The sequence below is a fragment of the Sorex fumeus genome, unplaced genomic scaffold (assembly GCF_029834395.1).
Source record: "Sorex fumeus unplaced genomic scaffold, SorFum_2.1 ptg000058l, whole genome shotgun sequence".
Lineage (NCBI taxonomy): Eukaryota > Metazoa > Chordata > Mammalia > Eulipotyphla > Soricidae > Sorex > Sorex fumeus.
This window is the reverse complement of record NW_026606115.1, coordinates 25,922,782-25,994,870: the sequence shown is the minus strand read 5'-3', so window position 1 is coordinate 25,994,870 and position 72,089 is coordinate 25,922,782. Positions and strand designations below refer to the sequence as shown.

Sequence of the window (72,089 nt, the reverse complement as noted above, 5' to 3'; positions counted from 1 at the left end):
TATTGCTGGGGCTGAAAGTAGGCTATAGACCAAACATGATTTCCACTCAATGCCTCTTTTGCAAAACACAGCACCCAAAAGGAGAGAGAACAAAAGGGAATGCTCTGCCACAGACATAGGGTGGGATGGGGTGGATGGGGCGGTGGGAGGGATACTTGGATCAATGGTGGTGAAAAATGGGCACTGGTGGAGGGATGGGCACGCAAACATTGTATAATTGAAATTCAAGCACAAAAATTTGCAAGTCTACAACTGTACCTCATGGTGTTTCACTAATAAAAATTAAAAACAAAACAAAACTAGTGATATTTGGAGAGGGTGCATTTAGGCTATACCTTCTGGTTCCCAGGGAATATTCCTGGGTCTCTGCTCAAGAATGACCCAAAGCTGGACTTGGGGGAACCATAGATGATGCTGGAGATTTTGATTTTATTAGGCATCAGTCACATATGAGGCTTAGCCCTTGTCCTATCTCCCCAGTCCCAACAATTTTAAGTGCAGGATACAGAGCAACTACAATCCTATACATTTCTGATGGGAATACAAAAATGTTACTTTCTTTGAAAACAGCTTGGGTCTTTCATAATGAAATTAAACATTCACCTACTATATAACCCAACAATCTTATTCCTTAGTCAATACGCAAAAAAAATGAAGATACATCCACTCAAAAGCTATAGATTGTTATAGCAACTCTATTCGTTTTATCTCCAAAGTGGAAACAAACAAATGTCCTTCAAGCAATGAATAAAATACTGATAGCTAGAACAGTAGTAGACAACTAATATGTACAGAAGCATGTATAAATCTTAAATTCATTACACTCTGTGAAAGAAACCTGGATCAAAAAAATCATGTACTATATAATTCCATTTATGTGACTTTCTATAAAAGTACTAGTAGCATTGTAAACAACAGAACATCATTTTTTTTAAGTTTAGAAGTATAGAGACAGAATAGATCAATGAAACAGAGTAGTGGGAGAGACTGATTACTGTAAGGCATAAGGAAACTTTCAGGGGTGATAGATCTCTTCTGTATTTTGATTATGGTGGTTACAAAAGTGTTCATAAAGACATGACTATATGCTAAAGAAGGCAAATACTAACATAAATTATAGTTACATAAGGCAATAGAGGCAGGCTAGTGTCCACATCGTTTAGCAGCTATTGTAGAATCAAATATGTGGAAAATAAAAATATACTAATTTTATATCAATCCCTCTCATTTACTCTTACGGTTATTCTGAATTTGTTACAAGAATGGTAAGAGAAGAATTTCTGTAGAAGGCAGGATGTGGGCCAATGATGTTCATTAAACATTTTATAGTAGTGATTATTTTGGCAAAAGCAAAATCATAGAAGTAAAAATATTATAACCATTATATTGTGCATGTAGAACATACAAGAAAATAGAACAAGGTTAAAAATTCTTTTTTGCTTTTTTGGGTCACACCTGACAATGCTCATGGGTTCTGAACTCAAGAATCACTCCTGGTAGTGCTGGGGGACCATATCTAATGCTGTGGATCAAACTTAGGTCGACCATGTACAAGGCAAATACCCTATCTACTATACTATTGCTCCGGCCCCTAGCGTAAAGTTTTAAAATCAGTGAAATCTTCCACTGGCTCCACTAGCTGCAATACCATCATACATTTCTCACTTCTACCATTAAAACCTGTTCTCAGAAAGATCCGAGTATAAAGCACGAGAATAGCTTGAAATGCTATCTTAGGGTCCATAACAATAGTAAACAGGTAGGATGCTTGCTTTGCATGCAGTAGACCCAGATTTTATACCTGTGACCCCATATGGTCCCCTGAGCCTATCAGGAGTGATTCCTGAGTGCAGAGCCAGAAGTAAGTCCTGAGTATATCCAGGTGTGGATTAAAAACCAAAAATTTAAAAAATGCTATCTCACTCAAGACAAAAGAAATGAAGAAGGGTTGTAACATAATCTGGGTCAGGTATTATACATATATATAATCATATTTAATGTTCACAAAAGCTATATTAGTCAGGAATCATTATACCATTTCACAAAGAGCCCACAAAACTGAAGTAATCTATTCAAAATTACATTTACACAGCTAAAAACTGGCGGAGCTAGAAATCATACTCAAACTTGCCAAGTTCCAAAGCCTAAGTTCTTTCTCTAATATCACGTTGACTCTTAAAGGTGATGCAGGTTGTAGTACAATAAAGATGAAACATCACCTTTGAAAAAATAATTGTAGAGAAAAACTTATATAGAAACACACCTATATATAAATAAGGGCATGTAAAAACTAGTGAAATTTGAATAAGACTAGGAAAATATGTTATGCCAATGCCAAGTTTCTTGATTTGGTATCATTTTAACATAAAATATCAACATTAAAAGAAGAAGAGTGAAGAGTATCTGGGACAATATTATTTTTAAAACTTCTCCTGGTCTATAATTATTTCAAAATAAAATATACCTTGCTAGAAATATATCTTGTTAGAAATAAAATGAAGAATAAAAATTCTATGGTGCTATCTGGAAGCCAGGCTCCCACGTCAATTTAAATCAAACTACAAGAAAGGTCATAACTCTGTTTCTATGTAAGGTCAGCCTTGGCTACTAGAAACCAGTGGTTATACATAATGGAACAAAAGATGTGAAGCAGAGGTCTAATATCTCCCCCTATATTTGATGTGTAGTTGACAGGAAGCTCTAACTCTGATAAAATTCTTCCCTAGTGAACATGACATGAATTATCTGGGCACCTCTTCCACGAACCCTCCTCATTCCTGTCTGTAAGTGGACACCTATGAAGCCTACAACATATTCAGGAACAAAAACATCAGAGTTTTACTGAATTTCTTCCATAGACAACATGAAGTTTTAAAAGAATTGACCATGGACTCTGAAAGCCCAATTCTACCAATTCATGGCATGACGACCTTAAGCAATTCATATGAGATAACTTAATCTCAAATTTCTCATCTATAAAATAGGAACACAGTTTATATAATCACATGAGAAAAAGGTTATCAATTACAATTAAATTTTATAGGACTAGTTCTCTGCAAAATTAAACACTGAAGATTGATGTGAACAGGATTATTGTCCTGGATATTTCATATTATGTGTGTGTCTAAAAATGACAACTGTAAGGGCCCTTATGAAGCTTTTTAACCAGCACACCTTCACAGATATCCACACACAAATATATTCAGGTATTCTCTATGGTCTAGATTTGCATGTGAATATATTTTAGCTCCAAGCTCAAACTCTGTGATAAAATTAATCCTTTGAACTACTGCTAGAGATTTCCATCGGAGGGCCTGGTGTTAGTCATAGCTCCAGATTTATGAATTTATAAACCATTAACTGCATTTCTCTGTGATTTGTGCCTGAGTATGTTTCATATACATGATACACAAGTACATTAGTCTCAGATGATACTAGAGCCCTAATAAACATATAAAATTGCTACTGTATTTAACTTCACACCCTAGAGATACATAAACTGAAAAAATAAGATGAATAAGAAATCTATAGATTTCATAAAGCTAGTGAAAAGGCCTATGGTAGAGAAATGTGTTTGAGCCTGACATTAGCTTACTAGACTCTAGCAACAGAAGCTTGGATAGGTTGCTTAGGTTTTCCTAGTGATCTCCAAGGAACGGAACATGTATTTTCTATTTTCATTTGTTTTTACATTTTAAATAATGGTGATAACAGACATTATTAGGGTTTGTATTTTTGTTGTTGTCATTTTCTTTTGTTTTGGAGTTGGGAAATGTTATCATCATTGCTTTATTGGAAGTTAACCATTTCTCAGACCATGAACATGGTAGAAAATGGGGAAGTTAACTGTTACAAAGCCTTTGCTCTAGAGATATTATGTAACTTATGTGTAAGAGTCACTCCCCACTGGAACAGACCAGTGGTTCACCTTGCTGTGCATTTGACCATCAAATTCAAGTTTAGGAAATGTGAGCCAGAAGGCTAGTGCAGTGAGTAAGGATATGTAAAAGATAGCCAACTAGTATGAGCCCCAGCACCACATAAGGTTCCCCTGAGCCCCACCAGGAATGATTCCTGAGCACAGAACCTTGAGTAAGCTTTGAGAACCACCAGGTGTGGCTCCCCAAACACTAAGAAAACTTAAGTAGTAAATGGAAAAAAATAGTCAAATACCACTGTAATTTTCATAAAGTCAGACTCTGGCTATATAATTCCCCTAGTTTAAAAAAAGAGAGCCATAATGACTAGGGAGATAGTTAAAGGAATAAAGTACTTGTCTTGTATATATGAAGCCCCAAGTTTTATTCCTAGTGCCAAACAGCCCAACAAATACCACCAGTATAGTCCTGGTAGACTTCATACTAATGGATCTGAGCAACATTGAATCTTCGAACCTGAATACTTTATCATCAAGCCAAAACAACTGGGCTGAGTATCACTGGAATTGACTGCTGGATCCTCAAGTCAGTCCCCCAATGGCATAAACATTTAACCAGTTTTTAAAAAAGAAATGAATTGGGGAGCAATAAAAAGGAACCTGAGCTGGAGAGATAGTACAGCAGATGGGGCACTTGCCTTATAATTGACCAACACAGGTTCGATCCTGGGCATCCCATATGGTCTGCCCAGAACCACCAGAAGTGATTCCTGAGACTAGAGCCAGGAGTAATCCCTAAACCCTGCTGGGAGTGTCCCGAATAAACAAAGAGCAATTTTTTTAAAAAACTGAAAAGGAACCTAACACAAGGGGAGAATTGCAATAGCAGTAAGAATATTCATTGGAAGGCTTGAGGGAAATAAAACAGTAACCAATTAAGGGGTCAGTCAGCAAAGAATCACAGGAATTCAAAAGAACAAAACAAACTCACCCAATCTTCTCGCCACACAATTTAACATACAAAACTATGAGAATTGGCTGAGTGAAAGAGGTGATTTTTATAGTTATGCCCGAACTACAGAAGCTTATTGGATCACTGGCAGACTATCACTTAAAGGCAACCTTTAAGATTCTGCTAAATGGAGTGTTCCTTTCCTTATTTTATCACCCCCACCCCTACCAGTGCCAAGATTTTTATTGAAGACCAGTTCTCCTGCTCTTCCTTTATATTGTCATTGGGTATTTGATATTCCCCTAAAAGGTAAAGGTAAAGGCCCTCCCATTGTTCATCGATTTGCTTGAGCGGGCCCAGTAACATCTCCATTGGAGACTTTGTTGTTACTGTGTTTGGCATATCGAATACGTCACGAGGGGCTTGCCAGGCTCTGCCATGCGGGCGAGATACTCTTGGTAGCTTGCCAGGCTCTCCGAGAGGGGTGGAGGAATCGAACTCGGGTCGGCCATGTTGGCTGCGTGCAAGGCAAACGCCCTACCACTGTGCTATCGCTTCTTTACAACCCACATGTAACAGACATTGTTCTGCATCTGTTCCTCTTTCTCTCACTTATTTTACTCAACATGATACTCTCCAGATCCATTAATATTGCTGCAACTTTCATGAATTTATCGTTTTTTAAGGCTGAGTATTAGTCCATTGTGTATATGTACCATAGCTTTTTATCCAGTCATCTGTTCGTGAAGGGATTGGTGATGGAACAATATATGTCTGAAACTCAATCATAAATATCTTTATAATTTTTTAATTCACAGTGATTCAATAATTTTAAAAAGATGCTGTTTGATCAGGACCTAACCAATTTGTCTACTCACATTCATCTGACTCCTAGTCGAAGTCTGTTCTTTGGCACTTTGACTATCTTCAGAAAAACAATCAATTTATTACCCAGAAGAAGTTCAAAACTATGTTGCACATGTGACACTCCTGAACCATAGCTAATAAGCTCAAATTCCCAGACCCATCACACTAATAATAGAAGAATCACTGCACTGCACTTCCTTCTGTTGTTCATCAATTTGTTTGAGAGGGCCCAGTAACGTCTCCATCGTGAGACTTGTTGTTACTGTGTTTGGCATATGGAATCCACCACGGGGAGTTTGCCAGGCTTTGCTGTGTGGGTAAGATACTCTCGGTAGCTTGCCGGGCTTTCCAAGAGGAGCAGAGGAATCAAACGCAGGTCGGCCAGAAAACCACTACAGTTCATAAACACATTTTTTACAGGTAATTTTAATTCGTCCGGGAGCTGCATTTTGTAGTCTCTGCATTTTGTAGTCTCCTGCCCCTGCGCCTGGCTGTTCCTCTCTGGGGTCCTTTGGAGGGGAGCGGGTTGAGCTTTCCTCCCCACCCCGACCAGGGCTCCGGCAGCCGAAGACCTCCAGGACCAGCCACCACCATGCTGAGACCACTCTCCGCACACATGAAGGTACTGGCAGAGGGACAAAGCCACGCGGGTTCCGGGGCCGAGATCTCCAAGCCTACTCGAATTGGAGTCGAGCATCCTCCACCCAGATCCTCCAAATTCCAGTAGGCGGGGGTCACACCCACCACCTGGCCCCCTGGCGCCGTGTAATCCCATCAGCGGCCAAGACTCAGAGACTACAAAATGCAGCTCCCGGACGAGACCAGTGCAGTCAGTCTCCTGCCCCTGCGCCTGGCTGTTCCTCTCTGGGGTCCTTTGGAGGGGAGCGGGTTGAGCTTTCCTCCCCACCCCGACCAGGGCTCCGGCAGCCGAAGACCTCCAGGACCAGCCACCACCATGCTGAGACCACTCTCCGCACACATGAAGGTACTGGCAGAGGGACAAAGCCACGCGGGTTCCGGGGCCGAGATCTCCAAGCCTACTCGAATTGGAGTCGAGCATCTTATCTGAACATCTTTTTATGATATCTCATTATCTCATTCCTACTCTGGACAAACTTGCAGGCTATCAAATATAGCCTGCCCACAGGGCAGAGTCTAGCAAACTCCCCGTGGCGCACCAAATATGCCAAATACCAGTAACAATGATGGGTCTCATTCTCCTAAAAAGCCTTGAATATAATCTCAGGGCTAGGATGAAAGAGACGTTACTGGGGCCTGCTCGAGGCAATCGACGATTAACAGGATGATGAATGAATGAATGAATGAATTTTAATTCAAAGACAAAGCTGCTAAACCTATCTCATTCATACCCTAATATTTTAGTCTGGAGATTAAGTCTCTGAACTCCTTAATCACACAAACATGTGTAAAAGGAATACTACATAGAGGTAAATAAAGGCTAGGTATAAGATGAATTGGCTCTACTTTCCTCTACTTTCTTAACCAAAGTCTTTTTCTTCTCATATCCTGAATATAATCTCAGGGAACCAATGGAGACCATAAAAATTAAGGAGAGACATCCCTAGATGTTTAGATAGAGCTTCTCAAGATGATCCAAATAAGATAGTACAAATGATAAGGCACATGCCAAGAGTGTTCCCTGAGTACCAGCCAGGTAAGGATTCCCACCTCTCAACCCCCCAAAATAAGACCTTCCACAAATATGTAACTTTGGCATGTGAGTTATTTAAAACTTAGGTCAATTAAGGTCCTACAGGGGAATGTGAAAATTTCACCACTCCCCTAATTGACAGAAGAATAACAATTGGGGCTATTGAGATTTGGGTTTGTTGTTTGGACTTTTTATGTACCATAAATAACCTATCAAAGGTACCTACCTTTAGGACAGAGCAAATATTTAGTTACAGAGTATCTGAACTTTGTCATATGAGTCACAGTTCCCTTGTCTTACGAGTTTTTCTTCAAGCTCAAGGCCCATATCCTGTTCCTTATCTCAAGATATATAACCTTATTTTGGCCCATTGATTTTAGAATCTACATAAATGCACATTTTCACCCATGTATTTACATTGGATTTTCTTACTAAAGTATCTGATGTTAATTTGATTGTTCATCCAGTATGAGAAGAACTCAGAAACGTAATCCCATCCTCCCTAATAAGAACTTTACACATTGATCATTTTCTCTAAACCCAATCTTATTTATATCAAGGTTGGCTAAGGCACTTCCTCTGCATATAGCTTACCCGAGTCTGATTCCTGGAACCACATAGGGTCCCCTGAGCACTACCAGGAGTGACTCCTGAACACAGAGCTAGGAGTAAGTTCTGAACACAGCTGAGTTAAGCCCCCCCAAAAAAAGCAAAATAATAAAAATAGAAACAATTCTACCAACACAGAGCCATGTGGGCCCCTACACAGACATATTACCTAACCTAATTGTAGTTCCATCCTCTCTCCAGAGTGAAATTCTAAAGCTATAGATCTGGAGTTTCCAGGCTTGCACTAGTGAGATATATTCATAATAAGTATTTCTCACCTGCCTGAGGGAAGGTGGCTTTGTCCAAAACATTCTATCTTTTATTTTAGTTATTTTATTTGACCCATCTTCTCTGGACCTAAAAAATTCTTCCATTTTGTGTTAATTCTTACAGTCTTTCTACTTGCAAGACTGGATACAGCCTAATTCAAGAATTGTTTAATAAAACAAATTAGTTCTCTACATTTATTCAGATGAATTTTCAAGATAACCTACACATCAAAGAAGAAACAGAAAAGTAATGTGCCACCTCCTAGTTTACTAGAGATAAACCTCCTAGTGAAGGAATAGATAATGGTCATTATATTTGTGCTGAAAGTGAGAAAGGCCCTGGAATCCATGTCTCCAGTACAGGCCATTTTTCTTTCTTGCAATAGCTCTGAACTTATCACCCTCCAAAATTATTTTCATCTCATACCAAGATAGGCTGCTCTAGTATACTGCTTATAGTGTTACGAATGCCATTTCTTTTAGCAAAATTCTAATGGCAAATTTATGTACTTGAATTCTCTTACTTGGTTGTTTCCTAGGAGACTCTGATCCTTTGTAACAGAGGTTCCTAAACTTATTTGTCCTAATAACACTTTTTTAAAATTACTCATTGTCCCCTCAAAATCTATTTTCTTTAAGTGATCAAACAGAAAGTACTCCCCTGCTGCAGTTGCACCTGAGGCTACTATTGCCAATATGAATCATGCCAGTGGTCTCAGGGGTTGGTATCACTCACTTTGGGACAACTGCTTTGTGACACTGACCACAGGTAAGAGAAAGAAGAGAAAAATTTCCTCTCCGCCCTTCTAAATTATTGTCTGAGTCACCCTCTGCAATGAAAGAGAGATTAGCAGAAAGGAAAAATAATCTAATAACATATAGGCCATCTTTATCTCCGGCACATAGGGAAGAGATACAGGAAACCTGAGTAAATTCCCAAAAATTATCTAAAGAAGCCACCTTAAATAATATCTTCAGTTAAAGTCAAAGGATATTAGGGTAAATAAAAGACCAGAAGTGAGAAGTTATTAGGAAGCAAACAAGGTCATCATTGTTATTTACTGTTAAACCTCATCCTTCTGTGTTGTTAGTAAGGGAACTTGTTCAATTTCCTCAACAAGGGAAACATCCTTAAAAATGATGATGTCCCTTATAAAGGTCTGTTACCAAAAAAAAGGTAATTTCTTAGTTCTCAGAGATCCCTGTTTGTTATTTCTTAATATAACCAGCCTAAAACAATCCTTATAATAAACCTATTTGGGGGTGCCAAACTGTGCTTCCCTTCAGTCTCATATTTCTTCCAGATATAGCAGACATGTCCGGTTAGTGCAGTAATACCAGTTGAGACTCAAACTGGAACCATCACTTACATTAATCCTGAGAAAAGAAGATCAAGTGTTATCTCTATTTTACAGTTCAGTGAACCCAGCAAGACAGACCCAAAGGCACTCTTTTAAGAAAGTATAAAGTATAAAACTTCAGTCTAAATAATGCAGGAGACAGAATGTGTAAAATTGCTGTAAGAAACAAAAATATTATCTCATATGTCTAAAGAAAAATAAAGGGGACTTGAGGCCCCAAGCTAAACAGCCTTGAGGTTACCGACTTTCTAATAAAGAGAATTTTATAAAACCAGCTCTAGCCAGTCACTGGAGCATTCTCAGAGATCAGACTACTGACCCTGCTTCACTTTCCCCTCATTAAGTCCCCAAGTATTTGTCAACTTACACATACTCAGTTTCATAATAAGATGCTGATGATACATGCAACATATGAACATGTGGTTTTTATACGCGTCAAACTTTAGTTCTAACAATCATGGTACTTATACTCAATGTCTATATGTATATTACTCCCCAGTAGCTCACTGCTTAAAACCATTGCTCCCAAACATACCACAAATGTCTGGCTTGAGTATGCCTGCATCCACATCTCTGGTTTGTACTACCTCTAAAATAAATCTGCATTTATCCACTCTGTTTTTCACTGAAATCCTTTCTCTGATTCAGGCAAGAAACCTGGTTTTGCAGTTGGAGGCTAGTCCCACATCATTTTTTATGGATCCAGTTAAATCTCATCCCAGGCTCCCTGAGATTCCCTGAGACTAGCGATGGCAGGGGTTAATTGTCTAGGAATCAAGTAGGTGTTGCCTGAGAACCATTTAATGGAACTGGCAGAGTAATTATCCACAACAAGCAAGAACTCACCCATGTCCTTCTTTATTTCCCGTGAGGTTCAGGAACACACAGGAATTCACCCAGGTCCTTCCTTATCTCTGTGGCCTCCCAAACTTTGTTCTCTGATAACATAGAGTACTTCATACTAAGCAGTAAAGAATCTGCAACCATAGAATGCCAATTTCCATAAAATAAATACAGTAACAGTCAGAAATCTGTTGTATGCTGATAATCTAACATATTTATATCTTGACATTTACCCCATTCTGACTGATCCCTAATATATGTGTAATACATATACATATCAGTTATTTCTGGAGTCTTATGGTTGCATTAGGGCCTTATCTATTCTGAAATACTTCAATAAAGAAAACTTGGTTTTGTTAGACTACTTATTTTCCTTTTTGCTTCAAAAAACTCATAATGAAGGCCAGAGATATATTTCATAATTGAAAATGAACTCAGAAAAAGAGCAAATAAAAGAACCCTAAAATATACCTGAGCTAAAAACATCCAGAGAGAAAGCAATGCACACATTCACTCCCTAACCAGCCCCAACCTCCTGACCCAGAGTCACCAAAACTTGATTGCTGACCCTACGTTAATGTACAGCTTACTAAATGCTACGAATGGACTAAATTTTCCATGAAAGTATTGGAAATAGAAATTGCAAATCTCTAAACATGGAAACCATATTGCCTGCAAAATTGTCCTACCACAGAACAAGCGAGCATAATTCCAAATTGTTCTCCTAAGCAAAGTTTAAGTATGAGGACGAAATGACTTCTCTAGCCCCCAACCTACTGTTATCTTATCTGAACATTTACTTTCCCACAATTGCTATCTTATCCCTCAAGAAAAAATAGATTTTATACCTCAAAGCAAAGCCAAATTATGGGTCATTTGATCTGAACAAACAAGAGGTGATTCATTGTATGATTTGTCCTTCCAAAGTAGCAAGTAGAGAGGAAGAATTTATTTATTGCTTGTCTCAGGCATCCTTCAATCTGACCTGCAAAGCAAAGCAGATTTAAAGTAACATTAGACTAATGCTGAGAATTTTTTGGTCCAACTCCAAAACCACATCCATTTATTTGCTTTTTACACAAACATACACACACAGTCACATGTCTTTGCCATACCAAGGTCATTCAATATCAAGACCATTGAACTAAATTCTCTCTAAAATGAAGCTCTATTATCAAGACTAATTAAATAATGACTAAATCCAGTGAGCAGTGCCTCTACTTTGTAAATGCTTATTCATTGTTCTGGCACTCCTTAGCAAAATGAGGGTTGTCAATAAGGAAAAGTTATTTGCTTATTTAGATATACAGCCTTCTTCTACTCCCTCATTCCTACCATCTTACACCCACCCATGTCACCATAAACTTAGGCCTAGTCATGTACAGAAAAACAGTTAAGACTTTAATGTCTAGTGTTTGGTGTGCCACTTTTGCAGCCATTAGCATTTTAGTTTTAAAATACTTGTCTTTCATTTTCCAGCAGTCTCTCTGAGCCAAAGTCAGCTCTCATTCCATAATTCCACAGGCTACATCATTATGCATTACTTATAGTGCTTTAGGGAAAAGGGCGGAATGTAAACAGTTCCATCCAAACACACATTATTAAACAGAGCAGGCAGTGTGGGCGGGTGATGTACAACCTTGGGTATGACATCAGTATTTAAAGTGGAAACTTCTATACAGTGTGGACAGGAAGGAAAAGGAAGACAAGGAATTGTACCCAGTATCTCAGAAAGCCAGGGAAAGTTCTCACTGCTGGTATTTCCCTGATTGTGTCAGACTTTGACAAGAAAATGAAACTACATTTAAACAAATTTTAATATCCAAGAAGGAAGCTTCTCTATCTTACAATAGAACAAGTAGGACTAGCTTATTTATTACAACAGCTTAATGGTTAGAAAAGTTGACATCTGTGTGGCACTTTTATTGTTTTATCTTATTTTTTAAAACTATTGATATTCTGTGGTGTACAATACTATTAATAATGGCTTCTCATGCACATAATTCCAAGACCACATCCTTTCCCAGTGCAGCCCCTCCCTCTGGCAAAGCTCACAAGACCCCTGTCTCTCATATCCCCACCACTCAATTGGGTGTATCAGTTCTCTCAATATGTTACCTTTGAACCTTTGCTTCTACCTTGTTGTGTATATTTAAGTACCACATATGAGAAAGATCATTCTGTATCTATTCCTTTCCTTCTGACAGAATTCACTCAGCATGATATCCTCTAACTCCATCCATGTTGCTGCACATTGCATAATTTTGATCTTTCTAGAGCTGCATGGTATTCCATTGTCTATATATAGTACTATTTCTTGATCCATTCATTCACAGTTGGGCATTTGGGTTATCTGGCTATTGTACTAAGTGTAGCAATGAAAAAAGGTTTACAAGTATCCTTTTGAATAAATGTTTTTGTGTTTAGTGAATACCAAAATGTTGTATTACTGGATTAAATATTAGTTCTATTCTTACTTTTTGATAGAGCTCCATAATATCTTCATAAAGACATAAGCAGAGAACACTCCCACTAACAGTGGGTGAGGGTTCATTCCTTACCACAATCCCCTGTGAGGCCATTTATAAAATGGAATCTGGGCACAATTACAGAGAAAATGACTTATTTGTCTTAGTTGGACTAGGTAAAAGTCATTTGAACTGAGCCCAAAACACCTGAATTAGGCTAAAAACTAATTGTTTTGAAAAAATAAAGGAATGTAAAATATCTAAGAGGAAAAACTCTTGGCTTTGAAAGCAAAATGGAGATTATCAAGCAAGGGCAGGGGGTGGGGAGGACACTAACGGGAAGTGGGGAGAGAAGGGTGAAGTAAGAGTGACACAAAGACTTTAGTAGAGGATTTCGAGCATTTAAGTTGTAATGATGGTTCAGTACCTTTATTTATCAAAATCATAAAAATTATCATTATTGTAACCATTTAACCAGAACAAAAAAAGACAAATGATTTTACATTATTTTTTATTTTTAAAAACTAAACTTTCAATCATATAATTATTTGACTAGTTATCCAGAGCATAAGAACCAGTGATTATGAACTGTTACTTGAGGGCAGAATCAACTGATTATGATTTCATCCTGTCCAGAGAATGAATAAGCAATTATGTATATATTCAAGTTGGCTTGAGCTTATTAACACTAACAACTCTCTTCTTTAACCACTTACTTTATCTTGCTCTTATCCACCAAAACCACCTGATTATAATCTATTTTAGTTTTTTTTTTACCTGAATCTGGAAAATCCTATTTTCAGATCTTCAATTTCAAATAAATGTTCTTTGATTTTGGGGGGGGGGCGCAATGGGAGGAGAGGTTAGCCACACCCATCAGTGTTCAGGGACGATTCCTGACTCTGTGATCAGGCTCATTTCCAGAGATGCTCAGGGGACCATATGCAATATCAAGGTTAGTCATGTGTATGGCAAGAACCTTAAACCCTGTACTGAGCTTTACAAGGCTTTTCATGCAATATGACTATAGTCTGAAAAGGTTAATCTCAATATATAATGCCTACTATAAGGAAAAACAACACTGTATTCTTTTATTTAGGTGAAATGAGTATACCAGGACAAAACTCTCTCTCATCTAACTATACATAAAATATTAATTGTTAACTATTTTCCGAAAGTCACAATTCACCTAACAATGCCTCAGAAATAACATTCATTACTACTTCTTTGATTTCTCATGGTTTGTAAATCTCCATTTCAAAATCTCATTTTGCTCTTCTATTTAGGTTATCGCACCTAAACTTTAGCAAGTATGACAATTCCCTGAAGGACTTGCTAAAACAAAAACTACTGATCCCACACAGAGATTCTAATTCATAGTCTGGGCTTGATAATGATAATGCACTATTCTAACAAGTTTCTAGTTGATGTTGTTGCTATTTTCAATATATCATCTAGCATTTGATTGCATATTGTCACTTATTGTTCTTTAGTTGACTTGTGAACATAATAGACAAGACTTTATGCTGGAATGAAAAGAAAATCCAATGTAAACTGATTTTACTTTTTAAGAGGATTCATTTTTATGTAACTGAATGTCCAGTATTGGTTTCTCCATTTAACTCAATGGTATCTTTTGCTTATTTGTTTGTTTGTTTGTTTGGGGGGGTTGGGGTCAAACCCAGAAGTGTCTAGAGCTTACTTATTACTCTGTGCTCAGGATTCATTCCTGGAAGAACTCTGGGAACCATGAAGGGGGCTGGGGATTGAATCCAGGTTGGCCATGTGCAAGGCAAGCACTGATGTACTCTCCCTCCATCCCCAATTCCATAGCGTTTTTAGGATTTAATTTTCTTAGATCTTTCTTCTCTGACATTCTGATCTCCTTTGTTCTAAAATCAGTTCTTCTCCCAATATCATTATAGTTGACAGCCACAAACAAGCATACAAATTTTCTTATTAATGTGTAGAGGGTCACAGAGATCTTCTTACTAAATAGTTGTATTCAAATTCACCCTGATTAGGATGCCCAAAGAAAGTGGTTTGTGAAGGAAAGGGATGAATGACAAAAGGAAACCCTGAAAAATAGTAGGAAGTGAAAGGATGCTGGAAAAGCTCCCAGAAAATGTCTATTCCACAACTCAGCAACAGTATAAAATAAATGAAGCAGAGATGGCAATATCAACATCTCTTATACAGGAACTGCTAAACAAATGCTAGGTTCCTAGTTGCTATGAAGGTTCTAACAATTGATTCAGAGACAGCATAAAAATATTAGACTATTTAGTAACTCAAGTTTTGATTGCGAACTGTTTTGATTATGAACTGTTCTATGCAAAAAATGCTGGTATAGATTCCCTATATTTTCACATCTATGTGTACAAGTACCAGTTCACTTATTTGTTTTGTTATTATATAAAAGTTGCATTTACTGCTTTACCAAGTGAATATTTATATTTAAAATTAACTGTATTCAAAATATTCATGAAATAATACTTCTGCAAGTGAAAGAAGATTTACCAAAATTTTAGTTGTACATGGAATATAAAGGAAATAAACTAGAAAAACACAAATAAAAGTAGCAGAACTAGAAAAACTAACAATACTAACCCCTATGCTTGGTACAAACTACAGTGGTTAACAGAGGGAAAGGTAGAGGTAGGAAGAAATGAATAAAGAAGTATTTCAGTGGTAGTATGGCACTGTAGTAGGCATGGGAAACATATATATCCATAAAGTTCTGTAGTGTAATAAACCAATCACTTAAACAAAAACTATTTCCAGGGTCAGAGGCATAGTATAGTAATTAAAACATTTGCCTTATATGCACTCAACAGCAGTTCAATCCCTAGCACCACATGATAATCCTGTAAGGACTGATGGATGTGGCCCTTAATGTCCCCCAAACCACCACATGTGTTCCTAGTGATCCCAGAGCATCATCAGAGTAGCCTTGATTGTCCCTAACACCATAGGGCCCTAGTAACACTGCATCTTTGGGCTATAGCACTGACCTGTCCAGTCCAGCTGGCCAACATTTCCTGGAGTCACCCCAGACTTCCTGAACACGGCTTGAGTGCCCCCCACCAAAAAACTATTTCTACTTCTCCAACCAAAGATCTGGAATCTATCAGAAGAGCTTTTAAAACCATGTTCCACTGTGAAAGTTTCAAAAGTTCTACATAATATAATACCACTGTAGCACTGTAGCACTGTCCTCCCATTGTTCATCAATTTGTTTGAGCAGGCCCAGTAATGTCTCCATTGTGAGACTTGTTATTACTGTGTTTGGCATATCGAATACGTCACAGGTAATTTGCCAGGCTTTGCCATGTGGGCGTGGTACTCTCGGTAGCTTGCCGGGCTCTCTGAGAGGGGCGGAGGAATTGAACTCGGGTTGGCCTGGTCGGCTGCGTGCGAGGCAAATGCCCGAATGCTGTGCTATTGCTCCAGCCCATAATATAATAACATGATTATAAATGAGTTCACATCAAAATTTTACACGTCAATCTTAATTAAGGGTGCACCACACAAGTCTTTCATATATTATTTGTATCTTGAAACATGTCTTTTGTGTACAAAAATACACAGTAATCCTACTTATTGAAGTAAGGAGGCCATAAGAATTTTCACAAATAGGAAATCAGCAAAGTGCGGGACCCAATATGCTTCAAATTCCAGATCGGAGGTGAAACTACTGGCATGCCCCATGATTGGCTTATAGTTGGGCCAATTATATCTTTTAAGGAGAAATTAATTGAAGTTTTGGATTATCCCGCCCCACCTATCTCATTTTCTCTTTATCTGGCCCCTCCATTGTTTCCTCCTGATCTGGCATTTCCTCTGCAACAGATATGTCAAAGGAAGCACAAGCAGTCTTCAATGATATATTTGTTAATGGTCTAAATCAGTGATTCTCAGTGTTGTTTCTGACAGTGTCCCCTTTCCATTCTTTCTGTGGCCCCCAGTCCTATGGTTCACTCCCTTGGTTTCCTATTCTTGTGCCATGCTATCCAATTCATTCTATTTTCACCTGTACCCCCTTGGCATATCTTGAATGGCTTTATAAGGGTCATAACTCCCCAGCTGAGAAGTACTGCTCCAAATAACACCTTTTTCTATTCATCAAAAGGATCATAACAAGAATGGAATGGGAAACTGTGCCTAGTCCAGATAATCTTTAACTGGCAAATTAGTTAGATGAGCCTTAGATGAGCCACCTCAAAGTCCACAAAAATCCTTAATCTTCAACCAAATGAAGAACACTACACTGAAGCAAAACTTTCCTATTTCCTGCTATTATTATAAAAGTAAGAAGGCATCAGAAAAGATTATCACAAATGTAAGCACTTTAGACACTTAGAAACTTCTAATCAGTCTTTCCAATATCCTCCTAATTCCTAATGATAGGACTCAAAGGAACTACAGTGTTTTTTTTTCTGATCCTCTCTCTTAATCAGCTTAGAGAAACAGCCCTGTAGATTAGAAAAGAAACCGGTCTTACTGATACTGGAGTCACACTTTTGTTGTTCAACCCCACTGTGATGAAGCAGCTTCTTCCTCAGAGTACTGAAAGAATGGGGATTTCTAATAAACCTCAATTGGTTCTGTCTCTGAGTCTATTCCCTTTTATTTATACACTGAGAGAGATCCAGCCTTTTTTCCTTAGATCCTCTGCCTATATATATATATATATATATATATATATAGAGAGAGAGAGAGAGAGAGAGAGAGACTTCTTACAACAAAAGTATCATGCTTGTATCTCTTTCTCCAAAAAAGGATAAATAAATCTAGAAGCTGACAGTAGTCATCAAAATAGTGAATCAAATAAAGTAAATGAATCTTCGATATCTTTTATTTTCCCTGTCTCTGAGAGCAGAAGAGTTTATTCTGGATATCTTGTTCATTTGTTCTTATTGTATCAGCTACTATGCTCCAATGAGTAAAATCTTATACTGCTCCCTTAGGGATTTACTGGAACAGTTCCTAATATTCTCAAATCCTATAAGATAATATGCACAATATAAAGTTTCCTATGGACTCTTTCTACCATTTTGTAATATGTGGTTGAGATACAGCATCATCCAGCAGTTCTACCAGCTATTCTACAATTAGGTATCTATCTGAGGGGCATAAAATATAAATTTGAAAAATATGTGCACATATATTCATTAAATTGTTATTTAAACTAGCCAAAATATTCAGCTATATACTCATCATCCAATGACAAATCAGTTTAAGTGTAGTGCAGAGTATACTACAGTGGAATACTTATAATTCATCAATTATAAAGATGAATATTTGATATTTGCTACAACATGGAAGGAACTTGAGGGTGTCACACTAAAGGAAGTAAGTCAGAAGGAAAAAGATGAATACCTGATGATCTAACTGTTGTGTGGCATAAAAAACAACAGAGCAAGGAAACTAAGTTCACCAAAAATAAAACAGTAGACTCTGAATACAAAACTGAGGTTAACCAATGGGTGAATATTGTGGGTTAAAAGGATGAAGGAGGTTCAATGGATTGATGGTAGATATACATTGACACTTAAGTGGTGGGCACAGTAGAACAATGACCTAAAATATGTAAAAAATTTATAATTTTGTAAATCAACATTCTATCAACAAAAACTTCCTAAAAAATTGACTGTGAGAATTTCTTGGACAAAATTAGATTTTAAACTTCTCTCATTCTGAGTTTATTAAAAATCAATAACCCTGACATAATTTGATAGGAATAACAGGATATATTGGTCCTTTTGGCATTCAGAAAGAGGACAAAAAATCCCACCAGCTCTTTGGTGTCCTTTTGACCAGATTCTCTTTTTTTTATTATTAATTTTTATTAGTGAAACACCATGAGGTACAGTTGTAAACTTACAAATTTTTGTGCTTTGGTTTTGATTATACAATGATCAAATACCCATCCCTCCACCAGTACCCATTTTCCACCACCATGGATCCCAGTATCCCTCCCACACCATACCCCCCCCATCCCACCCTGCCTCTGTGGCAGGGCATTCCCTTTTGTTCTCTCTCTCCTTTTGGATGTTGTGGTCTGCAAAAGAGGCATTGAATAGCAATCATGTTTGGTTCATAGTCTACTTTCAACATACATCTCCCATCCTGGGAGGATCCTCCAAACACTCTTTATTTGATGCTCCCTTCTCTAATTGAGCTGCCCTTTCCCCTAGCATGCCCGGCTGGCCTCTAAGCCATGGAGTAATTTTCCTGGTACTGATCTCGGCTATTCTTGGGTAATAATCACCTATTTTGTTACTTTATGTCCCCCAGATGAATGCAATCATTCTATGTCTATCCCGCTCTTTCTGACTCATTTCGCTTAGCATGATACTTTCCATGTAGTACCATTTGTATGTAAATTTCATGACTACATCTTTTCTAACAGCTACATAGTACTCCATTCTGTAAATGTACCAAAGTTTCTTTAACCAGTCATCTGTTCTTGGGCACTCAGGTTTTTTCCAGATTCTGGCTATTGTAAAGAGTGCTGCAATGAACAAACAAGTGCAGATGTCACTTCGGCTATACATTTTTGCCTCTCTGGGATATATTCCCAGGAGTGGTATTGCTGGGTCAAATGGGAGCTCAATTTCTAATTTTTTGAGAATTGTCCATAATGTTTTCCAAAAGGGCTGAACCAGTCGGCATTCCCACCAGCAGTGAAAGAGGGTCCCTTTCTCGCCACATCCATGTCAGCACCAGTTGTTTTTGTTCTTTTGGATGTGGGCCAGTCTCTGAGGTGTGAGATGGTATCTCATTGTGGTTTTGATCTGCATCTCCCTGATGATTAATGATGTAGAGCATTTTCTCATGTGCCTTTTTGTCATTTGGATTTCTTCTCTGAGAAAGTTTCTGTTCATTTCATTGCCCCATTTTTTATGGGGTTGGATGTTTTCTTCTTGTGGAGTTTAACAAGTACTTTATGTATCCTTGATATCAACCCCTTTTCAGATGTGTATTCGGCGAATAGCCTTTCCCAGTCTGTTGACTGTCTTTGTGTTCTGGTCACTGCTTCTTTTGAGGTGCAGAAGCTTCTTAGTTTAAGAAAGTCCCATTTATCTATCTCTGTTTTCACTTGCTCAGCCAGTGGCGTGACATCTTTGTCCATTAGCTTCAATGTCATGGAGGGTTTTGCCAACTTTGTCTTCAATGTACCTTATGGATTCCTGTCTGATGTTGAAATCTTTAATCCATTTTGATCTTACTTTTGTAGATGGTGTTAGGCAGAGATCTGAGCCCATGTTTTTCATGTAGCCATTCAGTTTTGCCAGCACAATTTGTTAAAGAGGCTTTCCTTACTTTACATGACATTTCTTGTTCCTTTATTAAAGATTACATTATCATATGATTGAGGGGAGATTTCAGTGTATTCAACCCTGTTCAATTGGTCTGCAGCTCTGCCTTTGTTCCAACACCATGCTGTTTTAATTATTACTGCTTTGTAGTAGAGTTTGAAGACTAGATTATCTTCATCCTTTTGTATATAAAAAGCAAAAATTCCCTTGGGGCACTCACAAAAATTTGTAGACACCCACTGACACATAGTGTATTATAATCAACAGCTGGACACTATGGCTTACAAATATCCCCCTTAGCTTAGATATATTTCTGCTTCTGGCCTTTAGATTTATGAAATTACTGTGGAATTCTCTTTAACCATTTATGTTCCTCATGCAGTAGAAGACTTCCTGAATTCTTTTCAAACTCATCATTTTTAGTCATTTCTCTCATCTCTTAAGAAATTTTTGCTAACATATCCATTTGTAACTGTTACATATTGTCATAAGCTTAACTATACTACCTTCATTCTCATCAATAAAATATTTCATTTCTGCTTGACACCACCAAATTACCTCTGATCTCTCATGATGATCTTTAAGAAATTCTTTTGGGTAATGGTTTCTCCTGTATCTCAGATGTCCTAAACTTGAATATCAAAGAAAAAAAATTATTTGCTGATATCACTGTATCACTGTCATCCCATTGTTCATCGATATACTCGAGCGTGCACCAATATCGTCTCTATTCCTCCCAGCCCTGAGATTTTAGCAGCCTCTCCTTACTTGTCTTTCCCAATGATTGGAAGCTCTTTCAGGGTCAGGGGAATGAGACTTGTTAATGTTACTATTTTTGGCATATCAAATTCACCACGGGGAGCTTGCTAGGCTCTGCCCGAGTGGGCAGGATAATCTGGGTAGCTCCCTGGGCATATTATATATTACATTATATATTTTATATATTATATATATATTTCTATTATTGTTTGCCTACTGTCTGAACCCCATCAAATATGGTGTGGTAATTGTGGAAAATGGGTAGGAAGTATCTTATGATGTGTCTGGGGCTCCCCAAGTAAAAACAGCCTGGTGCAGAGCTCAGTGGCATGGTTATGGGAGCCTCATTTTTGTTCCCTTCCAGGAGAAGTAGCTGCTTAAAGGAGAGGCTGCTAAAATCTCAGGGCTGGAGGAATAGAGACGATATTGGTGCACGCTCGAGTATATCGATGAACAATGGGATGACAGTGATACAGTGATATCAGCAAATACTTTTTTTTCTTTGATATTCAAGTTTAGGACATCTGAGATACAGGAGAAACCATTACCCAAAAGAATTTCTTAAAGATCATCATGAGAGATCAGAGGTAATTTGGTGGTGTCAAGCAGAAATGAAATATTTTATTGATGAGAATGAAGGTAGTATAGTTAAGCTTATGACAATATGTAACAGTTACAAATGGATATGTTAGCAAAAATTTCTTAAGAGATGAGAGAAATGACCAAGTAAAAACAGCCTGGTGCAGAGCTCAGTGGCATGGTTATGGGAGCCTCATTTTTGTTCCCTTCCAGGAGAAGTAGCTGTGAGTTCTGGAGGGTGGCCAATGAGGAGATTATCTGGCGCTGGCAGGGAGTATCTTATGGGTGTGACCCCTGGGTTGCCAGAGACTGGGGGAAGTAGGCAGAGGATCTCTGCTACTTGGTTCCATTGAGCCCAGAGTCTAAAAGATCACAAAGTTCTGTATTACTTCAGTTCTGTGGGACTTCATTCATGCCTGAGGTTCAGCCTGAGCACCCAGAAAGCGGCCTGGAGCATGGTGATGGTTGGGTAATGGAGGTCAGCTGCCAGAGTAGGTCCCTTGGGGCAGGGAGGGCACTCACCCACCCCACTCTTTCACCCTGAGTGAAAACAGTCTGGCGCTTAGTCTGGTGGCATGGTTATGGGAGACTCATTTTATGCTCCCTTCTGGGAGAAGCAAACATGAGTATATTAAAGTGAATATAAAAATATTATGCTGGATATACAATATCAAAATTCTTTGATGCAACAGAAATGACTCCTTTGCCTTTGGCTACTATAGCCCAACAAACTATTCTATAAGATAATGTGGGCATACCTACTGATTAAAGGAAAAATTTTGACCCAAACAAAAATGTTCTGGCCATTTAAATTTTTTTAAATGATCCTCTGGAGAAAGGGAATGCACACACTGACTTTCTATTATGCACTCCTATAATGCACTACCACAAATTCATCTATTGATCACTTGATCACTTGACTTCCCTTTAATCGTCGATTTGCTTGAGCGGGTGCCAGTAAAATCTCCATTTGTCCCTGTTGCGTGCTAGTGTAGCCCAATGGCGTCTGTTCATTCTAGGAACATGAAGAGCCTCAAACCGATCATTCATGATCTTGATGAAGAATTCCGACCATCTGGTAGGTGGATGTCCACACAGTCTTTTTATTTTTTTCCTACATTTTTTTTAGTGAAACACCATGAGGTACAGTTGTAGATTTACAAATTTTTGTGCTTGGGTTTTGATTATACAATGATCAAATACCCATCCCTCCACCAGTGCCCATTTTCCACCACCATGGATCCCAGTATCCCTCCCTGCATCCCCCGCTGCCACTGTGGCAGAGCATTTCCTTTTGTTCTCTCTATTCTTTTGGGTGTTACCACACAGTCTTTGGACGTCCCATGGAAACCAGTCAGTAACGGCTCTAGTCCAGCAGTCATCTCTAAATCTCACTACATTGCCTGCCAATCTGATTTTTGACTCCTTGGAAAATGAGGCAGCGTCCCTGATTCTTGATCATCCACAGAGGTCGGAAATCTGGATTCTTTCTCTCATTTGAGTGAAACATGATACACCAAGCATAGCTCTTTCAATTCCGCTTTGGGAGACCTGAATAGCATTCTCATCCTGACTGCATAGGGCCCAGGTCTCTGATGCATGTGTTAATGCAGGAAGAACAGTGGAATCAAAGAGATGTGCCAGGAGCCAGAGATTCTTCGTCCTCTTAGCTATTTCTTCAACACTCTTGAAGGCATTCCAAGCCACTCCCTTCCTCATGTACAACTCAGTTGCCAGGTCATTTGTCATGTTGACTTCTCGACCTACGTACACATAACTGTTGCATTCATAGATGGTTGTTCCGTTGAGAGTGAATGGAGCGTTAGGAACAAGGCTGTTTCTCATAAACTTTGTCTTTGTAAGATTCAGGTGTAGTCTGACCTTTCCACAGTCACGGTCGAAGTCGGCCAGCATTTGTGCTGCTTGCCTACTGTTTGGCGTTATTAGAACAATGTCATCAGCAAAGCAGAGGTGGTGTAGTTGCGGACTGTCTATCTTCACTCCCATTCCTTCCCATTCCAGTCATCGCATGATGTTCTCGAGGGTGGCACTGAAGAGTTTTGGTGAAATGGTATCACCTTGCTGAACCACTCACTTGACATGAATGATCACTTCTTTGTAGAATGGTGAGATCCTGGTAGTGAATCTGTAATACACCTCTCAAAGGATCCTGATGTATTGAGTTTGAATGCCCTGTTTGGCTAGGCCTTCAATGACCACTTAGGTCTTAACAGAATCAAAGGCCTTCTTTAAATCAATGAACGTTAGACAGAGCGGCATCTTGAACTTCCGAGAAACCTCAATGAGCTTGGTTATCCTGTGGATATAGTCGATGGTGCTGAATCCTTTACAGAACCCAGCTTGCTCGTATGGTTGTCCTTCATGTAGTGTTCTGCCAATCCTATTCAGGATGACTTGAGTGAACAGATTGTAGATGACAGACAATAGGCAGATCGGGCGATAGTTGCCAATGTCGTGGATGTCTCCCATCTTGTACAGTAGTACAGTCCCGCTGGTTTTCCATTGGGACAAAAACTTGCATTCAGACAGGTAGCGTGTGAAGAGCTGAGACAGTGAATTGATGAGTACTGATGGCAGGTCCTTCAGGTGTTCAGGTCTGACCTAGTTTGGGCCAGGTGCTGTTCGTTTCTTTACCGACGAAATGGCGTGTTGTATTTCGGAACAGAGAACATTGGGAAAGACATATCTATCCTGCGAAATTTGGTATGTCGGCAGGTGGACATGGTTATCGAAGAGATCTGAGTAGAAGTCATGGATAATCTTCTCCATTGATCTTGTGGAAGATGTGATAGATTCATCAGGATGTCGGAGGGCAGTCATCTTGGTCTTGTAGTTGGCAAAGGACAAGCAGGCATTACGAATACTTTTCCTGGCTTCTGCTGCATCTACCAGCACTTCTGCTCTTCTCCCTTTGAGGTCTTCCTTGATCGCATCTCTGCACTGCTTTGCGAGCTCAGATGTTCGCTTGCGGTTGCCTGAAGCATGCGCCAAATCAAGTTGGCGAATATGCTCAAGAGTTTTCGAAGACAGGCATTTTTTTGTGGCTATCTCTCTCTTGGCATTCCTCGCACAATCATGGAGGTGCTGAACCAGTCAATCGTATTCCTCATCAATGTCGTCAACAATGGTATCTTCCCATGTTGCTGCAATAGTGCCAAAGGGCTCCCAGTTGGTGGTTGTTCTGGGAATTCTCTTCTTAAACTTTGCAGCCCTTTGTCCCCACTCTGTGAAGAAGAATTTTGCACAAAGGAGAAAGTGCTCCGATCCCATTTGGAATTTTGGGACAACCGTGACATTAGTCAGGCAAAACCGTCAATTGAATATGATGTGGTCTATTTCATTGTAGAACCGTCCACCAGGAGACTCCCATGTCCAACGTTTGGATTCAGCCTTCTGGAACTGTGAGTGACCATGGATGGTCTTGGTCGACATGAAGAACTCAGACAGTCTCTCACCCTGTTTGTTCCATTCTAGGCCATGGGACCCGATTTGGAGTTCTTTGGCTGATCTTCTCAGTCCTATCTTGGCATTAAAATCACCCACAATGATCTTGTAGATGGTGTGGTCTTCTTTATAGAACTTCTCCAGCTCCATGTAGAACTTTTCAATTTCTCCTTCAACATAATTGGATGTTGGTGCATAGACAACGAAGATAGAAACTGTCGGCAATGAGCCACATCTATTCAGGTGTAATCGTCAAATTCAGGTTGTTAGGCATTGAATGAATCAATGCTCATGGCCAAGTTCATGTTGACAAAGACACCGAACGTCTCTGATACCTCTTTTATCACATGTTCCAAGGAACAATTCTTCTCCAGTGTCAAAAACAGCGTGATGAGATTGGTGCCTTCTTTACTTGGTCAGACCAATATCGTACTTGATCTTTTGCACTTGTATCATCATGTCCTTGATGGATGCATCTGATGCTAGTGTACGTGTATTGAAATTAAAGATGATCATTTTTGTCTTCCTTTGTTTTGGCAGCCTAGTTCGGCATTGAGATTTTATCAGCCTCTCATTCCTCATCCTTCTCAGCGCTGCCTTATTGGTGATGCCTTCAGGGTCAGGGAAATGAGACCCATTGTAATTATTACCTCCAGTACCCAGCCGCCACACTCAGGATGCTTTCTGGACACTCCGGCCAAGACCCACGCATAACTGAAGCCCCACAGAACAAGATAAGCAGAACTCTGTAACTTTGAACTCCAGGATCAATGGACCCGGAACAGAGATTCTCTGCTTGCTCCCACCAACCACAGGTTACGAAGTGATTAAAATCAGGAGCCCCACCCTACCCTGCCCTGTCTGCTTCCACCAACTGCCAGAGACCCAGGGATAGGATTGCGCACAGAAGACCCACACTACCCCTACTGTACCAGATAAATTCCTCACCAGCAGACCTCCACTACTTCCACTACCTCCACTACACAGCCGCCCCCATGCTCCAGGATGCTTTCCGGACCACCTGGCCACTTTGCAGCCATGCGACACATTATAAGACACTTAATATACATCTTCCAGAATTGCTGTACCATATTTATAGGGTTCAAATATGGCTTGAACCATGGGAACACCTACAAGGGCGATTAGAGGCTGCCCCAAAAGCTTCTATCCCTCTCAGAGAGCCTGGAAAGCTACCAAGAGTATTCCGCCCGCACAGCAGAGCCTTGCAAGCTATCTGTTGTGTATTCGATATGCCAAAACCAGTAATTACAATGGGTCTCATTAATATATTATTACATTTTAATTCTGCTTTTTAATTTCTTTAAATTTTTTCAATAAAAATAAGAGGAAGCCAAAATGGCCTTATACTCAATAATCATTGGACATTTTAGCTATTGCATTGGTTATTACTGAGATTATAGGATATTAAAAAGTTGAATCTCTAAAAGCTAAAGAAAAAAAATTCTTTGCTGATATTTCCAAAAGAAATGTTATCATTAAAGAAACCAATAGCACCCAAACCAGTGTCATAGTCTGAAGGGATATTTCCCAGATGATAATGTAAGAAGACTAGCTAGAAATAGCCACTAATAGATAATAGAAAAAGAAAAGCAAAATTGTAAATTCAAGAACTATTGTTATGATTAAAAAGCTCTGTGGACCCAATAAATCAGTCTTATCAGAGGCTTTAAAAATTCATTATAGACTCCCATAGCATGAGCATATAGTTTAGTGTAAATCTCTTTCTACACGTATATTTCTAATGGTTCTGTTTCTCCTAAAGCACTCTCTTCTACTGCCCTCAACTTAGGGATAAGTTGATCTCTTGTGGTTATACCTCTGACGTGTCTAGCTCTACATTCAACAGCATTCCATATATCCTCTTTTACTTTGAGGGCCTTCCAAGACATAATCAGGGCACCTAGGGGTTGCTCCGGGCATTACTCAGACAATCTAGTCATCAGTTTGGTGTTATGGCCCAAGGATACAGTGCTGCTTAAAATCTGAACTGCCAAAGACCCAGGAACACCCCAGGAACAGTGCTGAGTGGGCCTCCATGGTACTACCTTGGCAATACACATGGACTCTAGGGGTATATACAGTGATACTTTGAAAGCTATGTGGTACTAGGGACCATCAACCACAGACATATGCAAAGCACCTTAACTACTGTATTGTATCACCAGATTCCATGCATCCTCTTTTCAGTGGGGTGGGCCCTACTCAGTAGTACTTAGAGGATACTCCTTGCTCCATGCTCATAATTGATACTACACATGATCTTACTCAAAAGGCCAAGAAGCGAGACCTTCGCTACCTCCACTACCCAGCTGCAGCCACGCTCCAGGATGCTTTCCAGACGGTCAGGCTGAGACTCACGCAGGAGTGAAGCCCCACAGAACCAGGTAAGCGGAACTCTGTGACCTTGGACTCCAGGCTCAACCAACCTGGGAACAGAGATCCTCTGCCTGCTCCAACCAATCTCCAGCGATCAAGGGATTAAAACCGGAAACCCCATCTTACCCTGCCCTGTCTGCTTCCGCCAACCTCCAGCGACCCAGAGATTCCATACATAAGACCACCCTAACAGTACCAGATAAATACCTCATCGGCAGGCCGCCATTACCTCCACTACCTAGTCGCCGCCATGCTCGAGGATGCTTTGCAGATGCTCTGGCTGAGACTCACATAAGAGTGAAGCCCCACAGAACCAGGTAAGCAGAACTTTGTGACCTTGGACCCCAGGCTCAACAAGACGCAGGAATTGAGATCCTCTGCCTGCTCCCACAAATCTCCAGAGACCAAGGGATTAAAGCCAGAATCCCCACCAACCCCACACATAATAAGACGCTTAATACAAGATTACCGCACCATATTTGATAGGGTTCAAATATGGTTTGAACCATGGGAACACCTGCAAGGGCGATTAGAGGCCACCGTAAATACCTCTATCCCTCTCAGAGAGCCTGGCAAGCTACCGAGAATATCCTGCCCGCACGGCAGAGCGTGGCAAGTTATACGCGTCATATTCGATACACGAAAACCAGTAAATACAATGGGTCTCATTCCCCTGGCCCTGAAAGAAACTCCAATATGGCAGCGTTAAGAAGGATGAGGAAGGAGAGGCTGATAAAAATCTCAAAGACAAACTAGGCTGCCAAAACGAAGTAGGACCAAAATGACTGTCTGTACTTTCAATGCATGTATGCTGCCATCAGATACATCCATAGCAGCCCTGATGGTACAAGCACAAAAGATCAAGTACAACATCATTGGTCTGACCAAGACAAGAAGGCATCAATCACATCATGCTGTTTTCGACACTGGAGAAGAACTTCCTCGAAACATGTGACAAAAGAGGCTTCGATGGTGTCAGTGTCCTTGTCAACATGAACTTGGCCATAATCATTGATTCATTCTAATGCCTAACAACCCGAATCAGACGATTATACTTGAATAGATGTGGCTCACTGCTGGAAGTTTCTATCTTCGTTGTCTATGTACCAATATCTAATTATGATGAAGGAGAAATTTGAAGTTCTACATGGAGCTGGAGAAGTTCTTTAAAGAAGACCATACCTTCTACAAGATCATTGTGTGTGATTTTAATGCCAAGATAGGACCGAGAAGATCAGCCAAAGAACTCCACATCAGGACCCATGGCCTAGAATGGAACAAAAAGGGTGAGATACTGTCTGCATTCATCATTTCGACCAAGACCTTCCATGGTAACTGACAATTCCAGAAGGCAAAATCTGAAGGTTGGACATGGGAGTCTCCTGGTGGATATTTCCACAACAAAATAGACCACATCATATTCCATTGACACTATTTCCTGAACAATGTTGCTGTTGCCCAAAAATTCCAAATGAGATCGGACCACTACCTCCTTCGTGCAAAATTCTACTTCACGGAGACAGGAGAAAGGACTACAATATTTATGAAGAGAACTCCCAGAACGACCACCAACTGGGAACTCTTAGGCACTATTGCACCAAAATGGGAAGATGCCATCATTGACAACGTTGACAAGAAATACAATCAATACTTCAGCACCTCCAAGATTATGCGAGGAACGTCAAGAGAGAGATAGCCACAAAAAGATACCTGTTTTAGAAAACTCTAGAGCTCATTCGCCAATGTGTTTGGCGCAAGCCTCAGGCAACTGCACGAGAATTTCTGAGCTTGCAAAGCAGTGCAGAGAAGTGATAAATGATGAGCTAAAAGAGAGAAGAGTAGCAGTGCTGGCAGATGTGGCAGAAGCCTGGAAAAGCATTTGCAACACCCGCCTGTCCTTCACCAACTACAAGAGCAAGATAACAGTCCTCCGACCACCTGATGGTTCTATCACATCTTCCAGAAGGACAATGGAGAAGATTATCCACGACTTCTACTCTGATCTCTTTGATAGCCACATCCACCTGCCCACATGCCAAATTCTGCAGGATGGATAAATCGTTCCCAATGTTCTCCCTTCCAAAATCCTACATGCCATTTTGTCGGTAAAGAAGCAAACAGCACCCGGCACAGACAAGGTCAGACCCGAATACCTGAAAAACCTGCCTTCAGTACTCATCAATACACTGGCTGGGCTCTTCACATGCTACCTGTCTGAATGCAAGGTTCCATCCCAATGGAAAACCAGCAGGATTGTACTACTGTAGAAAAAGGGAGACATCCATAGCATTGGCAACTATCACCTGATCTGCCTGTTCTCTGTCGTCTACAAGTTGTTCACTTGAGTCATCCTGAATAGGATTAGCAGAACACTAGATGAAGGACAACCATGTGAGCAAGCTGGGTTCTGAAAAGTATTCAGCATGATCGACCATATCCACATGATAAACAAACTCATTCAGGTTTCTCAGGATTTCAATATGCCCCTCTGTCTAATATTCATAGATTAAAAGAAGGCCTTGATTCTGTTGAGACTGAAGTCGTCATAGTAGTCCTAGTCAAACAGGGCATTCAAACTCAATACATCAGGATCCTCCATGAGCTGTATTATAAATTCACTACCAGGATCTCACCATTCTACAAGGAAGTGATCATGGATGTCAAGAGAGGGGTTCGGCAGGGTAATACCATTTCATAGAAACTCTTCAGTGCCACCATCGAGAACATCATGTGATGACTTGAATGGGAAGGAATGGGAGTGAAGATAGTCGGCAACTACACCACCTCCACTTCGCTGATGACATCGTTCTAATAACACCAAACATCAGCCAAGCAGCACAAATGCTGGCTGACTTCGACCGTGAGTGTGGAAAGGTCAGACTACAGCTGAATCTCATAAAGACAATGTTTATGAGAAACAGTCTCGTTCCTGACTTTCCATTCACTCTCAATGAAATGAATATCTGCAAGTGCAACAGTTATGTGTACCTAAGTCGAGAAGTCAACATGATGAATGACCTGGCACCTGAGTTGTGCAGGAGAAAGAGAGCGGCTTGGAATGCTTTCAAGAGCATCAAAGAAATAGCTAAGAGGACCAAGAACCTCCGGCTCTGGGAAGATCTCTTCGATTCCACTGTTCTTCCTGCATTAACATATGCCTCAGAGACCTGTGCCCTATGAAAATAGCATGAGAACACTATTCGGGTCTCCCCAAGAGGAATCAAAAGAGTTATGCTTGGAGTATCATGCTTCATTCAAATGAGAGAAGAATCTGGAGTTCCGAACTCTGTCGACGGTCAAGAATTAGGGATGTTGTCTCATTTGCCAAAGCATCGAAATCAGGTGGGCTGGATAGGTAATGCGATTTGGGGATAACCGCTGGAGTAGAGCTGTTTGCAACTGGATTCCACTGGACATCAAAAGATCGCGTGACGCCCACCTATGAGATGGTCAGACTTCTTTGCGAAGACCCTAAACGATCAGTTTGAGGCTCTTCGTGTTTCTAGAATGACACCATTGGGCTACACTAGCATGCAACAGGGACAAATGGGTATGTTACTGGCGCCCACTCGAGCAAGTCGATGAGTAACGGGATGTTAAGTGATCTAGTGATCAAGTGATGCTTATCATTGATCCTTGCAGGTACTTGGGAGACCATAAGTGGTGCCAGGGATTAAAACCAGAGTCAGGCATATGGAAGGCAAGCACCTTACTTCCTATACTACCCTTCTGCCCTCTGACCCTTTGAGTTAAATTCTTTTCATCTAAGTTTAAGTACTACTAATAAAATAAAAGAAATTTAATAATACAGAAAATAAAATAAATTCCTGTTTCTAAGTACTGTTATACTGATACAATTATAGCAATTATGTATGGACATTGTTAAGCAAATATTAATAAGGATGCTAAAATGGCTATATTACTTTGACCAAAATACAGTATAGGGAAACCTATTTACATGGCTCCTGAACAAATGCCTAATGAGCAAAGAATGTTCTGGTTAAAAGATTTTATGTAATCTCCCCCTTCCTGTGGATATACATATGTTTTTGTTATGTTCATTATCATTTCTCACTGGACTGAGTCTTTGTGCTAAAAATAAGCTAATTCCTCTTCTGTGAGTAAAGACGTCTTGTAAAAGTTTAATCCTACTTGGGAACTCTTTTTTAATTTTTTATTTTATTTTTACAAAGTTGTTCACAATATTTTATTACATTTAATATTGAAACACCAATCCCACCACAATTACACCTTCCCACCACCATTTTTCCATCCCAAACCCCAAACCTTGCCCCCAAAGCAGAACTGAAATAATTCATTTTGTATTGCTTGTTATGAATAATATGCTAAAAATGATCCAAACGAGGTTTCTTAGAGAAACGTATGTGAAGATTGATGAATTTCACCCAGGAGTCATTAAACCCTTCTATAAAAGATTAGTAACATTTTGTTAAAGGTTGAGCTTTATGTGTAAAGTATGAAATGTCCAGGAAAATGATCATGGGTGAGGCTCATCCGAATATGTGGAGAGTGGCCAGCCATGAGCATGCAGCAGTTGAATTCTGGAGGTTTTTGACTGCAGGGGCTGGGTGCCTTGGGCCAGGGAGGGGCCTCACCAGCTCCCCTCCCGGATGCCCCAAATGAAACAGCCTGGCTCAGAGTCCAGTGGTATGGCTATGGCATATTGTTTTATGTTCTCTTCTGGGAGATTGATATTGAGTCTCTCGGGAACTCTTTTTTGATCATCACAGTTTTCAAAGAATTTATTTTATTGACAAGGTACTCCAATAATATTGTGTTGTTTGATAGATTTTACATCATTTTCACTTTGCTTACTATAGTTTAATGAAATGTACCAATTGCCATCGGTATATTGTCAGTTGGCAATATTTACTGACAGCAACCAAATACCTAACCAAAATACTGTTGTCAATTTTTCTAAAATTCAGAATTACTCCCTTTGAATTTTCATAAACTCTCATATTTTAGAACATCATAGTGTACCAGTATACTTGATCCCTATCTCTTTTGATCCACAGCTAACTAAAGGAACTAATAATTCAAAACATCAGTCATCTATTGCTTCTGTAATAATAATTAACATTATAATGAGAAAAATCATCCACACAATTGAGTTGAGGTGATGAGAAAGAGGGGAGATAAAGTCCTTGGGAAAGGGGAATAGATACATTGGTAATGGGTGTGGCGATGGAACTATGTGCATAAGAAACCATTATTGATATTGTAAACCATAGAATCTCAATAAAATAAAAGAAATATAAAGTTAAAATTAATGTAAAAAATAAGTTATGGGGCTAAAGAGATACTACATCTGGTAGGATACTTTTCTTGCAAACAGCTAATGTGGGTTTGGTCCTAGGCACCCCATATGTTCCCTGGATCTTTGTTAGTAGTAACCCTTGAGCACAGAGCCATGAGTAAGCCATAATCACTGCCAGTTGTGGCCTAAAATCCAAATAATAATAATGATAGTAATAATAATAATAATAATAATAATAATAACTATGTTCTGGTTAAGCAGTAATTGTCAGAATGCTCCATCTTTGATAATGAAACACCACTGACCAAGCAAGTGGAAGCAAAGATAAACAAATGGGTCTACATTAAAATAAAAAGCTTCTGCACCTCAAAAAGAAAGTGATCAAGACACAAAGACTCCGCATGGAATGGGAAAAATAATTTACCCTTCAGAGAAGGTGTTACCCATCAGAGAAGGTGTTAATAGCCAAGATACATAAGGCACTGGTAGAACTTAACAAGAAAAAAATTCAACTCCATCACAAGATGGGGAGAAGAAATGAACAGAAAACTCCTGAAACAAAATTATAAATGAAAAAATACACATGAAAAAATGCTATACATTGCTAATCATCAGAGAGATGTAAATCAAAATAATAATGTGATATCATCTTACACCACAGAGACTGGCACAAATCAAAGAAAAAAATAACAAGAACAACCAGTGCTGGCGTGGATGTGAAGAGAAAGGGACTCTCCCGAAAAGGACAGAGAGAAAGACAAAGGGAAAAAAGTTCCTGCCATCAAGGCAGGATGTGGGTGAGGGGTGGCAGGAAGGATACTGGGGACACTGGTGGTGGGAAATGTACATCGGTGGTGATATGGATGTTGGAACACTGTATAACTTAAACCCGATCATGAACAGCTTTGTAACTGTGTATATTATGGTGATCCAATAAAAAATATAAATAAAAATGTGGATCTGTATCTCATGCCTAGCACAAAAAAGTCAGTTCAATGTGGATGAAAGACCTTAAGATTAGACCAGAATCCATTAAACACTATGAGGAAATTATAGGCAGAACTCTCCAATATTTGAACCTCAAGGCTGATTTTAATGATATATTTTTTGCAAAGATAACAAGTGTAAAAATAAACAAGTGATACTATATCAAATTGAAATGTATCTGCATCACTAAAATTAAAATGTTCCCTACTAAATGGGAGTATTTACACACAATAAGTTTGGTAAAGGGTTAACATCCAAGATATACAAAGCATCCACAATAAAGCATCAACAACAAAAATCCAATAGCTCTGTCTAAATTTAGGAAACAAAATGAATAGACAGTTTGCAGAAGAAAGAAAATATATAAATGGCCAGTAGGCAAATGAAAAAGTGCTCAACATCAAGATGACAATGAGATATCATCTCACACTAGTGAGAATGGCATAAATCAAAAATACTATATCATATATCACAAAAACTATATCATACATTAAAAAGACAAGAAACAAACTGTATTGGTAGGGATCCAGCAAAAAAGGAACTCTTCGCTGCAGAGGAAGTATTGTTTGGTTTAGCCCCTATGGAAAATAGCATGAAAATTTCAAAAATGTAAAGATAGAATTTTCATATAATACAGTAATTCCACTTCTTGCTATCTGCCCCCAAGAAAAGAAAAAAACATTCACTGAAAAATACCTTTGTTTATTGCAGCAATTCATACAATATCTAGAATATGGAATCAACCCAAATGTACAATACCTGAGTGCCTGATTAAGGCGTTGTATATATGCACAACAGTCACATATACAGTTACACCAACAAACTGCCCCCCGCATGTAATCCCATCAATGGAAAACCACTAGAGCCAACACAACTGTAAACATGGAACACAAACTAAGATAGTAAAATTTTAAAATGTTTCTGTTAAAAATGTACGCTGAGGTAGGGGAAGGAACCTGAGGACATTAGTGGAGGGATGCTGACACTGGTAATGGGACTGAGTTGGAACATCACATGCTTTAAATTCTCTTGTTCACCAGCTTTGTAAGTTACAGAGTCTATCTAAAATATTTTAACTTGGTAAAATCAGTAAGTTATTAGTTTAGGCTACCATAATATATACAACAAAATATTAAGTATGTGTCAAAATAAGAGATATTTATCGCATACCTCTCGAGGATAAATGCCCAAAGGCAAGTGATGTCAGGACCAATAACTTCTGAAGTTTATGTTAGAATAAATTTTACTTGTCTCTTTCTATCTTTTGGTATTTGCCATCAAACCTTTGGTATTACTAGACTGAATCACACAACACATATAATTTTTCATCACAGTTTCTTCTCTGTATCAAAATTGCCCTCTGCTTGCCTGCTTGCCTCCCTCCCTCCCTCCCTCCCTCCCTCCCTTCCTTCCTTCCTTCCTTCCTTCCTTCCTTCCTTCCTTCCTCCCTCCCTCCCTCCCTCCCTCCCTCCCTCCCTCTCTACCTTCCTTCCATTTTTTATTCTTTCTTCCTGGTTGTTGCTATCACTTTCTTGGATTTAATGGGGAGGCAAAAGGGAATAAAAGGCCTCTATCAGCTGACTTGAATTTAAGTGTGACTTTCCTCTTTTCATCAACTGACAACTCACAGTGTTCTTTAATGACAGATCTGGAAAGGTTCAAACAAGAAGTCATATATTCCACTATACTTGCTATTTCAAGCATTTGAAGACTTGAGATCTGAAATTAAAGGTCTAACAAAGTATCTGAGGTTTGGTTGGTTTTTCTTCTTCTCATTCTGGTGGTGGGGGGGGGGGAACAGAGCTTGTGGTGGTGGTGCTCAGAGCTTGTTTACTCCTGGCTCTGCTCATGGATTACGCCTGTAATACCTCAAGGGGCCATATGTGGTTCCAGGGTTTGCACTTAGGTCATCCACATACAAGACAAGTTCCTGCTGTACTATTTCTCTGGACCCTGGGATCTTTCTTTTTCTTTCTTTGGCTTTTTGGGTCACACCTGACAATGCTCAGGGGGTTACTCCTGGATTTGTACTTAGGAGTCACTCCTGGTGGTTCTCAAGGAATCATATGGGGATGCTGAGGATCGAACCCAGATCGGACACATGCAAGGGAAATAGTCTAACCCGCTATACTATCACCCCGGCCCCCATAGATCTTTTCTGAAAAAGTTTTTTATTGAATCACAGTGAGATCCACAATTACATGGTTGTTTATGATTGGGTTTCAGTTATATAATGTTCCAACTCATCCCTTCACCAGTGTACATTTCCCACCACCAGTCTCCCCATTTTCCCCACAACTTGACCTACTCTGCACCTCTCTTTCTCTCACTCTTTCCTCACCTTTCTTTTAGAAAGACACCATTCATAGGATTTAGGGACTATCCTAATTCAATTTGACCTCATCATAATTTATTTTATTTGTGAAGACTCTATTCTGAACAAGGCCACATTCCCAGGGGCTAGTAGTAGTTAGGACTTGATCATTTGTAGTGGCAAAAATGCAATCCAATATAGTAGTTTAGGCAGCCTTGCTCAAAATTAATAGAAGTCTATGTACTTAAAATATTTCATAATTAATTTTCTTCTGGGGCCACACCCAGTGGTGCTCAGGACTAACTCCTGGCTTTGTACTCAAGGATCACTTCTGGCGAAGTTCAGGAGACCATATTTGGTGATTGAGATGTAATTGAGGTAGGCCACATGCAAAGCAAATGTCTTATTTCCTATTTTTCTGGCCGAAAAAAATTTTAAAGCAAAATTATGTGAATAGAAGCAACAACAGGTCACACTAATATACTATTTAAAAGCAAAGAGGAAAACCCATATTTTGACAGTTATGAATATCTCAAATATGAATGAATATTCACTGAGATTTTATTACAAATCTATGTTGGACTATATATCCATATTGTGAGTAATCTTTATGTATTCTTTACAAAAATCGTATTTGACAGGTATGGAAGACTTAATAATAATTCAACCTTCCCTCCACATAAAAGATATCCACAACTTAATTCCCAGAACCTGTGAATGTTACCTTGTATGACAAAAATACCAGGTGCATGCAAATGTAATTAAATTTATGGACATTCAAAACAGAGACACGATTATGTATTATATAAATGGGCCCAATCAAGTCATGTGAGCCATTAAAAGTAGCTTTTTGAAGAATTCTTAAGAATAAAAAAGAAGATATAAATAGATCATAAATATGTAGGGTAAAAGTGAGACTATGATAGAAGAGAGAAGAAATATTTGAAAAATAAGAATTCAGCCCACCATTGTTGACTTGGAAGACTGAATCTATGGATTACGAGTCAAGGAATGTAGGCCATATCTACAAGCTTTGAAAGGCCTTCAGCGAAGAGCCAAAATGGAAATGCAATTTCAGAGCCTACAACTACAGGGAACTGAATTGTGTGATCTGAACAGTTAAATGAATTAGGCAAAGGAGTCTTCCCTCGAGACACCAAAGAGGAATATAGCCTTACTGAAAACTTTACTTGAGTCTGCTAAGAGCTTTGAACCTATACGATTTTAAGGAAAGAACTTAAGGAACTATATTCATGATGATTGGTAATACTAGCAAAAGAAAACTAACATAGTAGGTTAACTAATAAGAATAAATATTGTTGGGGCTGGAGCAATAGTGCAGCGGGTAGGGCGTTTGCCTTGCACATGACCGACCCGGATTCGATTCCCAGCATCCTATATGGTCCCCCGAGCACCGCCAGGGCCAGGAGTGATTTCTGAGTGCAAAGCCAGGAGTAATCTCTGAGCATCGCTGGGTGTGACCAAAAAGCAAAAATAAAATAAAATAAAATAAAAAGAATAAATATTGTTATATTAATCTATCAATGTGATATAACTAACATATACTAGTGTACGTTCATATGAATTAACATTGATGAATGTATGGATGTATGTTAATATTATAGGCAATATATCATTATTGCCACTACATTTTTAAGATCAAATATAAAATAACAAGTCTCAGAGACCAAGCACTAATTTAAGGTCACATAGGTAATAAGCAGTAGAGAAGGAATGTAAACAGACGTGTCAAACAGCTGAGGCCCTGATTTTTATCATAATATGATAATGATCACTCCAAGAAATGGCAAGATCCCAAAGAACTTAGTTTCTAAAGTAAAAACACTTAAACTCCTGTAGACATGGCCAAATAAATTAAAACAGGCTATACTTTCTGTGAAGCATGACTAGAAATCACAGAGAAACCTAAACAGTTCATCCTCTGGATTTTCCCCAGATATGCATACATATATAGATTAGAGGTTGGTAACTGTGGCGTAGATTGTTGGAGAAGTGAGTGTGGGAGAGAGAATGTAGAAAAGTCAGGCATTGCTTTTGACTCACCGAATTTTACTGGAGGAGAACAAACTATGAACACTAACTAGAGTCTGTAATAAAAGTAAACACTCCTACGGGGGTGAAAGAAAGCTTGTACTGCTGAGCTCTGGGACCAAAACCTGATGCCTAGTTTTTTCAGGCTATCGACAGATGGACTTGCTGAGTTCCACCACCCTTTATATAGTGGCCATGAAAGTAAGGGCAACTTGGAGCTTTGAATTGCTGCCCTGTCACTACCCATTTGATGATGACAATTCTAAGTGTCATTACTTTCCCCATCCCCACACAGCCATCTAAAGAAAGAAAAATTCCAAAGATAAAGCTACAGCACCACCTACAGGCGAAAAAAGAAAGTAACCCAGGGCATGAGAAAATAAATGAAGCTGGCACCTTCTCTATCCAAGAGATGAAATACTTTCAAAATGATGGTCTATCTCCAGAAATTATAAAGACATAATTAGATGAACTAACAGAAAAATAATTTGAAAACCTACCTTCATGAAATTAACCAAGCTAGATAATGTCAATTAAAAACAGTATAAACCAGATCCAAAATATGTGTTCATAAGGGTGAAAGGAGCTGGAGCGATAGCACAGTGAGTAGGGCATTTGCCTTGCACGTGGTCGCCCTAGGTTCGATTCCTCTATCCCTCTTGGAGAGCTGGGCAAGCTTTTGAGAGTATACCGCCCGTGGCAGAGCCTGGCAAGCTCCCTGTGGCATATTCGATATGCCAAAAACAGTAATAAAAAGTCTCACGATGGAGACGTTACTGGTGCCTGCTCTAGCAAATCGATGAACAACGGGAGGATAGTGCTACAGTGCTACAGAGGGTGAAAGAATATTTTTTGGAGTGGGTCACACTAAGAGATGTTTAGGGGTCATTCCTGGTTACACATTCAAAAATTACTCCTAGTGGTCCTGCGGGGTACCATAGGGGATTCTGGAGTTTGAACCCAGGTCAGAAAGGCAAGTGCCCTACCTACAGTACTATGTCTTCAGTCCCAGTTTTAAAAAAAACAACATCAAAGTAATTTAAGGTATTTAAAAATGCCAAATACAGGTGCAATATACAAAATATGCATGATAAAATATAATCGAATGTAAGAAATATAACAAGTATGCTCAATATCACATAACAAAGAATATCAAAAATTGAAGATAAAATAACAGTAATGCAAACAGAAGAAAGAAAATGCAGGGAACATGGGAAAAATTCTAGGAGAAGTATTAGACTCCATTATGAGGTAGTTATGGGAGTAGAGAGAGATATGGTAACAGAGAATTTCCTAAAACCCTAAGTAGAGATGGGGTGGGAGGGATAGCACAGTGGGTAGGGCATTTGCCTTGCACGTGGCTGACCCGGGCTAGATTCCCAGCATTCCATATGATCCCCCGAGCACCGCCAGGAGTAATTCCTGAGTGCAGAGCCAGGAGTAACTCCTGTCAACTGCTGAGTGTGACCCCCCCCCCCAAAAAAAAAACCCTAAGGAAAGAATTAACCAGGAAATCAAGGGAACACCTGATTTCAGAATGCTAAATTATCTAGCATTATTGTATCATCAAATACAGTGGTAAAGAAAAATATTGAAGACTTACAGGAAAAAGAAAAAAGTTTACATACAAAACTTCTCTATCAGGCTTTCAAGCAGATTTTTTTTTATCAAGAACCCTACAGAACAGAATAGAATCACACGTTCACACTATTAAAAGACAAAAATTTTAAGCCGAGAACTTTACCCTGCATAGCTTTCTTTCACTCAAATATGATGAAAAAATAAAGCTTTGTCAGATAAACAAATATAAAAAGAAGTTTACCACACCAGACCTGCCTTACAAGATATGGTGAAAGGATTATCTGCCACATTTAAAAAAGTAAAAATATCACAAAGCTTTCAGCAAGACTATGCATAGTAATAATAAGAAATATATCAACATTAATCTGATACAGGTAAAGGTAAGGTAAAGGCCCTCCCGTTGATCATCGATTTGCTCGAGCGGGCCCAGTAACGTCTCCATTGGAGACTTTGTTGTTACTGTGTCTGGCATATCGAATACTCTCGGTAGCTTGCCGGGCTCTCCGAGAGGGGTAATCTGATACAACAAAACATAAAAGAGGAAGAAAAGATACAACCTATGTCACTGAATGGCAATGAGTTGATACCAGCACAAAAAGGGAATTTTTGATATAGATTTTAATTACAAATTTATAGTAGCAAAATTTTTTTAGGTATGGAGGAGAGACACTTAAAACAAAAGAAAGAAGTTAAATTACTCCTGAACACAGTGAGGAGTAGAGCATGAGTATTGCCAGTTTTGGCCCCCCAAAATAAAACAAATAAAAGAGGAAGAAGAAATTGTGAGGATTACTAGGGAAAATCACCAACACAAAAAGGCAAATAGAAACAAATGGAAATAAAACACCAGAAATATAAAACAATCAGAAGGCAAAAGAGAACATGAAAGAAATTCAGTCTCATATATCAATAATCACCTTAGGTGTGAATAGTGTTAGCTTTGTGAACAGAGTAGTGGAGAGGAAAAAGGCAGAACTGGATTTATATTATACATATGAGTCCCATATCAGACATGAAGATTAACATGGGTCAAGAATAAAAGCATACAGCAAGGTATTCTGATAATCACAGAGAGGGAAAAAAAAAAGTGAAGAACGAGGACTAAAGAGATGGTTCAAAGGGATGAAGGGCACGCATGGCATGATCAAGGCCCCATGTTCTATTTCCAAGAGCTGCATAATCCCTGAGTATTGCAAATTATGACCCTGGTGATCCCTAGCAACACCAGGTGTGAGCAGCACTGTATAAACAGGCCAAGTACCAGTGGGAATGGCACCTTGGGATTGATTTGGAGGTACAGCACCACTAAAAAATAGATAGAAATGGCTACTCTAATATCTGACAAAATATAGCTTAAAGAAAGGCAGCAACAAAAAAAACAATGAAAACTATATAGTGGTCAAAGTGGAAATCCATCGGGCTGGAGCTATAGTACAGAGGGTAGGGTGTTTGCCTTGCACGCAGCCGACCCGGGTTCGATTCTCAGTATCCCATATGGTCCCGGGAGTAATTCCTGAGTGCATGAGCCAGGAGTAACCCCTGTGCATCTCTGGGTGTGACTCAAAAAGCAAAAAAAAGTGGAAGTCCATCAAGAAAATATACAGTTATCAGTATATACTCACCCAATACAAGTTAACATAAATATACAAAGCATATTATTATAGACTAAAACAGATATATTGACAGCAACATAAAAGTTGGGCCTAACTTAAAATAATTTTAAAACTTGATAGACCTTTATCTATAGTCACAAAGAAAAATAGAGAGAAACCCCAAATAAATCAGAACAGAGATAAAAGGGGAGAAATTGCAACAGACATCTCAGATATACAAAAGATAAATGAGGCTATTACAAACAACTCTAAGGAACTAAGCTGGAGAAATGAGAAGAAATGTATGAATTCTTAAAACATTTTATGATTCTAAGATCGATTGAAGAGGAGGTAGAGAACCTCTATAGACCAATAATAAGAAAATTTAAATTGTGATTAAAATATCTCCAGGAATAAATGCCCAGGTCCATAAAGGATTGCTACTGAGTTTACCCAAACCTGCAAAGATTTCCTCAAGTACTTCCAAATTATCAAAGAAAGGACAATCTTTTCTAACAGCTTTTTATAACGCTGGTGACACCCTAATATGAAAACCAGGCAGATAAATATGACAAAAAAGAAAATTATATACTGACATCCTTAAGTAACAAAAAACTTAATAGGTTACAGATTAATTAAAGAAGACATAAAGACTACATTTAAACACTCTAAGGAAAAACAACTTTCGGTCTCAGTTTAGAAAAAATATTTTAAGTATATTAAAAATCATTCATTATAAAGTAAAAGATAGCTTGACACAACAAAATCAAGAACTCCTAATTATAGCAAAACCCCATAATGAAAATTAAGACACAAGCTACAAACTTAGAGAAGATAATTAAAGTAAAAGTAAAGTAAAGGCCTTCCCGTTGATCATCGATTTGTTTGAGCAGGCCCAGTAACGTCTCCATTGGAGACTTTGTTGTTACTGTGTTTGGCATATCGAATACATCACAGGGAGCTTGCCAGGCTCTGCCATGCGGGCGAGATACTCTGGGTAGCTTGCCAGGCTCTCTGAGAGGGGCGGAGGAATCGAACTCGGGTCGGCCATGTTGGCTGCATGCAAGGCAAACACCCTACTGCTGTGCTATCCAATAACCAAAAGAGAACTTGTATGAGAGCTATAAAATAAACTCCCTCAAATAAACTAGAGATATACACATCTTTCAACGGAAGTCTAATGATTTGAACATGCATTTGATAAAAGAAGGCTAAATGGTCAACAATAGATGAAAAGATGTTCAATTTCTTTTGTAATCAGTGAAGTAAAAACATTAATTTTACAACCACTAAATAAAAAGTTCATAAAAAGTTAATAAGGTATAAGAGATGAGGAACAAAACATTTAGACTCACTAAGTTGGTATGAGCAGTTTAGAAACAAATCCAATTATGCCCAGTCTCCATGATCCAGTAGATCCTCTCCTGCATATAGTGTAGAGAAGTTTTGGGACATGTACAAAAGACATATGCAAGAATGTTTCACATCAAGATGATGAGCATACAATTCAGCCTAGTGATTTCCTCTCATGAGTTTTAGAAAATATATATTTGAGGATTTATATTCTAACAAACACTTCCTCTTGGAAGGGGAGAAAGGGAGGCAGGCACTGAGGAAATATTAAGGAGGCTAGATTCCTGCTCCCCAGCTTCAGCTTTACTCAGAAAAGCAGTGTTCTTTATACATAGGACACTGCTTTTCTTTATATATATATAAAGTTTGAATACTACTTAATTATAAGCAGCATTATTTTTTTAGATATTTATTTTGCACAAATAATCACAGAATGATTTGTGATCTAATGACCAGCAAATCACAAGGTCCGCTGGTACATGTGTATTTGTATTTATGGGATTGGCCATTTAACAGAGGCCCAAGGAATCAAAAGTTTAAGTATCAGCAACCACTACTTACAAGTGGAAAGTTCAAAATGAAAAAAAAAAGCAATTTGAGATGATATTATAAATCAAGACAAGAAATCTGGTACGTACTTACAAGCACTTTTCAGGAGCTCATCAATAATGAACTGGATAAAAAGGAATATTTCCATCATCCCTTTGCCTTGGGTTATAAGACTTAAGATTGTCAAGCAGTGCAGAAGGGGAAATGAAGAGGTGCACTAGGGGGACATAGGGACAGTGAACAGTGGTCTTGGGCACTATCATGGCAGTAGGGTTAAGAAACTGTGCATCAATACCATAAAGAGTGATGTTACTTTAACAATGTTATCTAAACCATAATGATACATTTTCTTACAAATAAAACTAACTCTAGGACCTGGTTGGAAATAAAAGTAGCAGATTTTATCAAAGACTCCCACTGATACTTTCAACCAGCTGTAAGCCTCATAATTATTTCCAATATTCCAAGGTATCTATTATTCTTTTAAGCCTTACATCTTCTGATCACTTTCTTTTACAAAATGCCCTCTGTAGCTATATACTGTTTTCATTTGTAAAGTGTCAGCAAATATGAAAATTCATCAACTTACCATGATATCAAAGTCTCTCCAAATTCCCAATATTAAGCACAGACTATTATTGCAAATATATTCTGATCTAGCTGCATGCTTCAGCAATTCCAGTGTCTAAATGGAGGCCATCAAAAATGTTTTTACGGCTTTTAATTTTTCTTTTCTCTGCAGCATAAAACCCAGTGCCATATCCCGTTGACTTTTCGTCTTTTTGTTTGGCAAAGGTCAGCTTTGATTGTTACTTGGCATTTCAGCAGAGATGGATAATCTGCTTAATGAGGGCAATTTCCTGCTCTGACCTACCCTTTAATTATTTTAATCATATATTTTGCATATCTTGTCATGGTAGTTCATCACTCCCTTTGCAAAGTTGCTTTGTAAATGAGAATGAGAGCACTTGTTCTGGACAGTATCGAATGAAGCTATCACAGCGAGGGCGAGGCTCTAAGTAGAAATGTATTTCCCAAAGGTGGGTAGAGATGGCATTTATACATATCCAGCCTTATCTTCACACACAAATATGACAATTTCTAATATGCTTTATATTTATCTTTGAGTGACCATCACTGATTATTTGCTCGTTTAATTTTTTATTTTATTTTATCCACCATGATTTTCAATTTTACAATACTATGGATGGTAGGGGTTCATTCATACAACATTCCAACACAACGGCCACCAGAAAGCCCATTTCCCTCCTTCATCACTTCAGGTTCCCTTCTTCAAAGCCCCACCATCATTCCCTCTCCCATACCCATATCTCACTTTTTTTCAAGTTTTGTTTCCTTAATGAGATTTTCCTGAAGCATATGAAAGTCCATGTCCACTTTTGATCCAACATAGGTCTCTCCTCCAAGTTGCTAAAACAAAAAAACACACATCAAATCAGACTAAGAGAACATAATATTTAGAGAACCAAAATGAGTAAAAAATAGCTCTAAGAAGGCATTTTATAATGGAACTAACAACCTACCTAATTTGTTGAATTTTAACTTTAATTTACACTCTTCTGTGAAAATACCATCACAAAGGATTCTGTACGTAAATTTTTAATTTCTAAATGATCATATGTTCAGTAAATGGGATACTCTCTGTAGTGCATCATAAACTAATGTGCCAACACTGAGGGGAGATACAGAAATGCACAACAGGAATTGGCACATACTAACATAGTTTCCTGGTATTTCACTATTACTAAAAACATTTATGAGCAGAGAGAGATTCAAGTGATTTAACTAAGTCATTGAAGGCAATTTTAAATCAAAATGAACAAACACCTTAAAACAGCAAGTTATAGTCATATAATTTTAAGGTAAAGTACAAAAAAAGTCAAATAAATATCTTGTTCTCAAAGGTACTGAGAAACTCATCACCTCACTCTTAAAGTTTACTGTACACTGCTGTTAGGAATATTATGGCAGAAGAATTTGCAAAGTCATATACACATTCAGTGTTTGTGACAAGAAACTATCTGTTCTCTAACTATTTTAGTGACATGTAGGCTTTTGTATCAAAAAGGCTAAGCATTATATTGTTCATAAAAACTTTTGAGGTAGGCTAGCTTGCCTTATTTGCTTCTGCTTGCCATCATCTTAAATATCAGGATCAAATAGTTGTACTGAATACATAACACAGTGTATCAACAATGCCACATCCTTCCTAAGATACAGGTCTTTCTCATCTGATTTATACTCAAGCTACGGGTCCACCAATGACTTTTACTTCACAGCCTTCTTCATATATATATATAGCTCAGATGCCATCTTAAATGAAGTAACTTCTTTCGGGAAGTGTTCCAACATGTCAGTACAGAACTTCTCACCAGTATAATTATTCCTTTCCCCAGTTTACTGAAAATCAGGAAACCCTGGACCCTCCATTTATATAACTAGGGAAAGTGATTCATGGTTTATTGCTTGAACCCAGAGAGCCAGCTCTGTTCATGAATATAGAATTTTGTCCTCTCACATGGCACTTCTTAGACTGCATCACCCTAATCAAATACAATCTACATTACCAATGATAGTATAATTTTAAACATAACATATGATCATTAGGATAAAAGTGAGTATCACTTATCTAATTAAGTTTTGATTATTTGGAGAAGGAAAACACCTCTTACAGAGGTGGTTATAAAATTGATGACATACTAGGAGGCAGAGATGTTAAGGCACTGGTAAACTCAATCCCCAGCACCACATATGATCTCCTGGATCTGTGGTCAAGGATTGATCCTGGTGGTAATAGGGGGACTATATGCAGTGCCGGTTATTGAACCAGAGTCAGTTACATGCAAAACAAGCATATAAACCCCTGTACTATTTCTCCAGCCCAGTCTTGTTTTCTAAAATGATTTAAAACCTTCATATTGATACTTATTTCTAATATTTTTCTACAGTGCAGATAAGTGTCTCAGTTGAGCATTTCAGTGCTTTAACAACTTTATTCCTCTAGTAGGTAAATTAACATAGATATGTCTATTGTCTAAATTTCCTGAAGGGGGTAAGGATTGTTATTACTGGGGCTGGAGACATAATACAACAGGTCAGGCCCTTCCCTTGACTTGCATACTGCAGACCCATATTCAATCCCCAGAATCCCATAGAGTCCTCTGCACACTGCCAGGAGTGATTGCTGAGTGCAGAACCAGGAGTAACCCCTAAGCTTGCTAAATGTGTCCATAAAACAAACAAAAATATAACAAAAAATTGTTATTACTAACTAAATGTTAAGCATTACTTGCAATGTATTTTGATAACAGTGGTAGAGTAAATTTCAATATGATTATTAAAAATTAAGTCATCTGTCACAAATATATATATATATCACTGTAATTTTTAATGTCCTTATTCATGTCTAAATGACATTTCTTCTGTATCTGAAACACTAAGCCAAATGATCCACAGACTGACACCTACACTGGATTCCATTAATCATACAAACCATAAGTATTTACGCTGCCCTAGACCAAATATGTCAACTAAATAGCATCAAAGACTCTTGGTACTCCATCCCTGATCTTGTTCCCCAGTTATAATGGGGCATAGGTGAGTATTAGTGCACATCTCATACCCTATATTCCAGTTACTAAAGCTGTTCCTTATTCCTGTGTATGAGTCTCTATCAGGTCATTTATTAGGTTTTATAGTCCCTACAGGACTGTGATCTTGACTTCTCCTTGTCAGTGTAAATCCAAATCTGTTTATTTTAATTTATCTTGTGTAAAAAAGTATAAAATTTTCCTTCGATCTCTTTCTTTTAGCATTTCCATCAGTAAATTTGAGATCACCAATGATAATTTTGCCTCTTTGAAATAAATGTGATTCTTTTTCAAAGATAAAGAAATCTTTTAGAGTTTTGTATCTCACAAATGTCACTCCTAGGGGCCATGTCTTTGAAAAGTTAACAACAGGAAGAATCAGTGGGAATCAATTTACAAGGTGTAAATTTCTTGCTTGTAATAAGAGAAATTTTATTATTCCTCTAGATATATACAATTAACGTGTGTAAATGGATTGACATATTTAAAACATAAATGTGTGCGCTATGGATTTAACATGTATACAAAGGGTGAAAGCTTTGTTTCGGTCATTTTCAGCAACTTGTCATGCAAGTCAATGCCTGATTTAATAATTATTAAGTAATAAGAGTATTTCATTATTTTCTATATTTTATTGAAAGGTTTTATTAGGTTGACCGGGAATTTTATGCTTATCTCTGCTTCCCCAACAATTTAGCAATGAAGATAGGCTCCATCTGGCAATTCTGAAATTAGGTAGATCAGGTGAAGATCTTGTGACCTCACAGCAATCAGTTAGAAGACCCTCAATAATTGGGGGGAAGTCTACTTTATAATGCTCTACTCTTGTAATAGTAGCCTGTTGAACTACCCTCTCTAAATTCAAGATTTCATTATGTGAGATGAGATTAGTTCTAGAACACCATAAAAACTACAATTAGCTTTATGGTGGCAAAATATGAGAGAGGAGTGAGAAATGTTGCCAGAAGGTCTCTCTCTAAAATTGCTAATACCTTCGACACATTTTGAATGGTATACATATGAAAATCTTGTCTTAAAGTGGTCTGAAGACTAATTTTGAGAAACTAACATATTTTCAAAAGACTTACTAGTATTTATGGGATACTATCATTCTCAGGGGAAGGCACAGAAGTATTTTATGACAGAAGAGAATATTGAGAAAGTGAAAACAAATAAGTAAACTGATACCTAATAAAAGAGGCAAGGATCTTTTAGATAACTGGCTCCCTTTATGTGTTAGTAGATTATATTGCAAGAAGAGTGAAAAAACACAACTTCTATAGCCCTCTCCTCTGTATAAAGAAATCATCTGTCTTGGTCAAGACTCATTTGTATGCTTCATGTCCTACTTGGTGTCCACTTCATGTCTCACCCCTGAATTCTCTTACAAACACAAGACATGTAGTTAGGAAAATAGGTGTGCTAAAGATAGGTGTGATTAGGGAATAAATGAGAATTTGGATAAAAGACCGCCAGTAAGGGTGTTGTTGAAATAATATATTCATGAAATGATCATTACAGGATTGTTAATGTGCTTCAATAAAAATGGTAAAAAAGATAGTCACAACAGATGATGACAGCAGGAGAGACTAGCTGTAGTGACCACAGAAAAAAAAGAATTAAAAGCAATGACAGGTCTGATAAATATCAACATAGGAAAAGAAATCAAAGTGCCATACATGTCTAGCTTTTTCTTTAGTCAGTAGAAGGAAAACCAGCCCTACCTATTAAGATCACCCGTGAAAATATTGCCAGTGGGAAATTAGCCAGGTTTCCCAAGAAACCTATGTGCCTGTCTCACTAGCTCTTTTTGTGTTTCAGGGAAGACTCATAAAGGTACTCTACTTAATTGTTTTAGTTTATAACTCCACTAGTGACTGCCACAGTGAAAAACATCACTCGGATAATGGAGAAACTATGTTGGATACTAGAAAGTGACCTACCACACTGGTATCAGATACAATTACTGAGGGAAGCGGACCTACTACAAATGTGGAAAAATGAAGAACTTGATAAACCTCTCAAGAGGAGTTGCTGATAGGTCATACTTGAAGCCTGTTCACTATTGTGAACAGGAAGACAATAACAAAATATATCAAGAGACAAGTCCCCAGTTATCTTCTCAAAATTCACTGGCTAGATTACAAGGGTAGATCAAAATCACCATCTATCCTCTTCACCTTTGTCTTGAATCTCTTGTCAACCATAAAAAATCGAATAAGGGAGAAGATTATAAGATTGCAAGAACAGATTCAACTCAGCAGTGACCCAATTCTAGATATGAAAAGGAAAAAATTAACTGACGCCATTTCATCGGTAAAGAAGCATACAGCACCCAATCCAGACAAGGTCAGTCCTGAACACCTGAAGAATATGCTGCCAGTACTCGTCAAAACACTTGTTCAGTTACTCACACGCAACCTGTCTGGATGCAAGGTTCCATCCCAGTGAAAAACAAGCAGGACCATTCTGTTGTACAAGAAGGGAGACATCCACGACATGGGCAACTATCGCCCGATCTGCCTGTTATCTATCATCTACAAGTCATTCACTCGAGTCATCCTGAATAGAATAGGCAGAACACTAGAAGAAGGACAACCACGCAAGCAAGCTAGGTTCTGAAAAGGATTCAGCATGATCGACCATATCCACAAGGTGACAAAGCCCATTGAGGTTTGCAAGAGTTCAAGATGCCATTCTAACGTTCATCGATTTAAAGAAGGCCTTTGATTCTGTTGAGACTGAAGTAGTCATCGAAGCCCTAGCCAAACAGGACGCTCAAGCTCATTACATCAGGATCCTCCACGAGCTGTAGTATGGATTCACCACCAGAATCTCCCCATTCTACAAGGAAGTGATCATTGACATTAAGAGAGGGGTTCGGCAGGGTGATACCATTTCACGGAAACTCTTCAGTGCCACCTTCGAGAATGTCTTGTGTCTACTGGAATAGGAAGGAATGGGAGTGAAGATAGACGGTCGGCAACTATGCCACCTCCACGTAACTGATGACATCGTTCTAATAACACCAAATATTAGCCAAGCAGCACAAATGCTGGCCAACTTCGACCATGAGTGTGGAAATGTCAGACTACAGCTGAATCTCACAATGTTCATGAGAAATGGTCTAGTTCCTGATGCTCCATTTGCTCTCAATGGAACAAACATCTCTGAATGCAGCAGCTACATGTACCTAAGTCAAGAACTCAGCATGATGAATGACCTGGCACCTGAGCTACGCAGGAGGAAGAGTGCAGCATGGAATGCCTTCGAGAGTGTCAAAGAAATAGCTAGGAGGATGAAGAACCTCCAGCTCTGGGCACATTTTTTTGACTCCACTGTTCTTCCTGCACTAACATATGCCTCAGAGACCTGGGCCCTATGAAAACAGGATGAGAATGATATTCAGGTTTCCCAAAGAGAAATCAGAAGAGCTATGCTTGGAGTATCATGCTTCACTCAAATGAAAGAAGGAATCCGGAGTTTCAACCTCAGTAGACGATCTAGAATCAGAGACGCTGTTTTGTTTCCAAAGGTGTCAAAAATCAGATGGGCCAGACACGTAATGCGATTTGGAGACAACCGCTGGAATAGAGCTGTTACTGAATGGATTCCACAGGACATCCAAAGAACACCTCCTGCCCACCTACAAGATGGTCAGACTTCTTCACCAAGACCCTGAAAGAACGGTTTGAAGCTCTTCATGTTACTAGAATGAGCAGATGCCACTAGACTACACTAGCACACAAAGGGTCAAATGGAGTGGAGCGAGCAGATGCCATTGGGCTACACTAGCACACAACAGGGACTAATGGAGATGTTGCTAGCACCCACTCAAGAAAATCGATGAACAACAAGATGACAAGTGATACAAGTGTTAACTGCTTAAACTATTTTTCTTTTTGTGGGGTGTGCATACTCAACAGTGTTCAAGGCTTACTCCTGTCTCTGCATTCAGGAACGACTCCTAGTTGGGCTCTGGGAGCCACAAGTACTGACAGGGATTGAACCCAGGTCAGCTGTATGCTAGTGCCCTACACACTATACTATTGCTTTGGACCTTACTCAAACTATTTACCAAATGGAAGAGCCTATTGGGGCCAATCTATTAAGGAAGTAAAGGAAAAAGGGGAAATTGTATTTATTACTGAAAAAAGCCTGCATATTGGAACAGAGATTGTAGAAAGAGATTCTGGGGCTTTGCAAAAGTAGCAAGAACAAGGGAATCAGGAAAGCCCGAAAGTTCAAAATCCCAAGAAAGGAAATAATTGAAAATTGGCTCAAAATTGACAGATTGGGGAAATTTCAGAGGTAGTAAATGGAAAACCATATGCCTCAATAACTTTGCTCTGGCAAACATACTCTTGTTATTTCTGGTAAATACTGTACTACTTAACTTGCAATTAACTTGGAACTTTCTCACTTTGCATCTGGTGATAGATCAATATAAGTTGTTGGTATTTCATGTCAGCCTCTAATTGCTCTTTTCCTTGGTGGTTCCCATACAGATTGGTGTTCTGACTGAGAAACATGCTTTCTTAATTTCTCCTGATTCACTTGTAAACCTATTGGGTAGAGACCTGCTGTGCAAATTAAAGGCCGCCCTATTCTGTAGTCCAGATGAAGTATCTACTGAGCTCACTTGAGAAAAGGAACCTGTTTTGGTTATTATGTACTATAGTTCATGCAAACTGATGAGTTGCCTTGTGTCATTATTTGAGAATAATACTCAATTAATTTAAGATAAAGAACCAATAAAAATAGATTACCAAAAGAATAAGTCATGGTCCTGTGTAAAACAATATCCTTTATCTCAAAATGTAAGGGAGAGAAAGAAGAGTCCATTTAAAAGTGCATTAAACCTTTAACAGTCACACACTTCTACTAAAAAAAAAACAGATAAATTAGATGCAAATAGCTTACTACTATAGACCATATTTAACATTATTGTCACCACCATATATTCATTAATCCTCTTTTTTAGTTTAGAAAATTGGTTTATAGTCTTTTGAAAAAAGCTTTACATAATTGTCAAACCCAAATTTCTTCTCCCCAAAACTGACATATATCTGTAATGACTACATGGTAAAATACAGCACATTTGTACAGTGTTTTAAGAAGTATATGTGTTCTGGGGCTGGAGCAATAGCACAGTGGGTAGGGCGTTTGCCTTGCACGCAGCCGACCTGGGTTCAATTCCCAGCATCCCATATGGTCACCTGAGCACCACCAGGAGTGATTCCTGAGTACAGAGTCAGAAGTAACCCCTGAGCATTGCTTGGTGTGACCCAAAAAGAAAAAAAAGGAAGTATATGTTTTCTGTTTTGTTCACTTGTGTAGCTCCTAACCCTGCAACTAGTCTAGTTTTAGTATAAACATCTGCAAAATAATTTTTATCACTGTAATTGATCTGTAATCTTCTTGATTGCTTTTACTTATGAAGGAGTCCAAATTAAGTCCTATGAAGGAAGTTAGATTTCAAAATACTTTGTAACTCTCCTATTTTGTCTAGTCACAGGAAAATAAGCTTGTCCCACCAGATCAACATCATTCAATATACAGATTATTTGTATTATCTGTTTAAATATAGACCTATATTACTCAACACAGAGATTATTTATATTATTCACGTAAATATATACCAAAGTATTATTCAACACCCAGATCTGTATTTTTTTAAATACACATATTATTTCATTGTTGTGTCACAAATTAAAGTGTAATACAAGACTGATGCCTTCTTGGCTTCACAGATGATTACAGTCTTAAGAGAAAATTACAATATTCACAAACTGAAAAAAAAGGTTGAGATATCTATTGTCAACTAAATTCCACTAAGTGAGTGGCAGACGAAGACCTCCAGAACCAGCCACAATCATGCTGAGACCACTCTCCACACACATGAAGGTAATGGCAGAGGAACAAAGGGTCCCGGGGCTGAGATCTCCAAGCCTGCTCAGATCGGGGCTGAGCATCCTCCACCCAGATCCTCCATCTTCCAGTAGGCGGGGGTCACAGCCACCAACTGCCAACCTGGCGCCATGTAATGCCATCAATGGCCAAGACCCAGAGACTGTAAAACCCAGCTCCAGGGTGTGCACGGCCGCATTTGAGGCTGTGTGATATCTTATTATCTCATTCTTGCTTTGCACAACTTGGTAGACTACCAAATGTAACCTGCCCACATGGCAGAGTCTGGCAAACTCCACGTGGCATACCCAACATGTCAAATACCAGTAACAATGATGGGTCTCATTCTCCTAACCCTTAAAGAGCCTTGAATGTGGCACTCTTTAGAATCTCAGGGCTAGGACGAAGGAGACGTTACTGGTGCCTGTTCGAGGCAATCGATGAACAACAGGATGATCGTGATCGTTATTGTGAAGTGTGGTAGAGTAAAAATTACCCAGTTTTTCTGCTACATGCAAAAAACTGAGCTTAGATCTCTGCCTAACACCATGTACAAAAGTAAGATCAAAATGGATTAAAGACCTCAACATCAGACCAGAATTCATAAGGTACACTAAAGACAAAGTTGGCAAAACTCTCCATGACATTGAAGCTAAAGTTATCTTCAAAGATGTCACGCCACTGGCCGAGCAAGTGAAAACAGAGATAGATAAATGGGACTATCTTAAACTAAGAAGCTTCTGCACCTCAAAAGAAGCAGTGACCAAAATACAAAGACAGTCTACAGAAAGGGAAAGGATATTCACCGAATACACATCTGACAAGGGGTTGATATCAAGAATTTATAAAGTACTGGTTGAACTCCACAAGAAGAAACCATCCAACCCCATAAAAAATGGGACAACAAAATGAACAGAAACTTTCTCAAAGAAGAAATCCAAATGGCAAAAAAGCACATGAGAAAATGCTCTACATCATTAATCATCAGGGAGATGCTGATCAAAACCACAATGAGAAACCATCTCACACCTCAGAGACTGGCCCACATCCAAAAGAACAAAAGAAAACAGTGCTGGCATGGATGTGGCGAGAAATGGACCCTCCTCACTGCTGGTGGGAATGCCAACTGGTTCAGCCATTTTGGAAAACAGTATGGACGATTCTCAAAAATCTAGAAATTGAGTCCTCCCCCCGAGCCCCACGCTTTTTCCTGCTGAACCCGACACCGTCCAGGAGGGAACACCTGCTGCAGCTTTGTAGGACTGTCCATCACCTAATCGGCCCCTCCCCTCCAGAGGGGGACACCAGCCACAGCTCCATGGGACTGTCCATAACCTAAATCGGCCCCTCCTCTCCAGGTGAATAGGGGGAGCCCAAGCTGGGATCTCTGCTCCTCCCCCCAGCCCTGCGCCTTTTCCCACTGAACCCAACACCTTCTAGCAGGGGACACCTGCCGCAGCTCTGTGGGACTGTCCATCGCCCCTCCTCCATTCCAGGATCCTGGGTGTGAGTGACCCTGGGACAGGACAGGGGCGTGGCCACTACGTAGGGGCATGGCCGCCCAGAAGTGGGCGTGGCCTTCTCCTGGGCAGCCACAGTTATATTTCCCAATTCGAGCACTCAGGACTTTCATCACAACTTTGTCGCCTAATACTGACCAAAAATTTCTGACGACCTCTACTACAATACAACAACACCCCAATCGCCTACTCTATTTCTAACAAAAGATCAGTATGAAATAAGCTGTACAACCTCAATACTAAAAAGTACCTCCTCCAAAGCACTCAATGTTGGTTTTAAAACAAAGAATAATGCCTGATTGAGAAGAAGGTTGGACTCTAGAAAGGGAGAAGGGTGGCTAACATCGACCAACCTTATCCAAAATCCTTTCCCACGGTAAGAGGGAACAATACCTGTGATTTCAGGGTTCTACCTCTAGGCAACCAAAACAACATGAGGAAACAGCGCAAATCTCCACTACAAGGATAATAAGAAGAAAAGAATCCCGAATCCTCAACCGAGGTTGTCCACAATTATGCACTCTTCGATAAAGAATTCCAGGATGAAATGCAGAGGGTGTTCAAGGATCTACTAAAAGAATCAATGGAAGAGATATTCAGAAAACTAAAAGAAGGAATGAAAGAAACAATAGAACAGAAGTTGAGAAAATACAGGAATAAATGAGAGCAGAAATAAAAAAGCTACAAAAATAAGTGTCACAAATAAAGGATTCAGTAGATGAAATTAAAAAGTCAGTAAGTGCCCTTATCAATAGGATAAGTGCAGCTGAAGAGAGGATCAGCAAGCTTGAAGATGAGCAACAGAAATCTCATAGGGAACAACAAGCAATAGGAAACGACCTCAAAATGGCCCTAAGGAGAATCAGAGACCTAGGGGATGATGCCAAGAGGAACAACATTAGAATAATTGGAGTAACAGAAGGACAGGGAGACAACCCCAATGAAAAAGCTACAGTAAAAGAAATCATTGCTGAAAAGTTCCCAGAGTTAAGGAATGCACAAATCCAGATCCAAGGAGCCAGCTAAAAGAGACCCCAGAAAAAAACACTCAAGGCATATCATAGTCAGAACAATGGATGCTGTGGACAGAGACAAAATATTACAAGCAGCAAGGTCAAAGAAGGAAATTACATACAAAGGAGCACCCCTTAGATTCACAGCAGACCTATCAGAGGAAACCCTACAAGCCTGAAGGCAATGGTGGGATATAGTGAAAAAAAACTCAATGAAATGAACACCTCACCAAGAATACTCTATCCAGCTAAACTCTCACTCAAATTCGATGGAATGATACACCACTTTGTAGATAAACAACAACTCAGGAACTTCATAGACTCAAAACCAAACTTAAAAGAAGGACTAAAGAGGATCCTGTAAGATAAGAAGGAAAACACGTACAAACACAACCAGCTCCTACAGAAAGATGGCACAAAACCCCATGACAATAATCTCCCTTAATGTCAATGGTCTAAATGCACCTACCAAGAGACAAAGAGTGGAAAAATGGACCCAGAAACTAAAACCAACATTCAGCTGTCTACAAGAAACTCATCTGAACAATCAGAGCAAACACAGACTCAAAGTTAAAGGATGGAAAACAATCCTGCAAGCAAACAGCTCCTTCACAAAAGCTGGAGTGGCCCTACTAGTATCCAATAACATTAATTTCAGGCTGAAAAAGATTAGAAGGGATAGCAAAGGCTATTTTCTCTTCATCAAGGGATAAGTACAACAGGAAGAAATCACACTCTTAAATGTATACGCACCTAATGAAGGAACAGCTAGATACTTAAAGCAAAGGCTAACAGATTTTAAGGAGGACATTGCTAGCAACACAATAGTAGCTGGAGACTTCAACATCACCTTATCACTTCTGGATAGATCAACAAGAAAAATACTCAGCAAGGAAACATTGGCTTTGAATGAAGAAATAGAAGAGAAAGGACTTCTAGACCTATACAGGGCTTTACACCCCACAAAGAAATTCTTCTCCTGTGCGCACGGAACATTTTCCAAAATGGACCATGTGCTAGGCCACAAAACATACCTCAATAGAATCAGGAAGATAGAAATAGTACCAACAATCTTTTCAGACCACGGTGCACTGAGGATAGAAGTGAATCACACCAGACACGGAGAACCAAATAAAACACCTGAAAACTAAACAACTCACAGCTGAACAACAAGTGGGTCAGGAAGGAAGTCAAGGACAAAATCAAAAGGTACCTGGAAACAAATGAGAATGAAGACACGAGCTACGAGAATTTATGGGATGCAGCGAAAGCCGTATTAAGGGGAAAATTTATAGCTCTGCAAGCATATCTTAGGACTGTAGAAAGAAAGAAAAATTGAAAGAGCTATGCTTGGAATATCACGTTTCACTCAAATGAGAGAAAGAATCCGGAGTTCCAACATCCGTCGATGATCAAGAATCAGGGACCCTGTCTCGTTTGCCAAGGGGTCAAAAATCAGATGGGCTGGTCATGTAATGAGATTTAAAGATGACCGCTGGACTAGAGCTATTACTGACTGGATTCCACGGGATGTCAAAAGACCGCGTGGCCGCCCACCTACCAGATGGTCAGACTTCTTCGTCAAGATCATGAATGATTGGTATGAGGCTCCTCATGTTCCCAGAGCGAACAGATGCCATTGGGCTACACTAGCACACAAGAGGGACAAATGGAGACGTTACTGGCGCCCGCTCGAGCAAATCGACAACTAACGGGAAGTTAAGTGATTAAGTGATTAAGTAGAAAGAATGCAGATAAGCAACTTGACTTCACAGCTCAAGACCTTAGAAAAGGATCAACAGAAAGAGCCTAAATCAGGCAGAAGGAAAGAGCTCATAAAACTTAGAGCAGAAATCAATGACATGGAAACCAAAGAAATAATCTGAAATATCAATGAAACCAAGAGCTGGTTTTTTGAGAAAATAAACAAGATAGATAAACCACTAGCAACACTCACAAAGAAACAGAGAGAGAGAGCCCTAATAAACTGAATCAGAAATAAGAATGGAGATATCACAACAGAAACCAAAGAAATACAAAAGATCATCAGAGACTACTTTGAAAGTCTGTATGCCACAAAACAAGAGAACCTAGAAGAAATGGATAAATTCCTGGATTCCTATAATCTCCCAAATCTGAGTCAAGAAGATATAGAATACCTGAATAGACCTATTAACATCAAGGAAAATGAAACTGTAATCAAAAGTCTCACCAAAAACAAAATCCTGGGTCCAGAGGGATTCACTAGCGAATTTTTCCAAATATTTAAAGAGGACCTACTGCCAGTCCTTCTCAAGCTTTTCCAGGAAATTGAAAAAAACAGAAACTCTCCCAAATAGTTTCTATGAAGCCCATATCTCTCTAAATACCAAAAGGAAATAAAAACACCACAAAAAAAGAAAACTACATGCCGATATCCCTGATGAACATGGATGCAAAGATTCTGAACAAAATACTAGCAAATAGAATTCAACAACTCATCCAAAAGATCATACAACATGACCAAGTGGAATTCATCTCGGGGATGCAAGGATATGTTAACATTTGAAAATCAATCAACATAATCCATCATATCAAGAAAAGAAATGATAAAAATTGTATGATCATATCAATAGATGCAGAGAAAGCATTTGACAAGATCCAGCACCCATTTATGATGAAAACCCTTGCCAAATTGGGGATAGAGTGGACTTTCCTCAATATAGTTAAAGCCATCTACCACAAGCCTACAGCAAGCATCATCCTCAATGGGGAAAAACTGAGAGCCTTTCCCCTAAGATCAAGGACGAGACAAGGATGCCCACTGTCTCCACTACGGTTCCACATAGTACTGGAAATACTAGCAATAGCGATTAGGCAGGAAAAGGAGATTAAGGGCATCCAAATAGGAAAGGAAGAAATCAAGCTTTCACTACTCGCAGATGATATGATACTATATTTAGAGAACCCTAAAACCTCTACCAAGAAACTCCTGGAAATGATAGACTTGTATAGTAAAGTTGCAGGCTATAAAATCAATACCTAAAAGTCCATGGCTTTCCTATACGCAAATAGTGAGAGAAAAAAAATGACATGAAAAAAACAATCCCATTCACAATTATACGCCAGAAAATCAACAACCTAGTTATTAGTTTAACTAAGAAAATAAAGAACCTGTACAAAGAAAACTACAAAACACTGCATCTTGAAATAAAAGAGGACGCGAGGAAATGGAAAAATATCCCCTGTTCATGGATCGGGAGAATTAATATTGTCAAAATGGCAATACATTCCAAAGCACTGTACAAATTCAATGTGATCCCTATTAGGATACACATGACATTCTTCAAAGAAATGGAGCAAACACTCCTGAAATTTATATGGAACAATAGGTCCCAAAAAAAGCTAAAGCAATTCTTGGGAAAAAGAAAATGGGAGGAATTAACCTCCCTAACCTCAAATTCTACTACAAAGCAGTAATAAATGAAACAGCATGGTATTGGAACAAAGGCAGAGCTGCAGACCTATGGAAAAGGGTTGAATATATTGACATCTCCCCTCAAACAATTGATCATCTAATCTTTGATAAAGGGGCAAGAAATGCGAAGCAGAGTAAGGAAAGCCTTTTTAACAAATGATGCTGGCAAAACTGGACAACGACATGCAAAAAACTGGGCTTAGATATCCGCCTAACACCATGTACAAATGTAAGATCAACATGGATCAAAGACCTCAACATCAGACCGGAATCCATAAGGTACATTGAAGACAAAGTTGGCAATACCCTCCATGACATTGAAGCTAATGTTATCTTCAAAGATGTCACGCCACTGGCCGAGCAAGTGAAAACAGAGATAGATAAATGGGACTATCTTAAACTAAGAAGCTTCTGCACCTCAAAAGAAACAGTGACCAAAATACAAAGACAGTCTACAGAATGGGAAAGGATATTCCCCGAATACACATCTGACAAGGGGTTGATATCAAGGATATACAAAGTACTGGTTGAACTCCACAAGAAGAAAACATTCAACCCCATCAAAAAGTGGGGCAACAAAATGAACAGAGACTTTCTCAAAGAAGAAATCCGAATGGCAAAAAAAGGCACATGAGAAAATGCTCTACATTATTAATCATCAGGGAGATGCAGATCAAAACAACAATGAGATATCATTTCACACCACAGAGACTGGCCCACATTCAAAAGAACAAAAGCAACCTGTGTTGGCACGGATGTGGCGAGAATGGGCCCTCCTTCGCTGCTGGTGGGAATGTCAAATGGTTCACCCCTTTTGGAAAACAGTATGGACAATTATGAAAAAATTAGAAATTGAGCTACCATTTGGCCCAGCAATACCACTCCTGGGAATATACCCCGGAGAGGCAAAAAAGTATATTCGAAGTGACATCTGCACTTGTTTGTTCATTGCAGCACTCTTTACAATGGCTAGAATATGAAAAAAACCTGAGTGCCCAAGAACAGATGACTGGTTAAAGAAACTTTGGTACATAACACAATGGAGTACTATGTAGCAGTTAGAAAAAATGAAATCATGATATTTACATACAAGTGGTACTACAGGGAAAGTATCATGCTAAGCGAAATGAGTCAGAAAGAGAGGGATAGACACAAAAAGATTGCATTCATCTGGGGGACATAAAGTAACAAAATAGGTGATTATTACCCAAGAATAGCCGAGATCAGTACTAGGAGGATTACTGCATGGCTTAGAGTCCAGCCGGGCAGGCTAGGGGAAAGGGCAGCTCAGATAGAGAAGGGAGCACCAAATAAAGGGTGTTTGGAGGATCCTCCCAGGATGGGAGATGCATGTTGAAAGTAGACTATAGACTGAACATGATTGCCACTCAATGCCTCTTTTGCAGACCACAACACCCAAAAGGAGAGAGAGAACAAAAGGGAATGCCCTTCCACAGAGTCAGGGTGGGATGGGGGAGATGGGGGTGGGAGGGATACTGGGATCCATGTTGATGGAAAATGGGCTCTGGTGGAGGGATGGGTATTTGATCATTGTATAACTGAAACCCAAGCACAAAAATTTGTAAGTTTGCAACTGTACCTCATGGTGTTTCACTAATAAAAACTTTAAAACGATTACTCAGTTTTTCAGATAAAATCTCCCACTACCAAAATAAAACACTAATTAAATAATTTTAGGATTTACTATGGTACTGCTGGCAGTAGTTGTAGCTCTTGTACATCAGGAAAACATTGGCTAAGTCAATGTCATGATAGTTACAGAGATCCTCTCATTTGATTGATAGAATGACAAGACACTTTGAACAATTTAAATTAACTTTAGTCTTTCCTCTATTGGTAGGGAATTCCAACTTTTGGAAAGAAATCCATTTATTTGTTTCTGAATATAGAGAAAATTATACTCTAAATTTGGTGTTAAAACCAATATGGATGTCATGGCAAGAGGAAGACCTGGATATCTCTGAGCTATGGTGATATCCACCAGAATTATTAAAAGACTAAGTCCCTTACATTGAATCACTTGGCTTATCCACATTTGGATCACATGTGGGATTAATTATCATACAACTGCACAGGACCCAGAATTTGTTGGTTCACTGTCAGAACTGCTAGAAGCAAGTATTCTTAACCAGTTAAAATTATGTGTTCGAAAGATGGAATTTCCTAAAACTTCTACACTTTTACCAAATTCTAATTAAATGTATTATAATGAGTATATCATAGAAACAGAAGAAAACATTAAAGTGCTGACTGTTTTATTTGATAATCACGTGTAGATTTTATAATGTTTACTGATCTGTCACATATTCAAACAAAAGTGACTAATGTAAAGTTTTCTATTCAATGACCATGAAATTCTGGAAGTCTTTTCATCAAGAATTATAGTAGCAATGACAAAAGACGATCACGATCACGATCACAACCATCCTGTTATTCGTCGATTGCGTCGAACAGGCCCCAGTAAAGTCTCCTTTGTCCTAGCTCTGAGATTTTTTTAAAAAGTGCCATATTCAAGGCTCTTTCAGAGTTAGGAGAATGAGACCCATTATTGTTACTGGTATTTGGCATATTGGGTACGCCACGGGGAGTTTGCCAGACTCTGCCCTGTGGGCAGGTTACATTCAGTAGCCTGCCAGTTTGTCCAAAGTAGGAATGAGATAATAAGATGTGGGGGGTGAATGTTGGAATACTGAGAAACTGAAATCCAATCATGAGCAACTTTGTAAGGGTCTATCTCATAGTGATGCAATAAAATTATAATGAAAGAAGCAAAATCCAAAAAAGGCCTAAAATATAAAGAAAACTGGTAAGTTTCACAGCAAAGTTTAGGGAGGAAAGGGGCAGAGAAGGATAGAAAGCAATAGGATAGAAGGGAAATAATGTTGGAACAGGGGTCAAAGTTTTGTTTTTCCTGATGATGTGTGAGAATCCAAAGCACAGACTCAAAAATTAAAACATAAAATCTAAGCTGCAATCACCAAAATTTGTAACATGCCTGTGAAGGTAGCAAGTGAAGTGGGGGTTGGGGGTGTTTTTGTAAGTATAGGAGCAGTGGTTGAGGGAATCTGACACTGGTTGTTGCAGGAAGGACAAAACAGTGTTATCCTACATCCTTCATTAACTTGTAAATAGGTGGTGGGATTGGTGCTAAAATATTATATGCCAAAAACTCAAGTTATCAATGATTTGTAAATCATGATTCTTTAAATAGTTTTTTAAAAAAGATTCACAGCTGGTCTATCAAATTTGACTCTAAAAGTCAGAAGAGAATGGTGGCTTATAGTATAAAAATTCAACGAAATGAGCATCTTACCAAGAATACTCTATCCAGTTAGACTATCGTCCATATTTAAAAGAAATATACAAAGCTTCAGGGACAGGTAACAGATTAAGGAACAGATTAAGGAATCCATAGTCTTGAAACCAGTTCTGCAGAAGCTACATGAGCTTCTTTAAAAGACAAGACAGTGTCACACCCATGAACCACCTCAGCCACCATGTAAGCTCATCCTTACTAGCCTGTTCCAGAGATTCAAAAATAAATCTAGAAATAAATCAACAAGCTGCAAAACTTTCTGGACACACATACCTGGCACACTCTCAGATTGGGAGAGGGCCATCATCCACCCAAACAAAGCCCCGCAAGCTCTCAATTCCATACCCCAAAGCCACAATCATGCCTGTGTCAAACTCCATCGCATCAGGACTACCAGCCTTACAATGAATTTAACACTCCTGAAACCTCAGGTACTTGGGTCCCTGTGGCTGAAATCTCTATGCCATCACAGAACTGGGATGGGTTACTTCCCCAACTTCCCTCTACTTCTGGAGGCCTCAGTAGTCATGACCATGAATCACCTCCACTGTTATGTAAAACATTTAACTCCAGCTGGACTGACCAGTAAAATCCTGTGATTTTCTCATTTGTGGGATATAATAAAGCATAGTATGACAGTAGAAGAAAGCCAATGATCTAGCATACATGCATTGAAAGTACTAATACCCAAGGACAGAAAAAAACAGAAATCAGCAGGACTGGTCCACAGTTACAAGCCATCCACAAGTATTGGGAGGGAGGCAAGAGGGTTTAGGATAAAGAGATCACTATGACAAAAATAGTTAGAAATGATAAATATGAACAAGAACTGAGTGATGAAAAGTAGATAATGGGATATACATGATAACCTTTCAGTATTTGTATTACTCACTTAATCACTTAACTTTCCGTTAGTTGTTGATTAGCTCGAGCGGGCGCCAGTAACGTCTTCATTTGTCTCTGTTGCGTGCTAGTGCAGCCCAATGGCATCTGTTCACACTAGGAACATGAAGAGCCTCAAACCGGTCGTTTATGATCTTGATGAAGAAGTCTGACCATCTGGTAGGTGGGCAGCCACGCAGTCTTTTGACATCCTGTGGAATCCAGTCGGTAATAGCTCTAGTCCAGCGGTCATCTTTAAATCTCATTACATGACCAGCCCATCTGATTTTTGACACCTTGGCAAATGAGACAGCGTCCCTGATTCTTGACCGTCCATGGATGTTGGAACTCCGGATTCTTTCTCTCATTTGAATGAAACATGATATTCCAAGCATAGCTCTTTCAATTCCTCTTTGGGAGACCCAAATAGCATTCTCATCCTGTTTGAGTAGGGCCCAGGTCTCTGACACATATGTTAATGCAGGAAGAACAGTGGAATCAAAGAGATGTGCCCGGAGCTGGAGGTTCTTTGTCCTCTTAGCTATTTCTTCGACGCTCTTGAAGGTGTTCCAAGCCACTCTCTTCCTCCTGCACAGCTCAGGTGCCAGGTCATTTGTCATGTCGACTTCTTGACCTAGGTACACATAGCTGTTGCATTCAGAGATGGTAGTTTCATTGAGAGTGAATGGGGCATCAGGAACAAGGCTGTTTCTCATAAACATTGTCTTCGTAAGATTCAGCTATAGTCCTACCTTTCCATACTCATGGTCAAAGTTGGACAGCATTTGTGCCGCTTGGCTGATGTTTGGTGTTATTAAAACAATGTCATCAGCAAAGCGGAGGTGGTGTCGTTGCCAACCATCTATCTTCACTCCCATTCCTTCCCATTCCCGTTGTCGCATGATGTTCTCGACGGTGGCACTGAAGAGTTTCGGTGAAATGGTATCACCCTGCCGAATCCCTCTCTTGACATCAATGATTACTTCTTTGTAGAATGGTGAGATCCTGGTAGTGAATTTGCAATACAGCTCACGGAGGATCTTGATGTATTGGGCTTGAAAGCTCTGATTGGCTAGGGCTTCAATGACCGCTTCCGTCTCAACAGAACCAAAGGCCTTCTTTAAATCAATGAACGTTAACAAGAGTGGCATCTTGAACTCCTGAGAAACCTCAATGAGCTTGGTTATCGTGTGGATATGGTCAATGGTGCTGAATCCGTTGCGGAACCCAGCCTGCTCGCATGGTTGTCCTCCATCTAGTGTTCTGCCAATCCTATTTAGGATGACTCGAGTGAACAACTTGTAGATGACAGACAATAGGCAGATCGGGCGATAGTTGCCAATGTCATGGATGTCTCCTTTCTTGAACAGTAGTATGGTCCTGCTGGTTTTCCACTGGGATGAAACCTTGCATTCATACAGGTAGTGTGTGAAGAGCCGAGCCAGTGTATTGATGAGTACTGACGGCAGGTTCTTCAGGTGTTCAGGTCTGACCTTGTCTGTGCCGGGTGTTGTTCGTTTCTTTCCCGATGAAATGGCGTGTCGGATTTCGGAAGGGAGAATGTTGGGAACAACATATCCATCCTGTGGAATTTGGTATGTCAGCAAGTGGACATGGCTATTGAAGAGATTTGAGTAGAAGTCATGGATAATCTTCTCCATTGACATTCTGGAGGATGTGATAGATCCATCAGGACGTCGGAGGGCAGTCATCTTGGTCTTATAGTTGGCGAAGGACAGGCGGGCGTTATGAATACTTTTCCCGGCTTCTTCCACATCTACCAGTACTTCTGCTCTTCTCTCTTTGAGGTCTTCCTTGATCGCATCTCTGCACTGCTTTGCGAGCTCGGACGTTAGCTTGCAGTTGCCTGAGGCAGCTTATCCACGCTGGCGGATAAGCTCAAGCGTTTTCGAAGACAGACATTTTTTTGTGGCTATCTCTCTCTTGGCATTCCTCGCACATTCATGGAGGTGCTGAACCAGTCGATCGCATTCCTTATCAATGTTGTCAACAATGGGATCTTCCCATGTTGCCGCAATAGTGCCAAAGAGCTCCCAGTTGGTGGTCATTCTGGGAGTTCTCTTTTTAAACTTTGCAGCCCTTTCTCCCTGCTCTGTGAAGTAGAATTTTGCACGAAGGAGACAGTGGTCTGATCCCGTTCGGAATTTTGGGACAACAGCGACATTGGTCAGGTAAAACCGTTGATTGAATATGATGCGGTCTATTTCGTTGTAGAATCGTCTACTGGGAGACTCCCATGTCCAACGTTTAGTCTACCTTCTGGAACAGTGAGTTTCCATGGATGGTCTTGGTCGACATGATGAACTCAGACAGTCTCTCACCCTCTTCGTTCCATTCTAGGCCATGGGACCCGATGTGAAGTTCTTCAGCTGATCTTCTCGGTCCTATCTTGGCATTAAAATCACCCACAATGATCTTGTAGAAGGTGTGGTCTTCTTTATAGAACTTCTCCAGCTCCATGTAGAACTTCTCGATTTCTCTTTCATCATAATGACATGTTGGTGCGTAGACAACGAAGATAGAATCTGCCGGCAGTGAGCCACATCTATTCAAATGTAAACGTCCGATTCGGGTTGTTAGGCATTCGAATGAATCAATGCTCTTGGCCAAGTTTTTGTTGACAAGGACACCGACGCCTCCGACACCTCTTTTATTGCATGTTCCGAGGAACAGTTCTTCTTCACTGTTGAAAATGGCATGGTGAGATTCGTGCCTTCTTGTCTCGGTCAGACCAATGATGTTGTACTTGATCATTCGCGCTTGTACCATCAGGTCTTCGATGGATGCATCTGATGCTAGCGTACATGCATTGAAAGTACTGACGAGCATTTTTGTCTTCCTTCGTTGTGGCAGCCTAGTTTGGCCTTTAGATTTTATCGGCCTCTCCTTTCTCATCCTTCTCAGTGCTGCCATGTCGGTGAAGCCTTCAGGGTCAGGTGAATGAGACCCATTGTAATTACTGGTTTTGGCAGATCGAATACACAACTGATAGCTATCCGTATTTGTATTGCAAACCATAATTATCAAGAGGAGAGAGACAGACAGACAGTGAGATGTGGGAGGTGGGAGGTGGGAGGATAACTGGAGATATTAATGGTAGGAAATGTACATTGGATGGATGTCAGAACATTGTATGATTGAAACCAAATCATGAACAACTTTGTAACTGTGTATCTTATGGTGATTCAATTAAAAGATATTTTCAAACTGTAACCTTTCTTGGAGTATGCAGCTGTGAATGCAACATCTCCAAACTCTACACCAACAATCCAGTAATAGCACACCAGATTGGATGAGATGTAATGTATAAGCCAACCAATCTAGACTAACAAAAATATTAACACAGAAGCTTAACTTATAACAATATTTTAGTTATCTTTCAGACAAGGAACTAATATCCAGATGGTGATATACAATGCTCACTAATTTATTCTGAGGAAATATTTTCTGATCATTCTGTTAGCCATTTATGGGTAACTATAGCACTGTATCACTGTCCTCCCATCGTTCATCGATTTGCTCAAGCGGGCACTAGTAACATCTTCATTGTAAGACTTGTTAGTGTTTTGGGCACATCAATATGCGAAGGGGAGCTTGTTCGGCTGCACCATGCAGGAGGGATACTCTAGGTAGCTTGCTGGAATCTCTGAGAGGGATGGAGGAATCGAATTAAGATCAGCACTACTAGCCATGCTATTGCTCCAGCCCAGATGGGTAACAAGCAATACAAAATAAATTATTACAACTTCTGGAGAATTCTCCAGGCTCCACACTGAGCTGATATTACCGGGAGGTGCCAGATGGGGAAGGTGCTGTTTCCCCGCCTTCCCCAGATGGAATCCCAGCTACCATGAGCTTCTACAAGCATGGCTCTGGTGTGCAGGTATGAGGACTATTTTCCGAACTGTGTGGCCACTTACATTTCCTGATACGCAAAGTGATCAATGGAAAGCCAATGATCTAGCGTTTGTCCCTGAAAAACAGGCTTGAATGATGGTAGGAAAATCTGAGCAAAATATAATGCACAACAGAAATGCTTCTGGACTGTGCATTTAACTATGGTGCTATGCCGCCCTAGGAGGGGAAGGGTGTCTATCCCTCCACCTGTCCCCCCTTGCAGCGATGGCATGGTGGCCTGCATCGATTAGAGCTTAATGAACAGCGAGGTATGAGACTGCATTGATGAGGCACGTGAGGCCTCGTGGGATGGGGATGGAATCAGCCCTGCTCCCTGCCATGACAATGCTCCAGGTTGCCACCCTCAAACACCTTTTTGATTTCTTTGACTTCTGAAAGACCATGATCCCAGAGGCACACAAACTAATCTCAGAACCCAGGGTCCTTTGGCAGTAATCCCTCTATGTTTATTACTAAAATATCAGAAATCCAAATTCACGTGGCCACTATTGTGGCCACATGACATCATATGCTCTTCATAATCAGCAATAGAAAACAAATTATCTAATGATGTCTTTTTGGCATGTCTGAATGTTGGGGAAAATCCCAAATAATAATGTTGGGTCTTTTGTCGTAATATTGAATGTGATCAACATAAAGAGAGAGTAAAGTGGAAATCTGCCACACAGGCGGGGTGTGGGTGGAAGAGGGGTATACTGGGGTTCTTGTTGGTGGAAAATGTGCACTGGTGAAGGGACAGGTGTTTGATCATTATATAACCTGACCGAGACTTGAACTGAAAGTCTTTGTGACTATTCTTACGGTGATTCAATAAATTTAAAAAATTATTGTGAGCCCAGATTGGGTAACAAGCAATATAAAATAAGTTATTGAGCCTGCATGGGGTCAGGCTTGAGGGGTGGTTGGGAATTGGAGACAGTGGTGGATGGAGGTGACAGTAGTGGTCAGATTGGTGTTGGAATACTGAATGCCTATAATAAATCATCATGAACAACTTGTTAACCACAGTGTTTAAATAAAGTGTGGAGGAGGAAAAGAAGAAAAAAGACAAATTTCTCAGCACTTTCCCATGGAGTATGACATTCATTTATGGTGCTTATAGTGCTCTATACTAGATTCTAAAAGCTCTATTTATTCCTAGGTTGTTAAGGAACTTTATACTTTTTAACAATGAAATAATATGTCATTAATATTCTACTTAGGTAATTTTATTGCATATATGAGGTTTTCATTATAATTTTTTACTTATAAATGAATATACTTAATATTTTCTACCACAAAGTCAATTTTATGGAATTTCAAGAACTTAGTTTTATTCATCTACACATTTGTAGGTGTTAGCACCTACACGGTAAATTTTAAAAATCTCTCTAATGCGTGGAACCTAAAGAAATATATTATGAGAAGAAAAAAGAGCCTAATTCAATGGAACTGGATATTTTTTCTATAACTGACTTTACATGAGAGGGCTAGGAGAGGTCCTAAGACACTATGGAGGGAAGTAAGCACTCTGGTGATGCATATACTGTTGGAATGATGTATGCATGAAAACTGTAACCAACAGTATTTTAGTTCCTGGTACATCAATAAAAATGGCAAATATAATTTAAAGAATTAAATTTAGTACTCTACCCTTTTGTTTCATGTCAGAGCCTTACCTTCCAGTACAGTTTCTAATGCCAATGATTTCTGCCACAAGATCTACAAAAGTTACTGTTTAACCATAACACATTCCACACTTAGAAGCCTCACTTTTAATACAATAAGCTTTTGTTCATTTGCTAAAATAAGCATCACAAAGAGAAATGAACAGGTAGATTGAAAGGGAGTAAGGGAAATTTGACTAGACTAGAGGAGTTACCTACCAAAATAAGTCCTGTACAACAGTGTCTATATGATAAATTGGTGATTATATTGTCAACAAAATTATCTAAGTGAAAAGGAGGCTTTCAAAGGTATTAGATATCTCCCTAGGTCTATCAAAACAATGATATTATTCTAAACAAATCAATTTGTTATTTGTAACAGAGTTCTTTACAGACTAATTCTAAATTATAGCAGAAAATTTCCCCCAACCAACTTTACCAGGAACTTGTTTTCATGAAACTAATCTCTATGGAAGACATTTGTCAATTTGTGCTATATTTGATATTTGAGTGGTCTAAAGCAGAGTCTCCCAAAGTGGAAAGTATCACCTTCTACAAAGCGTGGAATATTTGTGTGTGTGGGGGGGGAGTGGGGTGTAGTAGTCTTGAGTGTAATTGGGGAAATTTTTTGTTTATTTGATTATAGGTATATTTCCTCTGGTCTAAAATCTTTCCATCCTCAAAGTAGATTTACAGGCAGTGGGAAAGACTCTATGCACATTATCTCCACTTTGGGGATCCAAGAGTCTACTGAATCACACAAAGGAAAATGTTCTCTGTCCGCTGATGTCCAGGAATTACAAAAATGTTTGTTGATACCTAAAAGTTATCATACATCAAGTTGAATGGATGTCTCGAACTCTAACAAACTCTTTGAATAAGATTCAGCAGTATAATGGTTTTAAATGACCTAGGGATTCACAACCAACTTTGTTGAGAATTAGAATGAAGGCCAGAGAGATAGCCTCATGGACTAAGCACACATACGTTTATTGTGTGATGCCCGGGATTGATTCCCAGGACCACATCGTCTCCATATTACTTGCAGGAGCAAGACCTGAGTGAGGAGTAGCCACTGAGTACCACCAGATGTAGTCCCATAAAACAACAAAACTAAAAGGAAGCTAGACTGACTAACTCTTATAAGCAATATTGAAGAGACCTGTGAAATTGGGTCTGAAATCACTTCTTCCTGATTAAACTATATCTGCTCACAGCGATGTTCAATACTTGAAACTTTTTCTATTCCTCAGACATCCTTAGGTAAGTCAAAAAGGGCCTGAAGGGACCTCCCAGAAGAAGCTCACTACTCCTTCTAAACTGGGAAATTTAGATGGGCTTTCACTACACAAGTGGGCCAGTTTAAGTGCAGCTGATTACCGGATGGCTGTAAAAGTGAAAGAAATCCTAAACAGATGCATGCTTCCCCTATAAAACTTCAAAATTTGGCTGATTCCCATAAAGAAGTTGAAATTTTCCTGAAACTGATACTAGTATTGAAGTTACTGAAAAGAGGTATTATAATAAACTTATTATTCTCAGGCTGTCTTGCTATACTTAACATGATAATAGTTACTTCAGTGACTAAACCATCATGTTATGCTAGAAAACAAAAAAGTTGTTTATTATGCCCTTTTTTGGTCCTGGGCTCTCAATAATAGTCACTTTTTATCCACTCTACATTATACTACCAACATAGGCACAACCTATATTTATAAGTCTAATAATCCAAATAATGAAAAAATAAAATTAGTACCATATTCAATACTAATGTTTCATAATAGCAAAATAAAAATAACCAATATATTCATAGACTCAATCCACAAATTTGGCAAAGACTATATTTTGTTAACTAGTTTAATTGAAGGATGGTGTTGAAAAGCTTCTAATTAATAGAAAAATGTTAATCTGACATTTATAGAGACTGCAGGGCACAGATTTGATGCCACTTTGGAGTACAAGTTTCTTCCCCCCCCCCCCATTGGCTATTGTTTATGCACCGTTTCTTTATACTCCATATGAGTGGGATAATACAATATTTGTCATTCTCTCTCTGACTCATTTTGCCCAGCATGACACTCTACAGTTCCATCCAAGTCTCGACAAACTGCAGGTTTTCTTGTTTTCTCATTGTCAAGCAGTATTGTTGTATATGTACCACAGTTTCTTTATCTGCTCACCTGTTTCTGAACACTTGGGTTATTTCCAATTATTGACTATTGTGAGTATCATTGTAAAGACACAGGAGTCAAAATATCTTTTCATGTTAATATTTTTATGTTCTTGGATCTCTTTTCCCAGTCCTGGTGTGGATATATGCACAAGGCTTATCAGTGGATCAACATTTCATTAACAACTATCATGATATAACTAATGACCAAGGTGAAAGTGGGTTTGTCCTCTGGACGTTAAAAGAAATTAGAACCATGTACACAAACCACTAGAAATTGAAGCAGGGTAGAATTTGTCATCCAAAATAGGCTTGTTTGGCACCTGGATTATTTTGAATTGCTCATCAAGATGGAGCAGATATGGAACTAGAGGATATCATACTGAGTGAAGGTAGTCAGAAGCAAAGGGATAAATAGAAAATAATCTTTCTTATACATGGGACTTAAAGATACACATAAAGTTAGAAAGAAAAAAGCAAAGGCAACACAAAAAAAACTGATCCACAAAACTAAGTTTGTGATGAGTAGGGAGGTTAGACAGAGGGGCATTGGGATTCATGAGTGAGGGAGGTGAGCACACTAGTGAAATATGTGGTATTTGAATCATGTGCATGAAAAATCATCATTAACAATATTGTACATCAAAGTACCTCAATCAATCAAAAACTTAAATATCCATCCAAAAAAAGGAACAGAGGAATTCTAAAACCCTTTTGGAAAATATAAATCTCCATTTGTCTCCCTGTCTGTGTAACATAAATAGGAAACTAAATGATTTATTTATAAAGACTCAAATATGGAGAAGTCACTGACAATTACAGATAAAAATCCTCCATTTAGTGTATATTTTGCTTAATTACCTTCCATAAAGGGCTGGAGCAATAGCACAGCAGGTAGGGCATTTGCCTTGCACATGGCTGACCTGGATTCAATTCCTCCATCCCTCTCAGAGAGCCCAACAAGCTACTGAGAGTATCCCGCCCGCACAGCAGAGCCTGGGAAGCTACCCGTGGCGTATTCAATATGCCAAAAACAGCAACAAGAAACCTCACAATAGAGATGTTACTGATGCCCATTTGAGCAAATTGGTGAACAATGGGACAAAAGTGCTACAGTGCTACAGTGCCACCTTCTATAACTGCCCCACCAACACTACATCTTTTGTTGTTGGCTGAAACAGCATTTTAAAAGATTGAGTCATTTTAGAAATGACTCAATTTCCTGAGTCTCTCCTACATATAGGAGATATTCATGTTTTTAGATGCCTGTTTGTTTGGGCTAGAGGGTATAGCACTTAATGTGTTTGCCTTACATTCAGCCAACCCACAAAGCCTGAAGTAAGCCCTGATCATAGACAGGCATGACCCCCATCGCAAATTAAAAATCATAAACATCTATTTGCTTTTTTCTGTAAATTTGTAGCTTATTATAGGAGTGTTTTAGCAAAAACT

At 39.1% G+C, this 72,089-nt stretch overlaps 1 pseudogene; it reads right to left on the bottom strand.

The window, feature by feature from the left end:
• Window positions 1–23,774: 23,774 nt before the first annotated feature.
• Window positions 23,775–65,498, bottom strand: LOC130034156 (uncharacterized; annotated as a pseudogene).
• Between the last annotated feature and the right edge of the window lie 6,591 nt (window positions 65,499–72,089).